The following is a 72,089-nucleotide window of genomic DNA, read 5'->3' as shown; positions in this document are numbered from 1 at the left end:
TTTTGTAAGCAATAACTTTTTGTAGTATTTTTTGGCGTTTTGCAATTAAATAGAGAAATACAGCATTTAATTATCTTAAGAAAAAAAATACACAGAAGAAAACCAACCAACAAAAAAAATTAAAACTCCTCGTCAGAAGGTACTTTATCCGAGAAGTATCCATCACTTCCGTCATCTTCTTCCTCGGAGTCTTCATCTACTTTCATCCATGTCATCACCTTTACTTTCATCGGCTTCTTGTTCCTGAAGATTCTGAAACCTCCATTTGAACATGTCCTACATCAACGCCATTTTTTAGTTCATGTCTGTGTTCAAACAAGTGGCGTTGTACAATTCTTCCATGAACCCAAGCCCCTGCTTTGTCATGATGTTTTCAAGCAGGTAGTCTTCCTGCTCTCCGCTGTCGTATATAACGGTCACCATGTCTGTTTCATCATCAAAACGCCATGATGTCATGACAGGGTCCGATTTTCCATCTGATTTGATTGGTCCAAATTTCCTTGTTAATGTTTTCATAAGCTTATGTGTTTCATGACATTCGTTATCCAGAGCGATGCCAAGCGATAGGATACCCCTCTGTACCTCTTCTTACATCTTCAAAATTGTCTTGATCGTCGTAACATACACCCTCCTTCTGTTGTCAAAACGTAGGACGAATCGCCTGATTGCCAGAGTGTATCTCCACCAAACGATGGTTGCCATTCTTTGCGTTTGGTTAAACTTGGCGTTTTTGGTAAAAGATGTTTTTGCAGAATGATAGATTGAAGTGATTTTGGAAGCGATGTTCAACGTTGTTTATATAATGATGTTTCTAGCGCGTAATTTAGGAGGGAATTTTTTCTAATAAATGTTAATAACTGAATTTCAGTTACTGTGTTGTTTGCTCTTCCTGTAATCTCCAACGCGTTTTATCACTAATTTTTGGCGTTGTGTATTTAATGGCGTTTTATTTGTTTTGAATGGCGTGTTATCATTTTTTGGTGGCGTTTTGAATTTGAACGGTAAAAGACCATTTTACCTTTAATGAAGCGCGTCCACTTAATCGAATTGTTGTTATTTACGATAACGCCACCATGCCAATCTAGTCCATAGATTGTTTTGATCTGACGATCCATAACCGTTCTCACACTTTCCCCCGTTTTCTCTAAATCCTAACCCTATATATATATATGTATATATATATGTACACTTGCAACATTCTTTATGATTTGTTATTTCAATTGGTAAAAATGTGATTATTATAATAAACTAGAAGATTAACACGCGCGCGTTGCGTCGCGGCCAACAAAAGTGACATGTTGTTGATCAGATTCACATTTACAGTGTGTTAAAGATGTTTTTGTCAGTTAAGTCTGTATTACTATCTTATACAAATAAGTAATTCACCAAATAATCTCAATATAATTAATGGTATCATAATTACTACGTTACATGACTTGTATCCATATAAATAACCTATCGTATTAAGCTCCCCGCGTTGCGGCGGGGTGTAAAACCGTGACAAATAGCACCAACATTGAAGTTGCAGCGTCTTAACGTGGAAAAATTAGACCGACATATAAAAATAGAAAATAATAACTAACTCGATTTAGGACTCGCACGTTGTGACGAACTTATTAAGCAGGGAAAAAATAGACGACGTAAACACACTGAACCACACACGTACGTTGCCCCATATTAACTCGCAAAATTTAGAACGAAGCGTATAACAAAACGTAAAATCGTTAAAATACACACACACACACACGTTGTGCCGTGTTAAGTCGCAAAATTTATATCTAAACGTAAAACGAAAATTTTGCAAAATAGAAAAAACATAGGGGATCAAAGTTGAAAGTAAAAAGTTGTGAGGTTAAATTGGAAAAACTAAAAACTTTTGGGTTAAAACTTCAAAATCAAGTAGGTTTGGGTTTAAAGTGAAACATCAATTTTTTTTTTAAAAAAAAAAAAACCCTAAAACATGGGGTATAACACCACTAAGCACCATGTACAAATCTACTATGCATAAACATCATCCACAAAACACACTTTAAGTATGAGGTACAACCAACTAATGCCCATTTATGTTACAAATTAATAGTATGTAAATGTGAATTGAATATGATGTTTTTGATCCCGACAGAGCAAGATAGATTTATGAGAAAAGAAAATTTTGGTTAAATTGTCATGCGTGTTTATGTTAGGTTCATATAGTATGGTTATGTTTTGGTGTGTATATTTTTTGGGCTCTTTTCTCATCTGTGTTCAGGTTCTTTACCTTCTTGTCGATGACGAATGAGCTGCATTTCCAGTCATTGTGACCACCATGGGATTAACAAAATAAACGACTACAATTATGTGTTTGAGACACGATTAGACTTGTTTGACTGAAAAATACACCCTTTGACTTTTTTAATTTTTAAAATAATTAAAATTACAATGTTAGGATCTATCATTTATTTATCTTTGTACATAAAACATAAAACTGTTTTATAAACATGAGGTAGAAAGTAGTTAAACGAGTCGTAATCATGTTTGAAACTTATGTTGTGCGCGCCGTCAGAAACCTGTTAAACCTGTTAAGACACGATTTGCCAGCCTTACCTATTTGTAACAACGTGCTAATGACTTTCTAATTGTTTATATAATTGTTGTATAGCGTAATTGATAGGTAAAGAAATTTTCAGTTAGCATGTCGACTTCCAACAATGGTGTGGGTGTCTTTGAACGTGTTTCTCGGATTCTTGAAGACGTTGTAAAGTTGGACCGACGAGTAAAAGACAAACTTAATGAGCTAACTGAAAGAGTTAGCAAAATACTCGATAAGCAGGCCGTGTTGCAACTTGAACTAGTTGCGCTTATCGCGCTTTATGCTACGCTTAACGATGTTATGAAAAAAACTAGGTTTAGATGTATTTACAGTTTAAGACGTTAGTAAATATCGTTTATGGTTTAACCGAATCTAATTTGTGACAACATAACAATGCGTAAAGATATTTAACATTCCCCACCGCATCTGGGCTTTGAACTAGTTCAAAGAAAAACAACAGAATTTACACAAAATTTAGTATTAGACCTCAAACATAATACAAACTTAAATGTATATAGACTAATTTGTCAAAATTCAAACTAGAATGAATATTTATAACTCATAATGAAGTAACATGTAGTAAACTATTTGACCCCCGCTTTAGATAAATGATTCAAGCCGGCCAATAATACAAGATGGCTAAAATGCTAGGATGCGTTGTTAAATCATTTTTTTCTCTTATTATTCATTTTTGCTAGTATGCGTTGTTAAATCATTTTTTTTTGTCTTATTATTCATTTTTGCATGATTTAAGATGCTTATTCTGGACTCGTATGCTTGTTTATATTGTGGTAATAAAATTCTGCCTTTCAAAAAAAAATTAAATAACAAATTTAATCTAGCAACGAAAAAGTACGTGAAATAATCAACATGTTGTACATTTTCCAGTGGCGGAACCAGAAATTTTTTGAAAACTTTTGGATCGGTTCGGATCTAGTCAGGTCAAATCACATAATAAAAACAAATATCACAGTAAAAGTACAATGTCACTGGATAAAAACTCATAATAAAATTACAAAGTCATTTGAAATATGTAAAAAAATGCATTTAATAGTTGCTATGTATGCGTTTTCATGTTTTGAAAACGATTCATTATGTTTTCAATGGCAACTTGCAAAAAAAACCTCTTTTTCATTATAAAAACAAGTGCACGCATCATTCAAATGATCATCAAACATCCTATTAGGTTAAACAATTGAATCAAAACCAAGTAGACATGGGGCTATAATGCTTACTGGATTAGAAAAAAATAAAAATTAAGCAGAGAATCTTTATTGATTTAAAGTATACTAATTAAATTCAAGTAACTTGGCTTAATTTTTGAAATATAAATTTGTTTATTATGTAATTTTGTAAGAAGAAAACAAAACAATGGTGTCGTTTGTAAAAAAACAAAGGTTGCCGCTTGAATTTTCTATTATACGTTGTATTTGCTACACAAAATCCAATGGTGTCGGATGACACCGTTGTTCAAAGTGTGGCTCCGCCACTGACATTTTCAATCCATGCAAAACGATATTATTCAAAATTATTTCATGGGTCTTAGATGTAAAATTTAATCATTGACTTTACATTAAATATTGGCTCTCATTTTTTATACACGTTAAATTAAAAGCTTAAATCAGGTCCATTTATTTTAATGAGCCTGAATTAAGTTTCTAACTTCTTATTTAGAGTTCAATTAAGTAATTAAGTTTGAGCACAAATTTTATCTAACTTCTTATTTAGAGTTCAATTAAATAATTAAGTTTGAGCACAAATTATATATTATGAATTAAGTTAAACTTACAAGTCTATTTGATATACGAATACGATAATGTGTATATACAATGTAATTATGTAATAATATTACTAAATTCCCACTAAATGGTGGTTTTATTATAGTTTCAATTAAGATCTATATATTAAATTATGTATCAAGTGATAGTAGGTGTACTTTCAAGAACAAAATTACAAAATAATAAACCTAGGGAATATTGTATTAACAAATGGACATCCCAAAGTGAAATGCAGCAAGTTTTGTAACCTTTCTATTGGAAGCTAATCTCAAAATCATTATCTTCTCTTTATAAAACTCAATTTAGTACTAGGTTCAAAGAAAAAGTCAACTTTTGAGCTTATATATACTTTGTTACTTACCTTTAGACTCTAATTCAACACATTGAGAGATCAATAATCTACCAAGACCATAAACATGTCTAGGGTGGTTATTGGTTTCCTGAAGCTCACTCTTTTGGCCATTATTCTAGTGGCTTTTGATGCATCCGAAGCTCAAACACCTTTGAAAATGGGATTTTACAAAACCACATGTCCGACTGCCGAGCAGATTGTGCGAGATACGGTGAATAGTGCTGTAACAGCTAACCCGGGAATGGCTGTGGGAATCATTCGACTTTTCTTCCATGATTGTTTTGTCAGGGTAATACTTCACTACAACAATTGAATTTGTTATATGTATATGTGAACATTGTTACAACGTTAAGCGTTTTCAAGTGTGAAGACTTAACAAATATTTACATGCTCTTTAAGCTGCAAACCCAAAATTTGCGCTTACTTTGCATAGGAGCGGAACCAAGGGGGTCAAAGAGAACGACCCATTACTAGTTCTTGTTCTGCCACTGACTTTGTGTATATGTACCGTTTATATATATGTTGTAGATGTTTAACTTTTGTATCCAAATATTAGGGTTGTGACGCTTCGCTTCTCCTTAAGCCCGTAAGAGGCAGTGAAGGTAAGTCTGAGCAAGACGCAGGTGCAAATGCAGGGACCTTGAGAGGAATGGAGATAATAGATCAGGCTAAGGCCAGGCTCGAAGTCGTATGTCCAAACACAGTCTCGTGTGCGGACATCTTGGCTTTTGCGGCCCGAGATAGCACCAACATTGTTGGTGGTTTCTCTTATGATATACCATGACGGAAGGGTTTCCAATGTAAATGAAGTAAACCTTCCATCACCGGGCTCTGATCTAGATACCCTGAAAAAGAAATTCATGGATAAAGGATTAAGTGTTCGTGAACTAGTGGCGCTCTCCGGAGCCCACTCTATAGGTAGAGCCGAGTGCAACTTTGTTGCATCCCGTCTCTACTTTTTTAATGGTAACGGTACGGATCCCTCGTTGGATCCAGAATATGCAACAACTTTAAAAAAGAAATGCCCAAAGAATCAGTTGTCTAGGACAACCGAACTTGATCTAGTGACTCCGAATCGTCTAGATAATCAGTATTACCGTAACCTTAAGAAACAACCGGTTTTGTTCTCGTCTGATGAAGCTTTGGTTGATAGTACCATAACCGCCGCAACGGTGACTAATTATGCGAACAACCCCATCGCTTGGAAAAAGGATTTTGCTGCAGCGATGGTACGTTTAGGTTCTCTTGACGTATTAACAGGGACTAGAGGAGAGATACGTAAGAAGTGTGGAGTTGTAAATTAAAATTTCTTAAAAGTTTTATTCGTGATTCATATTTCATGATTGTTTATTTATTCTGGGTTATCTCTATAAGAGTTTGGTTTGAGTTTGTAATTTCATATTTAAGTTTTTAATTTAACTAGGATTGTAACCCGCCACAATGCGGCGGGAATTCTTTAGTTATAACTAAGTTGATCTACGACCTATAAGTTATGTTAAAGCTGTCAAACGGAAAAAAATAGACGATGTAAAAACGTTCACCCACACACGCATGTTGCGTCGTGTTAACTCGCAAAATTTAGAACGAAACGTAAAAACGTTAAACCAGAGACGAACGTTGCGATGTGTTAAGTCACAAAATTAAGAACCAACCATAAACGAAAAATTTGCGGAACCAAAGTTGAAAGTAAAAAAAAAGTTGTGAGCATAGATTGCAAAAGATAAAAAGTTTTGAGGTAAAAGTAAAAAAAAAAACAAATAGTTTTGGGTTAAAAGTAATTTATGAAATACTTTTGGGTGAAATGTAAAAAAAAATCATTTTTTTTTTTGGAAAACAGCCCAAAGCCAAGGTTACAACAACCATATGCATAACCATTTTTTCTTTGAAAACTCCTAAAAGCACACCCCGCGTTGCGGCAGGGCGTAAAACGGTGTCAAATAGTACTAATACCACACAACCGTCATCGACCACCAACACTGAGTCGACCTAGGATCTGTGTGTTGCGACTAACCTGTCAAGCATGAAAAAATAGAGGTAAAAACGTTGAACCACACATGCACGCTGCGCCGTGTTAACTTGCAAAATTAGAAACAAAACATAAAAAAGTTGAACCACAGTCGTACGTTGCGTCGTATTAATGGTGTGTGCGAAACGTGATATGTTTTTATTAATATTTTAAGCCTATTTTACACATTAGTCAAGTTTTAAATTTATAAAACACGATATTATACTAACACTAAATACACACTTGGGCAAGTGCACCCATCGTGAGCATAGTATAGTGTTAGTAAGATACCGAGGTCGTCCAAGGACACAAGAGCTTTTAGTAACGGTTTATCCTCAACGTCTAATCAATCTAAATTTTTGAGAAAAGTTTTGAAATATGAAAATAAAAACTAAAAATGCAAAGATAAATAAAATGAAAACAAATAGACAAGATAGAATCACTTGGATACGACTCGTCTTTAATGTATCCTTTGATGATTTTCGCACTTTCGGACTTTTTAAGAGATTATCTTAGTTATAGTAGTAGGCCTCTCTTTTGAAGGTGACGTTACCCTCAACCCAGTGGTTTAAGTCAGCGGAGATACAATCCCAAAGGGTCCGAATATTGAAAGATAATTAAGGTTGTTACTAATGCGAAAAGTGGTAGGCCCCTCTTTTGAAGGTGACGTTACCCTCGGCTAAGTGGTTTGAGTCAGCGAGGATACAATCCCAAGAAGCCGGTTTAAAGTATTAATAGTAGTTTAGATATGAGGGGTTCAAACTATTCGCACCCCTGCCATCCAATACCAGTGGGTATTGAAGGAGGTCCTAGTAAGCTTGAACCAGGTCCTTGCAGGATCTATACTTTGAACGAGACAAAAACTTTACTAAAACATTCCCCTAACCCCCGACCAGGTAGTCAACGTGCCTTTATATAGACCGTAAAGACACGAATGATGTAATCTTTTACTTTATATGGACAGTAAAGTAACCTCAAGACACCACGGAAAAATGATAAAGAAAATCCACCTTCAACATAAGAAACTAGTTATTAAAGTCATTAATATAAACCCAAATAAAAAGTGTCGAAAGATGAAAAATCAAAAGTAATACATAAAATACTTGTCTTCACCAAGTGATTTAAGAGGCTTAACCAAACATGGCCTTTGATTGGCAAGAACCTTTACAATCAATCTTGGATCCCGAGACTACTACACACTCTGAAGAAGGGTGATGGATGATGGTGGTGGGTGTTGGTGTTGTAGTGGTGGTGGAGTGGTGGCGAAGTGGGAGAGTAGTGGTTTGCCAAGGGATGCCTTTGAAAGGAACCAAGCACCCATATTTATAGTCAGATCAGAGCCCTGACCAGCGGGCACGACCCTGTGGTCACTCCTTTCTCTTCCTTCATTAATTGTAGTTGTCAGCAGAGGGCCCCACACGCCCATATGGCCTCTGGACACGGCCCCGTCGTCAACTCTTCGCTGTACTATAAAGATTCTGCAGATCTTAGAGTTGACCACGCCCCGTGGTGAGTTGGGCACGACCCCGTGGTGGGCATAGAAGCTTCTGCAGGCTTTGTCTTCTTGTGTCAGGGCTGACCACGCCCCGTGGTGGGCTGGGCACGGCCCCGTGGTCAGCTTCTGTCTTCTTGTTTTTGCTTTGGGAGATGCTGCCGAGGGGTCAGGCATGTCACGTTATTCCTCCTTGCATTTATGTTGGTATTTGGCTGTTTATTTGTTCCTTTTGTTCTTTTAAGCTCATTTGGTCCTGTAAATTCAAAAAGAAGAAAGAAACGCGCTTTTTTCCAACATTAGTACTAAAGAATGGTTGGTTTTATGCCTCTATTGATGTAATTTATATGTTGCATTTTGTACACATCAAATACCCCCACACTTGAATCTTTTCTTGTCCTTAAGCAAAACTCTTTAATGTGTGGCTTACACACCTAAATGGAATAGGTAGAGAAGAAGTTTTTGGGCTTATCTTGAGGGTTGGGAATTCAAGATCTTTATTAAGTTTTATTTTTATTTTATTTACAATCCTATTCGTCATGATTTATCTAGAACAATTTATAAGAAACATTATTTATTTGGGCATAACATGCCTATTTAAAATTCCATTTATATACAAGTTCATATACCTCACGGGAGATCACTTAACACTCGGCCGGTTTATGTATTTTTGTGAAACACTCGAGGCCGGCACGGGACCTACTTCTACCATATGCTTGCCAAGTGATCAAACCTCCTCCTTTTTAACTATAAACCTTCATAAATATCAAGAATATTGGGTTTTTCACATGTTTATCAAAGTGATTTCATCCATATAAAATCAAAACGCAGCGGAAAAGTTATTTAAAACATGTTACTTGCAAGATATAAAATTCATTTTACATGTAAAACCCAATTCCCGGATCCATATATGAACATACATGCTATCAAACATAACCATAGAGTGTTTTAGAATACTAACTTCTTGGAGTAAAAGACATGAAGAAGATGATGCTTCTTGAATGGAAATCTTCAAGTGTAGAAGACCTCAAGCTTGTATACCCCAAGCCTTCCAACAAACACTTTAAGTTTAGCTAGGATTTTATACTTAAAACTCACTTGAAAATTCCCCTCTTGGAACCAACCCTTGGCCGAAATTTTGAGAGGAAAAAATAGAGTTCTTACACTTGATTTTTCAAACTTGAAAAACCCTCTTGGATGGCACACCCTTGGCTGATTTTTAGAGAGCATTCTCTAGAGTTTTTTTCATCTCAATTAATTTTTTTGTCATACAAAAACTCCTTAAAAGATGTAAGAGAATATGCCACCCATTTTACCCAATCAAAAGTCCCCTAAAATGACAAATTGCATGGAACATGATTGGACCAAAAAGGTCTTGGGAAGACCCCATGGGGGAGGGTGGGCGGCCACTTTGGCCTTTTTATAAAAAAAATTCAAAATTCTTTTAACATTTTAAGTCTTATTTAATTTTATAACTTTTATAAAATTATAACATCACATGTTATAAGACTTATACAACCTTTTAAAATGTTATTTAACCCATTAAATAACAAAATAAAATATTCTCTCAAAATAAATTATCCATATAATTTATTAGTTTCTCAAGTTCAATTGTTTAGAAAACCAATTTCTAAATATAGTGTTAATATTTATTTGTTTGATCATATTATAAATAAATATTATAAGTGTTTTTCTAGCTTGTTATTGGGTATGACTCGACTTGGATCATAACGTACTAGCCACATCATTTTAATACGTGTATTGGGCATACAGATCCAACAATCTCCCACTTGCATAAGATACATAGAAGATTGATGCAAGCAGTAAATACCATCTAACTATAGTTTACTACCCCTGATACGTATGACTATACGTGCCATTCAATAACGTCATCCCCTTCAAGTCCCTTACTTGAAAATGATTTAGGTGAATCTATCATTTATCCCTTTGTTTCAGATGTCATGTCAAATCCAGAGACATAGAGCGATCACTCTCTGTTGATTTAACTTTAGCAGGCCTTAGACATCGTACTCTCAACGAATAAGAGGAACAAATCCTTCTTGACTACATACGTCTCTCACAATCACCTTGTATCACACCTGAGGTTAGCCTTATGTACTGTCTTATTACAGACAATGAAGAACTAAGTCAAGGTATGAATAATATTTGATGAATATCAAGACCCAATATGTATCTCAGGTCAGAGGATACTATGATATTCTCATTTACTCAAATTTACTTATGATCAATCACAAATGATTCCATGTAGTAACATTTGAGAGCGAGTCAGTCCACTATTTGTATCCCACAAATATCTATGAACTTTGGCAGCAACACTTTGCTCTATATTCATACCTAACGAATATCCACCAATCCAAGTTCATAATAGTCGTACATTCATATTTGTTCCCACAAGTATGATCGACTACAGACGTTTAGAATAAGTAACTTATTCATGGATTTAAACATGATAAAATGGAACATAACTCAACATACCATAAAAGAGTTAAAATAATAATTGTTCCAATATCCAAATACTAAATAGATCAAATCCAATCACTAGAATATCGAAGTCCTAGGGCACAAGTATGACCCTCTCATGCTTTGCCCGTTCAAGGAGCTTCGTGAGTGGATCCGCAATATTTTTATCAGTTGAACTTTGCGAATACATATCTTTCCTTTTTCAACTTCATCCCTTATGTAGTTGAAACTTCGCTCAATGTGCCTAGAATTTTGATGTGCACAAGGTTCCTTGATTTGAGCAATCACACCATCGTTATCACAAAGATCTCTAGGGGTCCTGAATGGTAGGGACTACCCCTAGATCGGCAATAATTCAAGTGGCATATCCATATGAATCATTTTGATTAATAAAGCGGTGTAGGATCGTGTATTGACCCGTTTGAGTCGTTCAGAGAAGTTTGACTTTGTTTCAGGTGCGGAAAACAAGAAACAAAAGTAGATACAGCTTGAATATCACTTTTAACACACTTTTGATAGATCTAACACTGATTACAATCAAATATCACACCGGCAGCACCTCGGTATGGAAATCAGCAACTGTTACAACTTATACCGCTCGAACCCTATATATACATGTCTTGATTCCGCTTGAAACACACAAGAACCAGTTCGAGCGGAATAGCAAAGATGTGATTCCGCTTGAAAATGACTAAGGTCATTTCAAGCGGAAGAGCATGTTCAAGCGAAATCACCTTATACACAACCTTAAACATCCTATTTTCTCGTACAACGTGCCCTGATCTAATCTATCTAGTCTAAGACTCGATACAAGACGAAGTCGACAGATGTATGCACTAACAAACTCCCCCTCAGATGTTGACGAGTCGTACGTGTCGAGTCTTCGCATCTTCAGTCTTGATCAGTCTCTGGGCTTCACTCACTTAAACAACATTAACAGACTCCCCTTAACAATGTGCTGGCATTCCTTAAGTTCATCAGCATCATCTGCTTCAGGATCGACATCTGGCTTTCACAGGTTCAAATCGTTGCCTGGCTTCAAACTTTGTACATTGAGTTCTCAGGTATCGGAACCTGACTCTTCAAGCTCAAGCTTCTCAGGATCGATCGACCTGGCTCTACTAACACTCAGCTTTTATGTTGTTCCAAGATCGTCACCTGGCTCACGTTCAGCTCAGGTTATCTGCACAATCTCTACCTCACAATAAATTCCTCATTTAATCTCAATATGTAGGAATTAACTCAAACTAAACCTCTGATGAACCACATGTAAATTTGTTTAAAAAACACATTCATTTAAGAACAAACTCCCCCTCACAAATTGGTCACCATGTTTAGCACTCGGAATTTTGAAAATCAGCTTTTCAATACCAGTTGTCGAAAATCTTTTTGAATTTTTCAAAATTTATGCTAAAACACACTAAAAATCTTTTTGGATTTTTGTAATAAGAGAAATGTAATGCAGTAAAGAAATATTTACAAATACTATTTTTGTGAGTTTGTGTAAGAGGATCATATCAGTATATGAGACAAATCACTAACACCGTTAAGCTTCATTTCATTTTAAGTTTTAAACAATTCACCTAGATTGTCAGTATATTGGTCCACTTAAATTTTTACACAGAGTTCAATTGTTTCGAGATACGAGATTAATGTCTTTAAGAACTTAAACTTACTCGCGTGTCCCACTACTTGAATATACTCCCGTATCCAGATCCCAATATTCAGTCTTACAGGTGAGTATACCACAGATGATATCTGTAAAGGGGTTAGATGCGAAACCGTGAGAGCTCAGGTCAGAATTTCCGTTCAGCAGAGAGATGGCGGTTCGACTTTAGGTGTGTCCCCTTTAGAGGATCTTTTTTACAACAGCAATGACTATCAATTTTATTGTTTCATCATTTTTGCTGAAGGTTGTGCTATGTTTCAAGCATTTGCAGAAAGTATTATACGGGGACTAGGTCAGAATTTCCATTCAGCAGAAGTCCCGGGATAATACCCCAGATATCACTGAGTATAAAGACCTAGTATCTCAGAAAGAGGGACCTTTCAAACAAGATTTCGGGGGTTATCCATATATCCAAGAAGTTGTTACCCACAAAATAAGCAAGTTTGAAATTTTTAGGTTTATATCTCGTCACAATTTACTAAATGTGCAAAAACCTACTGGCATATCATCAGTGAGATTGTTTATCACATTTTTGACTTTACATTTCTTTAGCATGTTATGATTGTCCACTGATGTACTATCATTTCCTCTTTTTGACAACAAAACTCGTTTTTGAATTTTATCATATTTTTTTCTTTTTTAAATTTTCTAATGTTTTTGGATTTTCTGAAATTTTCTACTCCCCCTAAAATGCAAACACATTAAGAAATTTGAAAACAAATTGAGCTCTTGACCCACTTAGTAGAAACAAATTTTGAAAAACAAACTATACAGTAAGTTGACAACTGATATCAAATCGCATCAAAACGCCATCCACTTCGCATAAACAATCAGAACTCCCCCTTTCAACAAACCATTTTCTCATTAAGATTTCAAAACACTTAAGTTTGTTTTAATCAAAATGATTTTTCCGGAAAATGAGTTTAGTTGATTTTATCACTAGTAGGGATTGGTTCATCATCTTGTTCATTTTTAATCACTAGTAGTAAATCAAGTACAATTTAATGTCCCTGATTTACCATTTGCAATTATGCAACCTCTGTACCTCTTGTAAAAATATCCACAACATTTAATCACATGTAGGAATAAATCTCTACACAAACCATTTTACCAATCAAGATGCCGATTCCTGCTTCGCACTTACCAACTTGGTAGCTCCGGCATAGTCCTTCGCCTGTAAAAATTTACCACAGGAAAATTAATTCACACAATCTATTTAAACATGAATGATGCCGATTCCTGATCCACGATTACAAACTTGGGATCTCCGGCATAGTTCTGATTTTCAGGGAAAGAGAATTTCCACCCAAGTCTTACCAACCTTGGGTGTTTTCAGCTCTTGTTCAGTTGGGTTATAAGTTGCTTTCTTTGTAGCATAAAAATCTTTAACCCCTTTTACTTTCCCATCAATCATTTTCCCAAACATTTTCTTAACATTCCCATTGAATGCTTTCTCAACATCAAATTCCTTCTGATCAGAAAAAAATTGATTTGAGATCTCAACTTTACGAACTTTTTGTTTAATATTTTCAAACTTCAAAGATGGAATTTCAACATCATCTTCTGAAGGCACAGATTTTTCTTCTTTAACCTCAACTGTGGCTCCACTGATTTTGTGGAATCAGATTCATCGCCAGCCTTCTCATCACCCTTCTTGACAACCCAGATTTGATTGTCCTTGGCTTTCTTTTTGTAAAAATTTTCTTTGAACACTCACCAACTTCATAAGTAGAATTTTCAAAAGTTTTAAATTTTTCAATTTGTGGCCTCAACATCGACAATTTTTTCTTTTAGTTTTTCAGATACTCCCTGTTTCGGTTTTGCCAATTGAGAAAAAACTGATGCAATGTGACCAGCTTCATTGCATTTAAAACGGATGCGAGTATCTTTCCGGTGAAAAACTCCATTTCCTTTTCTCTTCATTTCAGCAAGAAACTCCTGGTTTGATTGTCTCCAGAATGGTTTCTTCTGTTCTTCTTCTGCACTTCCTTCTGAAACAAATTTTGTGTTTGTTTTAGACATTTTGTCATTTTTAGAGTTTTCAGGTGGAATAAAACCCAATCCTTTCTTTTTGTAGCTACCATTATGGTTTGGTTTCTTTTGAAAACTAGAACCAGAATTGTAACCCTTTTTCTTGTTTAAACGTTGTTGAACTCTTGAAGTGTATTTTTTAGGTTTTTCAAGATTTTTCAAAACTTTCAATTCAGGAATATTAATTTCTATTAGTTTGAAAATCTTGTTAATCATTTCTGTTTTGACATTTCTTATAGGAAACTCTTTGTTATAATATAATTTGTCCGAATCATTCAAAGTATAAACTACTTCGAATGTTTCATCATTCAAATTCGATTTTGATAACAAGAACTCTTTACTGTAAACTCGTTTAACCATCGGTTTTGAACTTTTGATTGACGAACTTGACCCTCCAGACTCGGACTTTGACTCAGACTCCTCATCAGTATCCAACACCTGGTCGACCACCTTTTTGATTAACTCAGACTCATGATCAGTGTCAGACGATGTGAAAGTGACGTCAATGTTTTCTGGTAATTCATCAATTGAATCGGTTTTTAACTTTATATTGACTGCCTTTTCGACTTGCTCCTCATTTGGCTTTCTAGGAGAATAACCTTCCCAAATCGGAGGCGAACACTTGTTATAGCTAACAGTCGTTTTCTTACCAGTATCCTTCTTCTTTGGCTTGTCATCTTTGAATGCTTCAAAACCTGCAACAGTCGGATAAATTCGATCAATAAGATAATCAGAACTAGAATAACTTTGTAATAAACGTCCGATCCTCTCATTCTCAATTTTCTCCTTTTCCAACTCTTGCTTCAGCTCAGCATTTTCTTCAATGTAATGATTGATTGCTTTTTGTTTTGTCATCATTGTAGCATTCATCATTGTCAAAGCGTCTTCTCTCTCGGAGTTTGTCTTTTGTAGTCCAGTTACTGTTCTGTTCAAAACGTCATAAGACTCCTTCACATAGTTGAGATTGAACAGTAATTGTTCCTTCATTTTCACAAGCTCAGCCAATTTCTCATCTTTTGCTGCACATTCCTTGCATGGAGCTAAACACTTTGTGCAAGGTTTGATGACTTCTACAATCTTTTCTACTTCGACAATTTTTTCAACTTCAACCACCTTTTCTGCTTCTGTTACTTGCTCAGTTTCAGCAGTCTCCTTACCAACACTTTTAACTTCATCATTTTGAACATCCTCAATATCTTGAACCACACTTTCAGTCTTCATTTGCCTTTGTGCTCTTGCTGCTTGTCTCTCCTTCAGCTTTTCCAAGCGATCTGCAAATCAAAAATGAAAACTTTTAGGAGAGAGATGAGATTTTGCAATATTAATATGTTTTTCTTCCTCATCATCACTGCTGTCATCAGTTGGGGACTGATCGAACTCAATTGATTTTTTAGAATTATCATCTGAAGAACCAAAATCAGATGGTGTTTGATCAAAGACAACTTCTCTTTCTGAACTTTCATCACTTTGTAAACTTTCATCTGAACTCTGTGAGTATTCTTCTGATGAAACAGATTTTTCATCTTCATTCTTCACACTAACACCAATTGATTTCATCCACTCTGTGAACATATCTGGTTCTTTCACAATCTTAGCAATGAAAGCTTTAAACTCTCCTTTTTCATCAACAAACATATCCCAGCTAAAGCCTTCAGGTAGCCTTTCATCATCTTGATTGATTAGGCATGCTTTGCTATCGGGTGAAATGTATTTGTTCTAGTTAAAACTTTCTTGATTTCCCAAACATGCTCTCTTTGAATCCTCAATTACTTTTCTACCATGAGCCACTTGTGGTTCTTGTTGTTGTTGCTGACCAACTTGTTGGTATATGGCTTTCCGGTAGTAGTCATCTTTTTCGAACGGATTCCTTGCTTCACTAGCTTCTCTGTTCTTGCATTCCCTCTTGAAATGACCTTTCTCCCTGCATCGAAAACAAGTAACTTTAGATTTATCGAAACCTAAAGTAGAAACATGTGCATCAAGAAAGTCATTTCTCCTGGTAATCAATTTAAACTTCTCATCTCTTCTAAGGACACTAGCTAGATACCATTTGATCGTAATCCTTCTTTGTAAGCATAGGATTTCCGATCCTCCCTGCAGCCAATCCTTCATAAGATAGTAGCACGGAACCAAGTAAAGCCATGTGATCTTTCGCAACTTCTTCAGAGAAACTTTGACCATCAGGAAGATTCAAAGCAATGTTGCATTGTATCACACAACCATTTCCAGTTTTTGAGCTTTGAGAGTGAAAACTTGATGTTGTGTCTTTTGGATTAACACTTGGATATGAAGAAAATCCACTGCTTTTGTTTGAACTTTGATCAACCTTTTCAGATGAATCTCCAGCACTAAAAGCAGTTTGAATCTTCGGGCTTCTTTCAATTTCTAGAATACTGCCTTTGTAGTACATTTTTACGTCTTGTTGACTACTCGGATTGCTCATCCTCGCAATCTTTTGATGTTCCAGATCTTGACTCTCAATCTTCTCAATAAACTGTGAGATTGTCAACCCATCATATACCCCAGTGTTCTTCAGAATCATCAAGTAAGTTCCCCACTCCTTTTGTGGTAAAGCATCAGCTAACTTGTCGACCCATTCTTCACAATCTTTGGTTATGCTCAGCATTAACATGGATCGCACTAAGTGGTAATATCTTTCGATAAGCTTCTTTGTATCTTCCCCGAGCAAACTACTGAAAAGGTCAAATTCTTTCTTGAGCAATGCCTTTTTACTCTTAATCATATTTTCACTACCCTCAAACTTGACTTTAAGAGCATCCCAGATTGATTTTGAGGTCTTATCATGTTGTAGCAATACAAAGATGTCTTCTTTGATGGCTTGCTGAAGCAAACTAATCATCATCTTTTCAGCTCTGTACATTTCCCGTTCTTGATCATTAAATTCTGAGATTTGTTTTTCTGTTTGCAATTCAGTACGAGGTAGCACATATCTCTTCAGAATACACTCCCATGATCTAAGATGGTTAGCTTGAACCTAGTTTTCAAAGCGATCTTTCCATCTGTAATATTCTTCAATGCTCATTAGTTTCGGGGGTTTTGTGTAGTTCCGGTTTCATTTTCCAAATTCATGTTCTGAGCAATCGAAGCCGGAATAACCGAAGATGTGGCGAATGCGTTGTAGAAATCTTCACTCATGATTCTTGCAAGTTTATGCGAGATAACACTCTCAAGCGAAATCAGATTTTCAATCAAAGGTTCTGTTCAAGCGGAATACCTGAAACAACAAACTTCAAGCAAAATAAACATGTTCAAGCGGAATAAAGCTTTTCAACAAAAATAATCCTGATTTCGCTTGAAAAGTGTAACACCTCGAAATTTTGTGTCCAATAATGTGTTAACACGTGTCATTTGATTACACGTGGCATTGATATTAAATAAAGGACTAAATTTGACAAACCTTGAAAGTATGTAAATTCGAGGGTTATAAATGTCAACAAGGGTAAATATACTGTATAGTAACCCTAAGTGGTGCTTATACCTTCAAACGAATGAATCATGAATCATACGGAAGCGAAACGCGGAAGAAAGTGAGAGATTACTAGCTACAGGGGTTAATTGTGTCAACATGTTTAATAATACCTCTGAGTGACCCGTTAACGTTCCCAAGGCTTTGTAACGGTGTTATACACTCACTAGAATGTAATATATAAATTTCGCGAAGTTCCGTTATCAAACGAGAAAGTTACGATCGAATTCGTGTGAGAAGGGTTAAAAGCGTCAATAATATAAACTAAGTCCTTCTGAATAATAAATAAATTAACCAGGGGCTTAACGATACGGGTAATTAACGCGAGGTCCTTAATTGTAATTAACCGAGGGCCATATCGGAAAGTTACCCCTTCAAACCCGAAAGGTCAGGTAATTAGTTACCAAGATTTTAATCATTACAAAAAGATTTGAAAAGATTTAATTTTAACCCCTTACGGACCGTAAAGGGTATGCCTTACGGACCGTAAGGAGGGGGAATGATTGCTGTGATCCGCCTATGGCTTACGGACCGCAAGGCCGAAGCCATACGGTCCGTAAGCAGCGCCCAGCGACAGATTGTTGGCTGTTGGCTGTTTTAAGCGGCAAAACACGAAATGATGGGTTCTCAGGGTCATGGGCGCCCCCTACTCGACCCATAACACTTAGGGACACCTGCCCATCATCCATAAGCACTTGTAGACCCTTGTGTGATGATCTTGGACCATGTCTTTTGCTATAAATAGCAAGATTGTGTTCATAAGTTCATCACAACTCAAACTCACTCATCTGGTCATTTCAAGAGCTCCCAAGTCTTCTTCACTGCTCTCTAAACAAGTCTTAACTTCTGTAAGTTGCTTAGATCCTTTGTAGTTCCATTTATGCTTAGTAAATCACTAAGAACCAAACCGTCGTAAATACGGTTTGACTATTAAATAAATCCGTGATGGTTCTGTCTTATGACGAATCAAAGGTAGTTATGAGTTGGTATTAATGTGGGTAATAAACCTCTAAAAGGGTTCCCTCTGATCACCATTCTAACTAGCTCAAATGTCGAGTCAAACGAACGGTTAAAAAGTCAACAGAAAGCTATTTTTGCGATTTATGCATAATCTGTAATGTATATACTATGGAACCTGTTTAGACACTCATAAAACATGATAATAAGTATATAAACTTGTTTGCGCTCGTTAGAATCGACCATTTGCTATATTGAACCGGTTCGGAGCCGAATGTCGCAAAAGTTTGACTTTTGCTTTGACTTCAGTTCTGACCCGTTTTAGTGAGGTATAGATATGCCTTAGGACTCTCTTAGGACCAGGTTACATGATGGTATAGACCTCTGTGATCGGTTCATGATTTGTCCGAGTCTTTTACGCATTTCCGTTAATCGCCTAAAAGTTGACCGTAACGGCCTTTTAAAAATAAAACGAGTATTTCGGACACGTGAACGGACCATAACCTTGCTTACTAAAGTATAAGCATGTCCTTAAAGTTTCACGCCAATCCGAGGTCTAGAATAAGAGTTATGCTAAATAGCGCAAATTAAGTAAACTTTTGTAATAAACGGCGCAATTAGCATAACGCCTATCTAAACCAAGATTTCGTCACAAAAACTTTTACCCACTGTAGTAAAATAATATTTTGGGAATTTTAAAGATTTTTAATAATTTTTACCTTGCTCATAACCTGCGGTTATGGCTACGGTTCGGTAAATACCGAATATGCCCTTTTTGGCCAAAACGGGAGTTCTACAAGGTCTTTTGACCCGATTCCAGTTGCTACTGATTTCAAATAATAAATGAAGTATTTTAGACTTTGTAAACTAGTCGGGAAACTCAGATTTCCTGTAGAACTCGAAAAGCTCTTTAAAAGTCTTTAAAATGACCGAAAAACCCCTACGGGGCGTAATAATAACTTAAACTCGTTACGGGCATCACGGAGGGTATCCTACTGATACCACAACCTCTTTAAGGCATATTGACTTAGGAAATAAGCGTAAGACTCTCATGGTTAACCATTTCGCCTATTGCGCGCACGGTTCGGCTTATGAAACTAGTTTTCGTAAATTAGCCGATACGGGTCAAATTATATTATTTGGACCCCAAAATCCAGAGTGTGAACCTTGAACCCATATAAAACAAGTCTCTGAACTTGTTTGGGGCAGAATCACATTCCATTCTCGGTTTTTCGCCTTTTCGCGCGATTAAACCATATTTATATTCCGGAACCAACCGGTCTAGGCTACGGCCAATATAAAGACCCGTTAGGATTCTAAGAGGTTAATTAAAACCTTCGTTCCAGATTAGGAGCGCAGTAAAAGCTATCGGTGATTTAAACAAACTAAGGAATATACTTGCAAAGGTAAATACTTTAACTTATTTCCCCTATACGGGCTTGGGTTACGGTATGTTAATACCGCTTGATTGAGCATTATATTTTTCCATCGCTTAGGTGGTTAATTAAATAATATGATCGGCTCATTTAAACAGTTTTGTTTCTTAAAAGCCTTTGGGGGGTTTAATGACCGTTGTCCCGGATATCCTTGGCATCATTTTACGAAATGGCCACGACCATCGACATCCCGGTGTAGGCGTACACCCGGTATACATTGTCGACATTAAATTAAAAGACGTAGCCGTTGGTTTTTATACTACGGTTTTACGCAATGTGGTGTGTCTATAAATCTTTAACCCGGCACGACCCGGACTACTGAACGCATAAAAGAACATGTAATACGTTCACAAGATTTTAATAATTTTCCCAAGTTATAAAAGAGTTTGTGCCTTGTGCATTCAAATCAATTTTAATAAACATTTTCAAATGTGTCAGTTGAATGTATTTACCAGTGTGAACTGACGTATTTTCCCCAAAAAGATTAAGTGCAGGTACTATACGAAATGGGCTGGTATTAGCTTCCTAAGCATCACGAATAGTCTCGCAAACTCGATGCTGTATCTGAATGAACAATATTTTATTATTTTGATCCGCTGTGGATATATTCGACTTCTGTAATACATTTGATATTACAACCAGAGGTTGAAGTATTTATCTTTAAAGCTTCCGTTGTGCATTTATATAATTGTGTGGTTTGACTATATTGTTGCCAACTACGTCACGATAATCCCCCACCGGGCCCACCGGTGATACACGTGGAAATCGGGGTGTGACAAAAAGTTTCAAGCGGAATAGGTCAATTGGAGCGGAGTCACTAGATTTGAAGCGGCATAAAAGGTTTCGCTTGAAATCTCAAGCGAAATCAATCAGTCTCAAGCGGAATCACAGAAGAACCGTTCAAGCGGAATAACAACGAAGGTCAATTTTACCCATTTTTAAGCCGAATTTTAGCATGAAACTTTCAAGGGTTTGTTAATATCCACTTTTACACTTTCTGTAAAAAATTGAGTTGATTTTAACTGTTAAAATTTGTTTTAATGAAGAAAGAAGGTGTAGAATTCAGAAAACACAATGAAATTCAGCTGTAAACTGCAGAACTCCTCCTCCTGAGCTCTGATACCACTTGTAGGATCGTGTATTGACCCGTTCGAGTCGTTCTGAGGAGTTTGACTTTGTTTCAGGTGCGGAAAACAAGAAACAAAAGTAGATACAGCTTGAATATCACTTTTAACACACTTTTGATTGATCTAACACTGATTACAATCAAATCTCACACCGGCAGCACCTCGGTATGGAAATCAGCAACTGTTACAACTTATATCGCTCGAACCCTATATATACATACCTTGATTCCGCTTGAAACACACAAGAACCAGTTCGAGCGGAATAGCAAAGATGTGATTCCGCTTTAAAATGAGTAAGGTCATTTCAAGCGGAATAGCATGTTCAAGCGAAATCACCTTATACACATCCTTAAACATCCTATTTTCTCGTACAACGTGCCCTAATCTAATCTATCTAGTCTAAGACTCGATACAAGACGAAGTCGACAGATGTATGCACTAACAAGCGGCGATGTATTCTGATTCGGTAGTGGACAATGCTACCCTGATTGTGATCGAGAATCATCTCGATCAGTTTGGAAACTCGTATCCGTGTAACCCTTTACAACGAGTTCCGAAACTCGCATCCCTGTAACCCTTTTACAACAAGTTCCTCTTCACCAGATTCATATATTAGAAACATATCCTTAGTCCTCCTAAGGATTTCAATATGCTCTTAACAGTCATCCAATGATCGTTACTTGGATTTCGCTGGTATCTTCTCGTCATGCTTAAAGCGCATGACTTGTCTGGTTTAGTGCATATCATCGCATACATAATGGATCCTATAGCAGGCGTATTTGGGATTCCTTTCATTCTTTATTGCTCATCCTTTGAGCTTGGACATTGAAACGCATTCAATACTGTCCTCTCTTAAATAGGTCCAAACCTTTCTTAGAGTTCTCCATCTTGAACCTTTTCAAGACTTTGTCAATGTATGCACTTTAGTTTAAACTTATTAAGCACCTTGAGTTATCCTTATAGATCTTTATTCCCAAAATATAGGCGACTTCACCATGATCCTTAATAGAAATACAACTTCCAACTCAGGTTTGTTAGTGCATGCATCTGTCGACTTCGTCTTGTATCGAGTCTTAGACTAGATATGTTAGATCAGGGCTCGTTGTATGAGAAAATAGCAGAGTTTAGTGTAATTAAGGCTGATTCCGCTTGAATGATGCTATTCCGCTTGAAATGACATAGGTCACTTTCAAGCGGAATCACATGTTTTGCGGTTTCGCTTGAACTGGTTTCAAGCGGAATCATGAGGCTATATATATGCATTTTCGAGCGAAATCAGGAACAGTTGTACGTGTGGTCTTGTATTGGATACCGAAGTGCTGCTGGTTTATCCTGTGGATGTATTAGCTGTTAAATCAATCAGATAGAGTATTAAAGTGATATTCAAGCTGTGTCTACCTTTGTTTCTTAGTTTCCGCCTCTGAAACAAAGTAAAACTTCTCTGAATGACTCGTTCGGGTCAGCTACACGATCCTACAAGTGGTATCAGAGCTCAGGAGGAGGAGTTCTGCAGATTATAGCCTGATTTCACTGTGTTTTCTGTCTTCTACACCTTCTTTCTAAAATTGAACAAAATTTAATGGTCAAAAACAGCTCAATTTCTCACAGATTGTGTAAAACTACATATTAACAAACCCTAGAGAGTTTCATGCTAAAATTCAGCTTAAAATGGGTAAAATGGACCTTCGAACTAATTCCGCTTAAACGAGCACATCGTGATTCCGCTCGAGTTTGCACTATTCCGCTTGAAATTGTGGTGATTTCGCTTCAAAATCTTATTCCGCTTGAATAGTTTCAAGCGAAATCAGTGATTTCGCTCGAAACACCTGATTCCGCTCGAAAGATCTTATTTCGCTTGAATTTCAAGCGAAATCAGGTCATTTTGCATAAGCTTGTTATTCCGCTTGAACTACTTATCTCGCTTGAAGTTGTTTTTCAGGTGATTTCGCTTGAACTTGCAAGAATCATGAGTGAAGAGTTTTTCAACGCGTTCGCCACATCTTCGATTAATCCGGCTTCCATTGCTCAAAACATGAATTTGGAAAATGAGACCGGAACTACACAAAAGCCCCCGAAGCTAATGAGCATTGAAGAGTATTACGTATGGAAAGATCGGTTCGAGAACTGGGTTCAAGCTAGCCATCTAAGATCGTGGGAGTGTATATTGAAGAGATATGTTCTACCATGTACTGAGTTGCAAACTGAAAAACAAATTTCTGAGTTTAATGACAAAGAACGGGAAATGTACAGAGCTGAAAAGATGATGATCAGTTTACTTCAGCAGGCTATCAAAGAAGACATCTTTGTATTGCTACAACACGACAAGACCTCATAATCAATCTGGGATGCTCTTAAAGTCAAGTTTGAGGGTAGTGAAAATATGATTAAGAGCAAAAAGGTATTACTTAAGAAAGAATTTGATCTTTTCACTAGTTTGCTCGGGGAAGATACAAAGAAGTTAATTGAAAGATATTGCCACTTGGTGCGATCCATGTCGATGCTAAGTATAACTAAAGTCGTGAAGAGTGGGTCGACAAGTTAGCTGACGCTTTGCCACAGAAAGAATGGGGAACTTACTTAATGATCTTGAAAAACACTGGAGTTTATGATGGGTTGACAATTTCTCAGTTCATCGAGAAGATTGAGGGTCAAGATCTGGAACAGCAAAAGATTGCGAGGATGAACAATCCAAGTGGTCAACAAGATGTGAAAATGTACTACAAGGGCAGTGTTCCAGAAGTTGAAAGAAGCCAAATATCCAAACTGCATTTAGTGCTGGAGATTCATTTGAAAAAGTGGATCAGAGTTCAAACAAAAGCAGTGGATTCTCTTCATATCCGAGTGTTAATCCCAAGAGTTCATCTGAAAGTTTTCATTCTCAAAGCACAAAAACTGGAAATGGTTATGTAATACAGTGCAACATTGCGTTGAATCTTCCATATGGTCAAAGTTTCTCTGAAGAGGTTGCAAAAGATCATATGGCATTACTTGGTTCCGTGCTATTATCTTATGAAGGCTTGGTTGCAGGACGGATCGGGAATCCTATGCTCACAAAGGAGGATTACGATCAGATAGACGCTGAAGAGATGGAACTAATGGACATCAAATGGTGTCTAGCTAGTGTCCTTAGAAGAGCTGAGAAGTTTAAAATGATTACCGGGAGAAATGACTTTCTTGATGCACATGTTTCTACTTTAGGTTTCGATAAATCTAAAGTTACTTGTTTTAAATGCAGGGAGAAAGGTCATTTCAAGAGGGAATGCAAGAATAGAGATGCGAATGATGCAAAGAATCCATTCGGAAAAGATGACTGCTACCGGAAAGCCATATACCAACAAGTTGGTCAGCAACAACAACAAGAACCACAAGTGGCTCATGGTAGAAAAGTGATTGAGGATTCAAAGAGAGCATGTTTGGGGAATCAAGAAAGTTTTAACTAGAATAAATACATTTCATCCGACAGCAAAGCATGCCTAATCAATCAAGATGATGAAAGGCTACCTGAAGGCTTTAGCTGGGATATGTTTGTTGATGAAAAGGGAGAGTTTAAAGCTTTCATTGCTAAGATTGTGAAGGAACCAGACATGTTCACTGAATGGATGAAATCTATTGGAGTTAGTACGAAGAATGAAGATGAAAAGTCTGTTTCATCTGATGAAAGTTCACAGAGTTCTGACGAAAGTTCAGAAACAGAAGTTGTTTTTGATCAAACACCATCTGATTCTGGTTCTTCGGATGATAATTCTTGTAGGATCGTGTGCTGACCCAAACGAGTCGTTCAGAGGCTTTCTCCTTGGTTTCAGGTGCGGAATAACAAGAAACTAAGGTAGAAATAGCAGGCAAATCACTTTTAACTACTTGTTTATTGATTTCAAACGTTTACAGTTCAAATCTCGCACCGGGAGAACTTCGGCACGATTTCTCTCCCACGTTACAACTGAGATCGCTCATCGGACTATTTATAGACATCTGGAACCGCTAATTGGGCTCTGGAACCGCTTATTGGACAGGCCCAATAAGCGGTCCACACATGATGACACAAAAGCGGTCCAACTATGTGTCATATCGGCGGTCCAAGCTGTTTTGCCGTTCGAGCGGTCCAAACATGTCCGCTCGAGCGGTCCACACCCTAATGGGCCTAATGAGCGATCCACTAACCTAAAACCTATACATTTTGACCATTTCTCGTATTTCAAGCCCAGATCTAACGTTCTAAGACAATGACTCGATACAAGACGTAATCAGCAGATGTAGTGCACCAACAGACTCCCCCTCAGATGTTGATGGAGTCGACTATCGAGTCACAACAATGCTGTCTTCAGTTCTTCAGTCTTGATCAGTCTTCGGGCTTTTCTCTCTTTATCATTCTATCATTCTTCAGGAACTCAGCCTGGAATAATATCTTCTTCAGGAATTCCTTCCTGGAATCATATGCCTGGATCATTCTCTGGCTCTAACTTTCATCAGACTCCCCCTAACATAATGCTGAGATCTCTGTCTGGAAATCGTTATCACCATTGAAATCAACTCCTGGCTTTCTCTGTTTAAGCTCTTCTCTGATTCTGATGTGTCACCTGGCTATTCGTAGCAACAGGATCAGAAACCTGCAAAACTCAACCATACTATTACAAACTAATACAATTTGAAATTTCAACTTAATGAATAAGCAAATCATATAAGAAAAATTATGAAGATCAAACTGTAGGTTACCATTCAACTTATTCATCAAGTTAATGAACCAAATTTGCATTTCAAATCTTCACAATTTAACACTCTCTCTCAAACCACAAGTTCAACATGTTTAGCATTTGAAATGTCAAATATCAGTTCTTCACACTCTGTTGTCGAAAATCTTTTTGTAGTTTTCAAATATCTAACAAACAAACAATATTTTTGGAATTTTGAATTTATAGAAAAACAGAAATGAACACTATTTTTGAGAGATTGTGCAAGAGGATCATATCGGTTTTTAGACATATCACTAACACCGTTGATCTTGATTAATCAGCAAATGTTAAAAAACAAATTTACTTCTGATTGTCAATATTGTTGTCCACTTAAACCTCTACACAAATTTTCAATTGATTCAAGATACGTATTTAATGTATTAGCACTTAAACTTATTTGAGTGTCCCACCTCTTGAATATACTCCCGTATCCAGATCCCAATATTCTGATCTACAGGTAAGTATAACTACAAATGATATCTGTATATAAATTAGGGGAAAAATACGAGAACTGAGGGATCTCAGGTCAGAACTTCCGTTCAGCAGAGAGATATCAGCTTCGACTTAGTAGTGGGTCCCCTTTAGAGGATCTTTTCAGCTACAACAACTGATCATCAATTTTATTGTCTAATCAGCTGAGGGCTTTATGCTATGTTTCAAGCATATTGAAGCAAGTATTAGCCGGGGACTAGGTCAGAACCACCGTTCAGCAGAAGTCCCGGAATAATACCCCAGACATCATTTGAGTACAAGAACCTAGTATTCCAGAATAAGAAACCTTTCAGACGAGATTTCAGGGGTTACCTATATATCCAAGTAGTGTTCCCCACAAAATAATTAAGTTTTGATTTTATGTTTATATCTCGAATAACTAACTGTGTGAAGCCTACTGACACATCATTAGTAAGACTTGTTTAAAAACAATTTTGTCTTTACAAATCTCTAGCATGCTGTGAAAGTCCACCGATGTACTATCATCTCCTCTTTTTGCAGCAAAACTCATTTTCATTTTTCAATTTTTTTAAATTTTTCAAAATTTTATTACTCCCCCTAAAATCAAAATATATTTCAATTTTGATTTTCTGAGAAAAAAAAATTGAAAACAAACTATACAAGAAACTTGACAACACAATGTGAATTACCTCAATTCACCATTCTCGTGCAAAAACAATCAGAACTCCCCCTCACAACAAACTATTTTCCCATAATGATTTCAAAACACTTAAGTTTGTTTCAATCAAAATGGTTTTTCCGGAAAAATTAGTTTGTGTTCCAACCATTTGTAGATTTGGGGTTATCTCATCATCTTGTTTTCTTCAAACATTTTAAAGATTTATCATTTCCAGTTTGATCATAAACCATTTGTAGAAAATCAAGTACAAATTAATGTCCCTGATTTACCACATGTAAATCGAAAAATCACCAAAGTGAAATTTCTCAAGAAATGTGCCGATTCATGATCCACGATACCATCTTGGGATCTCCGGCAAGTCAGGTTTTTCATTTAAATAATTTCACCCAAGCCTGACTGACCTTGGGTGATTTTGAATTCTTGCTCAACAATGGTGGAAAGTTTTTCTCATCCATTGTTAAACTAGAATCTTCAACTTTTACCTCTACCAATGGCTCCTCTGGTTTTACCATACCAGAATCATTGCCTGCAGGTGGCTTGTCCGACTTTGATCTGTCAGATTCATCGCCGACCTTTTCTTTCTTCTTCTCTCTCTGTTCTGTCCTCAGATTTGTATCTGATGAATTCGTCTTGCTTGTTTTTGCAACTGAAGGAGTCGATTCATCAGAACTTTTATTCTGTTTATCCTGTGAACCTGAGGACAAAATCTTCTCGAGATATTCTCTCGCTTTCTTTCTCTTCTTCCTCAGTCGGTCTTTCTGCCCCTGAGAAAGTTTAACTTTCGTCTCTAGAACTTTCGGTTGTTGAACTTTTGGTTCTCGAACTTTTAGTTCTTCGGGCTTGACCTTGACTAGAATTCTTGCCACTTTCTGAGACATAACCCTTGATCTTCCCATTGATCTTCTCGGGCAATCTCGGGCAATATGACCTTTGATGTTGCAGTTATAGCACCTCCTGGTCTCATATCTCCAGTACTGGCAATTAACAGCAATGTGTCCATGATAGCCGCAGCTGTAACACATTCTGTTATCGTACCAGTTATCACAGTTGTACCAAACACTCAAGTCGTAACACTGTTTGGCCTGGTGATATTCCTTCCTCAACTTTGTTGGATTTGACGCTTTAGCACTGTGGTCTGACCTGCACCACTTATTACCAACATTTTTTGAGTTTTTATTTTTTATTTTTTGTAAATTTTGTTTTTGATTGGATGATCGATCAGATGAACTTTTATTATCTTTTTGTTTCTGTTCTGCTTTCTTCTTCAAAGGCTTTTGTTTAGAACATTCACCTTTTTCGGTCGATTGCAAAACAGTTTTCTGAAATTTTTCTTTCAAATTTAAAAACAATTTTTGTTTTTATTTTTTAACATTTTCATCATCGGATGCATCATCACAATCTTCAACTTTGACAGAGTCAAAGTTTGTGACACAGTCACTTATTGGAACTGAATTGATCGGTTTTGGACAAGGAATATTCAACTTGTCAGATTTAGTCGCAAAACTGATCAATTTCTTTTCAAGTTCATCAATCTTGATCCTTAAACTCTTAGCTTCGTCTTCAAGCATAGATATTCTTTCAAGATGAGACTTGATTGAATTTTCATTTTCATTTTTCAAGTTTTCAAGAACAGATTTTTCATTTTCCAAAACATTTATCTGTTCTTGAAGTTTCACTTCATTAGCTTTCAGATTTTTGTTCTCCAATTTTATCTAGAAATCTTCATTTTCTGATGATTTCTGTTTGCTTTCAAAAACCTTTTCATTTTCTTTCAAACTTTTGTTCTCTAATGTCAAACTATTCACACTACCCAACAGTTTGCCATTTTCGACCTTCAACTTCTCACAAATACCCTGTAAGTCTAGAATCTGTTTTTCATCAGCTTTCTTCTTATTGTTCAACTTCTTGATCTCCAATGCTAAACTTTCTGCATCCTTCACAAGTTTTTCATTGATTGTCTTGAAGTTGTGACAATTTGAGCATACTGATGCAGACCTTGACGATTCATTCTTCACAGATTCTTTGACTTTTACAGCTTTTTCTTTCCTTTTCTCATCCTTGATCACCATCTGTTCTTCAATCTTTCCAATGAGTTGACTAATTGTCAGACTAGAAAATTCTTCAGAACGTTTTAAATTTAAGATATAATTTTCCCATTCCTCTTGAGGTAACGCACTGACAAATTTTTCGACCCATTCCTCTGATGCTTTGGTAATATCTAAATCAGACATTGAACTAACAAGATGGATATATCTCTTAATGATACTCTTTGTATTTTCTCCTGGAAAACTTGAAAACGAATCAAATTCTGTCTCTAATTCCCTTATTTTATCCATTGTTTCCTGAGTCATATTAAACACATTGAAACCCATGATTTCTTAACTCGGTTTTTCAAACTGCCAAATAAGCGATCCAACCGATGTTCGAATAAGCGGTTCAAAGAACTTGTCTGAAAAAGCGGTCCAAATCAATCCGAATAAGCGGTCCAGATTAATTCGGATGAGCGATCCAGGAACTGATTCGAAAAAGCGATCCAGATTTTGTTCGGTCAAGCGATCCTAGAATTTGTCCGAATGAGCGATCCTCGATTGATCGGATAAGCGGTTCAGGGAGTTCGGATGAGTGGTCCACAGTCAATTTTGGAGCGGTCCACAGACAACTGACCGAATGAGCGGTTCACAACCGTCCGAATAAGCGGTTCAGGATCGATCAGTATGAGCGGTCCAACTATTGTTCAGAAACGCGATCCAATTTCGGACATCATTTTGACCTCTAAAAACTTCAAATTTTTGCTTCAAACTTTCCAGCGTTTGTCTAAACACAATTTCACACAATCTGTGAAAATTTGATCAAATTTCGACCGTTGAAAGTGTCTGAATCAGAAAAAGAAGGTGTAGAAGTAAGAAAAAGTGACAAAATCCAGCTAATTTCTGCAGAGAACCTCCTCCTGAGCTCTGATACCAATTGTAGGATCGTGTGCTGACCCAAACGAGTCGTTCAGAGGCTTTCTCCTTGGTTTCAGGTGCGGAATAACAAGAAACTAAGGTAGAAATAGCAGGCAAATCACTTTTAACTACTTGTTTATTGATTTCAAACGTTTACAGTTCAAATCTCGCACCGGCAGAACTTCGGCACGATTTCTCTCAACTGTTGTTACTGAGATCGCTCATTGGACTATTTATAGAGCACTGGGACCGCTTATTGGACAGGCCCAATAAGCGGCCCATGACATTGGAGCGGTCCAGACAACATGTCCAAAGAGCGGTCCAAGCATCATGTCATACGAGCGGTTCACTAAATTGCCACTCGAGCGGTCCAATAATCTAATGGTCCTAAGAGCGATCCAACCATCTAATTTGACTCTAAAAGCGGTCCAACCTCTAAAACCTATACATTTCACTATTTCTCGTATTTCGAGCCCAGATCTAACGTTCTAAGTCATTGACTCGATACAAGACGTAATCAGCAGATGTAGTGCACCAACAGACTCCCCCTCAGATGTTGATGGAGTCGACTATCGAGTCACAACAATGCTGTCTTCAGTTCTTCAGTCTTGATCAGTCTTCGGGCTTCTCTCTCTTTATCATTCTATCATTCTAAGACACGAACGAAGATGTAGTCGACAGACAACTGCACTAACAAACTCCCCCTTGGATGTTGACGGAATCTTTAGTGAGAGTCTTCAAACAATCACAACTCTTCAATCTTGTTCGGCCTTCTTCAGGAACTCAGCCTGGAATAATATCTTCTTCAGGAATTCCTTCCTGGAATCATATGCCTGGATCATTCTCTGGCTCTAACTTTCATCAGACTCCCCCAAACATAGTGCTGAGATCTCTGTCTGGAAATAGTTATCACCATTGAAATCAACTCCTGGCTTTCTCTGTTTAAGCTCTCCTCTGGTTCTGATGTGTCTCCTGGCTATTCGTAGCAACAGGATCAGAAACCTGCAAAACTCAACCATACTATTACAAACTAATACAATTTGCAATTCAACTTAATGACACAGCAAATCATATAAGAAAAATTATGAAGATCAAACTGTAAGTTACCATTCAACTTATTCATCAAGTTAATGAACCAAATTTGCATTTCAAATCTTCACAATTTAACACTCTCTCTCAAACCACAAGTTCAACATGTTTAGCACTCGAAATGTCAAATATCAGTTCTTCACATTCTGTTGTCGAAAATCTTTTTGTAGTTTTCAAATATCAAACAAAAAATACAATATTTTTGGATTTTTGCATTTTGAACAATACAGAAATGAACACTATTTTTGAGAGATTTTGCAAGAGGATCATATCGGTTTTTTAGACATATCACCAACACCGTTGATCTTGATTAATCAGCAAATGTTAAAAACAAATTTACTTCTGATTGTCAGTATTGTTGTCCACTTAAACCTCTACACAAGTTTTCAATTGATTCAAGATACGTATTTAATGTATTAGCACTTAAACTTATTTGAGTGTCCCACCTCTTGAATATACTCCCGTATCCAGATCCCAATATTCTGATCTACAGGTAAGTATAACTACAAATGATATCTGTATATAAATTAGGGGAAAAAATGCGAGAACTGAGGGATCTCAGGTCAGAACTTCCGTTCAGCAGAGAGATATCAGCTTCGACTTAGCAGTGGGTCCCCTTTAGAGGATCTTTTCAGCTAAAACAACTGATCATCAATTTTATTGTCTAATCAGCTGAGGGCTTTATGCTATGTTTCAAGCATATTGAAGCAAGTATTAGCCATGGACTAGGTCAGAACCACCGTTCAGCAGAAGTCCCGGAATAATACCCCAGACATCATTTGAGTACAAGAACCTAGTATTCCAAAATAAGAAACCTTTCAGACGAGATTTCAGGGGTTACCTATATATCCAAGTAGTGTTCCCCACAAAATAAGAAAGTTTTGATTTTATGTTTATATCTCGAATACAATTTACTAACTGTGTGAAGCCTACTGACACATCATTAGTAAGACTTGTTTAAAAACAATTTTGTCTTTACAAATCTCTAGCATGCTGTGATAGTCCACCAATGTACTATCATCTCCTCTTTTTGCAACAAAACTCATTTTCATTTTTCAATTTTTTTAAATTTTTCAAAATTTTATTACTCCCCCTAAAATCAAAATATGTTTCAATTTTGATTTTCTGAGAAAAAATTGAAAACAAACTATACAAGAAACTTGACAACACAATGTGAATTACCTCAATTCACCATTCTCGTGCAAAAACAATCAGAACTCCCCCTCACAACAAACTATTTTCCCATTATGATTTCAAAACACTTAAGTTTGTTTCAATCAAAATGGTTTTTCCGGAAAAAATTAGTTTGTGTTCCAACCATTTGTAGATTTGGGGTTATCTCATCATCTTGTTTTCTTCAAACCTTTTAAAGATTTATCATTTCCAGTTTACCATAAACCACCTGTAGAAAATCAAGTACAACTTAATGTCCCTGATTTACCACATTTGAGGCGAAAAATCACCAAAGTGAAATTTCTCAAGAAATGTGCCGATTCATGATCCACGATACCATCTTGGGATCTCCGGCAAGTCAGGTTTTACTATTTAAACAGTTTCACCCAAGCCTGACTGCCCTTGGGTGATTTTGAATTCTTGCTCAACAATGGTGGAAAGTTTTTCTCATCCATTGTTAAACTAGAATCTTCAACTTTTACCTCTACCAATGGCTCCTCTGGTTTTACCATACCAGAATCATTGCCTGCGGGTGGCTTGTCCGACTTTGATCTGTCAGATTCATCGCCGACCTTTTCTTTCTTCTTCTCTCTCTGTTCTGTCCTCAGATTTGTATCTGATGAATTCGTCTTGCTTGTTTTTGCAACTGAAGGAGTCGATTCATCAGAACTTTTATTCTGTTTATCCTGTGAACCTGAGGACAAAATCTTCTCGAGATACTCTCTCGCTTTCTTCCTCTTTTTCCTCAGTCTGTCTTTCTGCCCCTGTGAAAGTTTAACTTTCTTTTCCTGAATTGATTGTACTGGAACTTTAGGTTTCAGAACCTTTTGCTCCTGGGGCTTGACTTTGACTGGAATCTTTGCCGATTTCTGAGAATTAGCCCTCAATCTTTCATTCGATCTCCTTGGGCAATCTCTGGCAATGTGACCTTTGATGTTACAGTTAAAGCACCTCCTGGTCTCATAACTCCAATACCGGCAGTTAACAGCAAGGTGTCCATGATATCTACAACTATAACACATTCTGTTATCGTACCTATCACCATTTTTAGTCCAAACGCTCAGATCAAAGCATTGTTTGGCTTGGTGATACTCCTTCCTCAACTTTGCTGAATTTGACTTTGAAGCACTGTGATCTATCCTGCACCCAACAATTTTTGAATTTTCATTTTTTAAATCTTTTGATTTCTGATTGCGATTGGATGATTGAACTGATGAGTTTTTTTCTTCACTTTTAAATTTTTGTTTCTGTTTTACAATCTTCTTCACAGGTTTCTGCTTAGAGCATTCTCCCTTTTCAGTCGAGTGTAAAACAGTTTTCTGAAATTTTTCTTTTAATTTCAAAAATTTCTCCTTTTTCTTAATTTCAGCATCAGATTCTGTCTCAGACTCATCTGCTGAATAAAATTCCTCATTTTCATCATCAGTTTTCTCATCACAATCTTCAACTCTTTCACTTATCGGCATAGAATTGATTGGTTTTGGACAGGGAAAATTCAAACTGTCAGATTTAGTCACAAAACCTTTCAATTTCTTCTCAAGTTCATCAATTTTGTTCCTCGAATTCTCAGCTTCACTTTCAAGCTGAGATATTCTCCCAAAATGAGACTTGATTGAATTTTCATTTTCATTTTTCAAGTTTTCAAGAACAGATTTTTCATTTTCCAAAACATTTATCTGTTCTTGAAGTTTCACTTCATTAGCTTTCAGATTTTTGTTCTCCAATTTTATCCAGAAATCTTCATTTTCTGATGATTTCTGTTTGTTTTCAAAAACCTTTTCATTTTCTTTCAAACCTTTGTTCTCTAATGTCAAACTGTTCACACTACCCAACAGTTTGCCATTTTCGACTTTCAACTTCTCACAAATACCCTGTAAGTCTAGAATCTGTGTTTCATCAGCTTTCTTCTTATTGTTCAACTTCTTGATCTCCAATGCTAAACTTTCTGCATCCTTCACAAGTTTGTCATTGACTGTCTTGAAGTTGTGACAATTTGAGCATACTGATGCAGACCTTGACGATTCATTCTTCACAGATGCTTTGACTTTTACAGCTTTTTCTTTCCTTTTCTCATCCTTGATCACCATCTGTTCTTCAATCCTTTTGATGAGTGGAGTAATTGTCAGTTGAGAAAATTCTCTAGAACTTTTCAAGTTCAGGACATAATCTTCCCATTCTTCTTTCGGTAAAGCACTGATAAATTTTTCAACCCACTCTTCTGGTGCTTTTGTAATATCTAAATCAGACATTGTACTAACAAGATGTTTGTATCTCTTAATGACACCTCTTGTGCTTTCTTCTGGAAAACCTGAAAATGAATCAAATTCATTCTTTAATATTTTTATTCTATCAAGTGTTTCTTGAGTCCTGTTAACGATATTGAAATCCATGATTCGATAACACGTTTTTCAAACACTGTGACGAATAAGCGAACCAGGTGTGACGGAAAAGCGAACTAATCAGCAATCTGACACAAAAGCGGATCAGATGGTCTAAAAGAGCGGACCAGAGAATAATGTGTCCAATAAGCGATCCAACCAAATGTCCGAATACGCGATCCAACCGATGTTCGAATAAGCGGTTCAAAGAACTTGTCTGAAAAAGCGATCCAAATCAATCCGAATAAGTGATCCAGATTAGTTTGGATGAACGATCCAGGAACTGATCAAAAAAGCGATCCAGATTTTGTTCGGTCGAGCGGTTCCCAATTGTCACTTCGAGCGGACTAACAATCTATCTTTCGAGCGAATCCAACTATCTTTCGATCAAATAGAACTTATCCTTCGAGCAGACCGTATCTTTCGAGCTGATCTTTCGAACAGATTGTATCTTTCGAGCTATTCAAGGTGTTCGAATGAGCGATTCACACTTGTCCGGATAAGCGGTTCCAGAGTAGTCCGATCGAGCGGTCCACAATCAAATCCACATTTCACCCACTTAAACTTCGAATTTTGATTTGAAACTTTCCAGGATTTATCTCTATGCCATCGCGCACAATCCCTGAGTTTTTTCAGCAAATTTCGACCGTTGAAAGTGTCTGAATCTGAAAAAGAAGGTGTAGAAGTAAGAAAAAATGACTAAATCCAGCTGATTTCTGCAGAGAACCTCCTCCTGAGCTCTGATACCAATTGTAGGATCGTGTGATGACCCGAACGAGTCGTTCAGAGGCTTTCTCCTTGGTTTCAGGTGCGGAATAACAAGAAACTAAGGTAGAAATAGCAGGCAAATCACTTTTAACTACTTGTTTATTGATTTCAAACGTTTACAGTTCAAATCTCGCACCGGCAGAACTTCGGCACGATTTCTCTCAACTGTTGTTACTGAGATCGCTCATTGGACTATTTATAGAGCACTGGGACCGCTTATTGGACAGGCCCAATAAGCGGCCCATGACATTGGAGCGGTCCAGACAACATGTCCAAAGAGCGGTCCAAGCATCATGTCATACGAGCGGTTCACTAAATTGCCACTCGAGCGGTCCAATAATCTAATGGTCCTAAGAGCGATCCAACCATCTAATTTGACTCTAAAAGCGGTCCAACCTCTAAAACCTATACATTTCACTATTTCTCGTATTTCGAGCCCAGATCTAACGTTCTAAGTCATTGACTCGATACAAGACGTAATCAGCAGATGTAGTGCACCAACAATTCTGAAAAATCAATTGAGTTTGATCAGTCACCGACTGATGACAATAGTGACGATGAAGAAGAAAGACATATTAATGTTGCAAAATCTCATCTCTCTCCTGAAAGTTTTCATTTTTATTTTGCAGATTGCTTGGAGAAGCTGAAGGAGAGACGAGCAGCAAAAGAACAAAATCAAAAAAAGACAGAAAGTGTTGCTCAAGAAGATGAGACTGTTCCAAATGAAGAAGTTAAATTTGCTGCTGAAGAGACTGTTGAAACAGAAAAGGTGACTGAAGCAGAAAAAGTGGTTGAGGTGGTGAAAACAATTGAAATTGAAAAGATTGTGGAAGTCATCAAGCCATGTTCAAAGTGTCTAGAGTCTTGCAAAGAATGTGCAGCTAAAGACGAAAAGCTGGCTGAGCTTGAGAAAATGAAAGAATAATTACTGTTCAATCTCAACTATGTGAAGGAATCTTATGATGTGTTGAATAGAACAGTAACTGGTCTTCAAAAGACAAATTCTGAAAGAGAAGACGCTTTGACGATGATGAATTCTACGATGATAACGAAACAAAAAGCAATCAATCATTATATTGAAGAATGTGCCAAGCTGAAGCAAGAGTTGGAGTCTGAGAAAAATGAGAATGAGAGGATCAGACGTTTATTACAAAGTTATTCTAGTTCCGATTATCTTATTGATCGAATTTATCCGACTGTTGCAGGTTTTGAAGCATTCAAAGTCGATAAGCCAAAGAAGAAGAATACTGATAAGAAACCGACTGTTAGCTATAACAAGTATCCGCCTCAGATCTGGGAAGGTTATTCTCCCAGAAAACCAAATGAGGATGCAAGTTCAAAAGGCAGTCAATATAAAACTAAAAACCGACACAACTGATGAATTACCAGAAAACATTGACGTCACTTTCACATCGTCTGACACTAATCATGAGTCTGAGTTAATCAAAAAGGTGGTCGATCAGGTGTTGGATACTGATGAGGAGTCTGAGTCAAAGTCTGAGTCTGGAGGGTCAAGTTTGTCAGTCAACAGTTCAAAACCGAGGGTTAAAAGGACTTACAGTAAAGAATTTTTGTTATTAAAAGCAAATTTGAATGATGAAACATTTGAAGTGGCATACACTTTAAATGATTCTGACAAATTATATTCTGACAAAGAGTTTCCAATAAGAAGTGTTCGTCTTGACATGATCAAAAAGGTTTTCAAAATGACAGAAATTAATATTTCTGAAATAAAAGATTTAAATCTTACTGGAAAACCTAAAAAATACACACCAAGAGTTCAACAACGTTTAAACAAGAAAAAGGGTTACAATTCTGGTTCTGGTTTTCAAAAGAAACCAAACCATAATGGTAGCTATAAAAAGAAAGGATTAGGTTTTACACCACCTGAAAATTATAAAAATGATAAAATTTCTAAAACAAACACAAAATTTGTTTCAGGAGGAAGCGTTGAGGAAGAATAGAAGAAACCTTTCTGGAAACAATCTAACCAGGAGTTTCTTGCTGAGAAGAAGAGAACAGGAACTGGAGTGTTTCACAGGAAGGATAATCGAATTTGTTTTAAATGCAATGAAGCTGGTCACATTGCATCAATTTTGTTCTCAAATGGCAAAACTAAAACAGGGAGTATCTAAAAAACTGAAAGAAAAAGTTGTCGATGTTGAACCACCAACTGAAAAATTCAAAGTTTTTGAAAATTCGACTCATGAAGTTGGTGAGTGTTCAAAGAAAAAATTTTACAAAAAGAAACAAGGACAATCAAATGTGGGTTGTCAAGAAGGGTGATGAGAAGGTCGGCGATGAATCTGATTCCACAAAATCAGTGGAGCCACAAGTTGAGGTTAAAGAAGAAAATTTTGTGCCTTCAGAAGATGATGTTGAAATCCCATCTTTGAAGTTTGAAGATCTTAAGCAAAAAGTTGGTAAGGTTGAGATCTCAAATCAATTCTTTTCTGATCAGAAGGAATTTGATATTGAGAAAGTATTCAATGGGAATGTTAAGAAAATTTTTGGGAAAATGATCGAGGGAAAGGCCAAAGGGGTTAAAGACTTTTATGCGACAAAGAAAGCAACTTATAACCCTACTGAGGAAGAGTTAAAAACACCCAAGGTTGGTAAAACTTGGGTGGAAATTCTTTTCCCTTGAAACATTGGACTATGCCGGAGATCCCAAGTTTGTAATCGTGGATCATGAATCGGCATCTTTCTTGATATTTGAATTTTGTGAATGAATTTTATAATGGTTAAATTTTACAGGTGATGGACTATGCCGGAGCTTCCAAGTTGGTAAGTGTGAAGCAGGAATCGGCATCTTGATTGGTAAAATGGTTGTGTAGATGTTTTATTCCTACATGTGTTTAAAGGTTTTGGATATAGTTCCAAGTGGTACAGAGATTTGTACTAACAAAGTGATTACTCAAGGTCATTAAGTTGAACTTGATGCAATCCTCATATAAGTGGTTGAAAAACAATATGATGAACCAGTCCCTACAAGTGGTAAAAACAAACTTATTTTCCGGAAAAATCATTTTGATTAAAACAAACTTAAGTGTTTTGAAATCTTAATGAGAAAATAGTTTGTTGAAAAGGGGAGTTCAGATTGTTTATGCTTAGTGGATGGCGAATTGAAGGAATTCAATATCGGTTGTCATTTTATTTGTATAGTTTGTTTTTAACAGTTGTTTCTACAAAGTGGGTCAAGAGCTCAGTTTGTTTTTCAAATTTCTTTAAATGTGTTTGCATTTTTTGGGGGAGTAAAAAATTCAGAAAATCCAAAAACATTAGAAAAATTTGAAAAAGCCAAAAACATGATAAAATCCAAAAACGAGTTTTGTTGTCAAAAAGAGGAATGATAGTACATCAGTGGACAATCATAACATGCTAAAGAAATGTAAAGTCAAAAATGTGATAAACAATCTCACTAATGATATGCCAGTAGGTTTTTGCACATTTAGTAAATTGTGACGAGATATATACCTAAAAATTCAAACTTGCTTAATTCGTGGGGAACAACTTCTTGAATATATGGGTAACCCCCGAAATCTTGTTTGAAAGGTCTCTCTTTCTGAGATACTAGGTCTTTATGCTCAGTGATATCTGGGGTATTATCCCGGGACTTCTGCTGAATGGAAATTCTGACCTAGTCCCCGTATAATACTTTCTGCTAATGCTTTGAAATATAAGCTCGCCCTCAGCAAAATGACGAAACAATAAAATTGATAGTCATTGCTGTTGAAGAAAAGATCCTCTAAAGGGGACACACCTAAAGTCGAACCGTCATCTCTCTGCTGAACGGAAGTTCTGACCTGAGCTCTCACGGTTTCGCATCTAACCCCTTTACAGATATCATCTGTGGTATACTCACCTGTAAGACTGAATATTGGGATCTGGATACGGGAGTATATTCAAGTAATGGGACACTCGAATAAGTTTAAGTTCTTAAGACATTAATATCTTATCTCGAAACAGTTGAACTTTGTGTGAAAATTTAAGTGGACCAATATACTGACAATCTAAGTGAATTGTTTAGAACTGAAAATGAAAATGAAATGAAGCTTAACGATGTTAGTGATTTGTCTCAGAAACTGATATGATCCTCTTACACAAACTCACAAAAATATTGTCTGTAAATATTTCTTTACTGCATTGCTTTATAATCAAAAATCCAAAAAGACTTTTAGTGTGTTTTAGCATAAACTTTTGAAATTTTTAAAAAGTTTTTTTACAACTGGTGTTGAAGAGCTGATTTTCAAAGTTCCAAGTGCTAAACATGATGACCATTTTGTGAGGGGGAGTCTGTGTTCTTAAACAAATTTTCTTTGACCAAATCTACAAGTGGTTCATCTGAAGGTTGGTTAAATTTTGAGGGGGAGTATGAATACCTTAATCTGAAATGTTTAGATGTGTGAGATTTATTTGAGGTAGAGTTTGTGCAGGTGTAAAGTTTGAGCCAGGTGACGATCCTAAGCAGGATGAGAGCCAGGGCACGATCTTGGAACAACATTAGTAGAGCCAGGTTGATTGATCCTAAGAAGCTTATGTTTAAAAGAGCCAAGGTTCCGATACCTGAGAACTCTGAATTGAAGAATAGAGCTAGGTGATCTTGGGATATGAGTCAGACTACGATCCTGAAGCAGATGATGCTGATGAACTTAAAGAATGCCAGGACATCGTTGGGGGGAGTCTGTTAATGCTGATCGAAAGAGTGAAGCCCAGAGACGGATCAAGACTGAAGTTGCAAAGAATCGACACGTAAGACTCGTCAACATCTGAGGGGGAGTCTGTTAGTGCATGCATCTGTCGACTTCGTCTTGTATCGAGTCTTAGACTAGATATGTTAGATCAGGGCTCAGTGTACGAGAAAATAGCAGAGTTTAGTGTAATTAAGGCTGATTCCGCTTGAATGATGCTATTCCGCTTGAAATGACATAGGTCACTTTCAAGCGGAATCACATGTTTTGTGGTTTCGCTTGAACTGGTTTCAAGCGGAATCATGAGGCTATATATATGCATTTTCGAGCGAAATCAGGAACAGCTGTACGTGTGGTCTTGTATTGGATACCGAAGTGCTGCCGGTTTATCCTGTGGATGTATTAGCTGTTAAATCAATCAGATAGAGTATTAAAGTGATATTCAAGTTGTGTCTACCTTTGTTTCTTAGTTTCCGCCTCTGAAACAAAGTAAAACTTCTCTGAACGACTCGTTCGAGTCAGCTACACGATCCTACAAGGTTTTTACACTTTCCCTTGTTTGGAATGTCATCGACATACAATACTAAGAACGTGATGATGCTCCCACTAGCCTTCTTATACACAAAAGCTTTATCGCATTATTGATGAATCCAAAATTCTTAATTTCTTCATCAAAACGGTGATTCATACTTCTCGATGCTTGTTTCAATCCATAGATTAATTTCTTTAACTTGCATACATTGTCAAGATGTTTTGGATCGACAAAACCTTCAGGATGAACCATATAGACATCTTCCTCAACATATCCATTGAGGAAAGCCATTTTGACATCCATTTTCCAAATCTCATAATCATAATATGCAGCTATGGCAAATAATATCCTAATTGACTTTAGCATTGCCATGGGCGAGAAGGTCTCATCATAATCAACCCCTTGAGTTTGAGTGAAACCTTTTGCTACAAGTCTCGCTTTATAAGTATCCAAGTTACCATGCATATCACTTTATAAGTATGCCTCAGGTACCTTTCCTTTGCTCCCTTCGGATTATATTTTATTTTATTTTTGTTTCTTTAATCATTCTTCTTATTTTTTTCAGAGTGCAATTTATCAGTTCATAGCTTCGTCTGAGGTGATTGTGTAAGCTGTTTTGACGATGGTGGTGGGTTTTGATATTGGGGGGTTGAGATTGGCAGTGATAGTTTTTGAAACAATTTTTTATTTGTGTTTTTGATTCTGTCGGTTTTGTGTTTGCATAAAGTGATTCTGGTGGGATTCTCCTGCTATTGAATTGTGTTTTTGATATTGGGGGGTTGAGATTCGCAGTGATAGTTCGAAACAATTTTTTCGACAAATTGATGACGATGGCGCGGCAAGTATGGTGGAGGGTAGGTTTTTTGAACCTGCAACCCCACTTTGCAGCCTTGATTATTGGAAACTCTGAGCCAAACCCCGTTTTTTTTCAAGAATCCACACCACGATTTTTGAGTGAGTTCATTTTGTGTAAAAAAGATTTTGTTAAAAAAAGTAAATCGTAAAACTTTTTTTTATGTAAATTGTAAATTGTAAAACTTTAAGTAAAAATTTTAATGTAAAACATAAAACGCGAAACTTTAAAAATTTAACGTAAAACGTAAAAACGTAAAACGTAAAATGTAAAAACGTAAAACGTAAAACTTAAAACGTAAAACTTAAAACGTAAAACGTAAAACTTAAAACGTAAAACATAAAAATTTGAGATAAAAAATTTTATCCCATAAACCTTTAAATTTTTTTTGTAAAAAAAACGGGTCGTAAAATACGGCACGTAAAAAACGGTGCGTAAAAAATGGGGCGTGAAAAAAAATTGGGCGTAAACGGGGCGTAAAAACGGCACGTAAAAAATGGCACGAAAAAAAACTGTTTTGTTAAAATATCTGAATTTAAAATGGTTTTTAATAAAAAAAATCTCTTTTAAAAAAACCAGCTGATATAATAATACAAAAAAGTAATAAAAATAATAAAGACAAAAAGAAAAAAAGAGTAAATTTACTAAACTGCCCTTTTACATTAAAATATTAAAAAATAATAAGACAAAAGATATTTAATATCAATTTTAACTACTTTTAATCTCATCTATCCATCTTGAAGATCTAATGATTGTAAAGTGGTTCTCTCGGTTCTCACAAATGAAGGTGGTTTTCATTTTAACGGTCTCCCATATATATATATATATATATATATATATATATATATATATATATATATATATATATATATATATATATATATATATATCGGGGACCGCTAGAATGAGAACCACCACGAGTTGTAAGAACCGCGAGAACCACACCATCCGGGTCGCCGTTTACCACGATTTTTTTTTTACAACTAGATTTGTGTATTATAAACACAGCCGTAAAAAAAAATTTTAAACGCCCCCCCGAGGGGGTAGTTTTTTACACCACAAGTTTGGTGTTTTTATTTTTTTTTTTTTTTCTTTTTCTTTACACCAAACTTGTGGTGTAAAAAACTACCCCCTTGGGGGGGCGTTTAAAATTTTTTTTTACGGCTGTGTTTATAATACACACATCTAGTCGTAAAAAAAAATTCATGGTAAACGGCGACCCGGATGGTGTGGTTCTCGCGGTTCTTACAACTCGGAGTGGTTCTCATTTTAGCGCAATTCTATATATATATATATATATATATATATATATATATATATATATATATATATAGGGGAGGGTTTAAATGAGAACGCTAAATATTTGTGAGAACCGTGAGAACAAATGAAAAAACCATGAGAACTTGGTAAAAAACAATTCAAATTCAAATTTTTTTCTACACTTATCATTATTATTCGAATACAATGTTAGAAATTCAATTTACACGTTTAAATTTACGTGAATTCATAAATAAAGAAAATTTACACATGTGTAAGTTTGCCATTTACACATGTGTAAATCTGCAATATTTACACATGTGTAAAAAATCTAAAAAGAATGATTTTGAAACGAGAAATGAATTATTTGATGTTATAAATTCTTGTTTTGATGTTCTATCTTAATTACAATGAGGTTTGTATAAAATTAATTAGTTTTGATTGGTTTTTTCATTCGTTCTCACGGTTCTCGCAATATTTAGCGTTCTCAAGATAACCCTCCCCTACCTCATTGTAATTAAGATAGAACATCAAAACAAGAATTTATAACATCAAATAATTCATTTCTCGTTTCAAAATCATTCTTTTTAGATTTTTTACACATGTGTAAATATTGCAGATTTACACATGTGTAAATGGCAAACTTACACATGTGTAAATTTTCTTTATTTATGAATTCACGTAAATTTAAACGTGTAAATTGAATTTCTAACATTGTATTCGAATAATAATGATAAGTGTAGAAAAAAATTTTGAATTTGAATTGTTTTTGACCAAGTTTTCATAGTTTTTTCATTTGTTCTCACGGTTCTCACAATATTTAGCGTTCTCATATATATATATATACACTCAACAAATCATGGCCATTGATCTACACACGTGTATGGCCAGGATCTCATCATCAAATCATAAAATACACTAGTGTATTTCAACATCAAATCCTGGCCATTGATCTACACACGTGTATGGCCAGGATTAATTCACTCAGTTCGCAAGCTACACTAGTGTTCACTCTTGAACCTAATCATATATGTATATATATATTTAATTTCTTTTAAAAAAACACATGCCCCCTCAAAATTACGCATCCTGTGTGGTGGCCCTCTTCACACACCCTCATCACCGGCCATGCTAACTAACATAACAACCATGATGAGCTAGACAAGAAACTGTAACTTACTATACAACAAATACAATCAAATACGCTCCATTAACTCCACTTAATAAAAAAAATGTTAAATTATAATTTCGAATGAAATAGCAAATATTAAACCCCCCACCCCCCCCCCCCACCCCACCCCACCCACCCAAACTCTGAGTGTGACATTCACTCTAGTTACATTGTTCAAGTCGGCCGACTATAGAAGACGGCTAAATGGAAGGATGTGATTTTAAGTCATTCATCTGTCATATAATTCATTTTCGCATGATTTAATATGCTTATTTTGGACTCTTTTATATTAGGGGAAACCGTTGAACATGATTTAATATGCTTATTTTGGACTCTTTTATAATTCATTTTACTCTACTAACGAGAAAGTACGTGAAACATTGAACATGTTGCAATACCTTTCCAATAAATGCAATATGCCTATATTATTCAAATTATATTATGGGTCTTGAATGAAAATTATAATATTTAACTCTACATAAAATATTCATGACTCTAGCCGTGCATGTGTCAGACAATGAACTAAAAGTTTGAATAAAGTCGAGTTTAAATGAGACTGGAACTTGTAACTTTTAACTTCTAAGTTGAGCCTATTAAATTTAAAGGTTACATTGTGCGACTTTTCTCCTCTTGGAGGGGTTACGAGATTTAAGCATATCAACTTAACGTGTATCGACTGAAAAGAAAATGTATAACTTTAAAGCGGCCACAGGGAAGGAATAATTACATAACAAATGTAATTATTCTCTCGTATATAATACTTAGTGGTTTTAATTGTTACAGTTTAAGTATTTTCTTTTTGAATTACGTATCTAAGTCATAGTAGGTGTAATTTCAAGAACAAAATTACAAAAGAATAAACCTAGGGAACATTGTATCAACAAATGGACATCCCAAAGTGAAATGCAGCTAGTTTTATAACTTTTCTATTGGAAGCTAATCTCAAAATCATTTTCTTCTCTTTATAAAACTCCATTTAGTACAATGTTCAAAGACAAAGTCAAACCTTTGAGCTTATATATACTTTGTTACTTACGTTTAGACTCTAATGCAACACATAGGGAGATCAATAATCAACCAAGACCATAAACATGTCTAGGATGGTTATTGGGTTCCTGAAGTTCACTATTTTGGCCATTATTCTAATGGCTTTTGATAGGTCAGAAGCTCAAGGGCCACTAAAAATGGGGTTTTATAGAACTACATGTCCTGCAGCCGAGCAGATTGTGCGAGATACAGTGACTAAGGTGGTTACGGCTAACCCTGGAATGGCCGCTGGAATCATTCGACTTTACTTCCATGACTGCTTTGTCAGGGTAATACTGCACCGCAACAACTAAAAATTGTTACATGTATTTGTAAACATTGTTAAAATGTTAAGCGTTTTTAAGCACGTCTATTCGTGCTAAGAACTTGACAAACATTTACTTATTTCTTTAAGCCGAAAAGATAAAATGTGCGCATACTTTGTGCAAGGGCGGAACCAAGGGGGTCAAAGGGGTCTACTGATCCGTCACAAACTTTTATAAAATATGTGTATTATTAGAAAAATATGACTTGAACCATCTAGTTGCGGTCACGAGAGAAGAGAGCCACCCCCCCCCCCCCCAAAAAAAAAAAAAAAAAAAACAATTAAGACGTAGACGTTTTTATTTCGACACTGAACTATTGTATTTGTTGTCGCATTTTAACAGATTCTAGTCATATACTTGGTTTCACCTTCTGTATCTAAATATTAGGGTTGTGACGCTTCGCTTCTACTTAAGCCGGTACGGGGAAGTGAAGGTGAGTCTGAGCAAGACTCGTTCGCGAATGCAGGGACCTTGAGAGGCCTGGAGATAATAGATCAAGCTAAAGCCAGACTCGAAGCCACATGTCCAAACACAGTCTCCTGTGCGGACATCTTGGCTTTCGCAGCCCGAGATAGCACCAACATGGTTGGTGGGTTCTCTTATGACATACCATCCGGAAGACGGGACGGAAGGGTTTCTAATCTAAACGATGTCCGCCTTCCGGGACCGGACTCTCATCTAGATACCCTGAAAAGTTCATTTGTGGAAAAAGGATTGAGCGTTCGTGATCTAGTGGCGCTCTCCGGAGCCCACTCTATAGGTAGAGCTGGGTGCAACTCTATTGTAACCCGTCTCTACTCTTTTAATGGTAATGGTACGGATCCCTCGTTGGATCCAAAATATGCAACAATTTTAAAAAGGAAATGCCCGGAGCGTCCACTATCTAGGAAAACCGAACTTGATCTAGTTACTCCGAATCGTCTAGATAATCAGTATTACCGTAACATTAAACAACAACGGGTTCCGTTCTCGTCTGATGAAGCTTTGGTTGATAGTACCATAACGGCAAGAATGGTAACTAACTATGCGAAAAACCCCACCGCTTGGAGAAAGGATTTTGCTGCAGCAATGGTACGTTTAGGTTCTCTTGACGTATTAACAGGGACTAGAGGAGAGATACGTAAGAAGTGTGGGGTTGTAAATTAAAGTTTCTTAAATGTTTTATTCATGATTGTTTATTTATTGAGGGTTATCTCTAAGAGTTTGGTTTAAGTTTGTGATTTCATGTCTAAGTTATATGTATTGTTGTTTGATTTAATGTCATCATCGTAAGACATGTTTGACTTGGCTACTATCTATTTGTATATAAGACGTTATTGAATATATCTATCGGATAATGCTTGGTAAAAAACCCCATTTTTTTAAGAAACTTAGCAAACTATATTTGTGGCTAGCATGTTGCCACGTTGATCTGATTTCATGAGTTTAACTTTTACATGAAGGTTATATTAGTAATTTTCTTTAACCCCTAAGAATTATGAGATGACCTCTTCATTAATTGCCCATCAGATCGTACATTCACAATCCCCCATATTTCTTTTTCATATTTCCCTTTTTATCTCTTCTACATCTCTCATCAGAGAATCATCAATCTTCATATTTACACCACAGTAGCAAGCATCTCCATTAATATCAATGGAGACAAATCCACCAACCTCTGAATTAATGTCGCCGGTCCGTAGTTTCCCAAACCGGTTCTTTTGCAGCGACTACCAAAACGATGAAGAATTTAATGCTCCAGGTTTGTCCATATATAGTTTACTAACTGTTCTAGAAGATCTGTTTTTCTTTTTTGTCTTTTACAACTTTTTAATCTAATAATCCAACCTATTATGCATGGCCATGTTCACGTGTTGCATTCGAAGCATCTGCATACACTTATATGCATGTTGATTGTTCTCGGTCATCTGAAGCCCCTGTTAGATCCCCGGATGTTTTGGTATCCAACAATTTCATGAAAAACGCGGTTATTGATGACCAGGATATGGATATTGATGAAGGTTTGTTTTTTCTTACACTTTTCTTGTTTTATTTCTTCACTAGATATGTCATCTTTCAAACATTTTCTATAATGTTCACATGTAGCATCCCAAGATTCCCAGATGGAAGCCATGACTGTTGCTGTTTCTGGATCATCTCATGGTCCTTCTATGTTTGCTGAATCACCACGCGGCCAGTTAGACGGTTGTACAATGGACAATGGGATCCCACTTTATTTTCATATCACACATTTTATAACTTGTATTGTCATGCCATTTTATTGCAGATTCATAACTTTTTCCGTTTTATGGTACAGGTCCTTCGAATCCATACTTTGTTTTTGATACCCCTCAGGGAACCCGTTACTGGATTCCTAATGTTGCTGATAAGTTCATACCGGTGTGTGGCAAAACTTATCCAACCTTTCAGGATGTTCTTTCCATGTATGAACTTTATGCGCTCGAAGCAGGTTTTTCTGTTAAAAAAGGTCAAACTAAAGTCTGGAATGGAATTCCCACACACAAGTATCTCCGATGCTCAAAATATGGAAAACCCCAACCAAAGCGGACTTTTGACACCCTAGATGAATCTTTTGTTAAGCACCGGAGGACCACCTTCTCATGGTGTGACTGTAAGGCAAGCATACTAGTATCGATATCGAACGATTCATACACAGTCCTGACTTTCAATGATATTCATAATCATGAACTTGTTGAGAGTTACAACCGTGATCTTAGTAAGATATCATGGAAACTGTCATTCTCCACGAAACAATTCATTCATAACATGAGTCTAAACCGCATCGGACCAATGAGGTCTTATAGATGCCTTGTAGCTTTAAAAGGAGGGCATCACAATGTCAATGGGACACCGGTCGATTTTAAAAACTTTAGCCACCAGCTGCGAATTTTTATTGGTGAACGCGACGCACAAGTTTTCCTTGAACGCTTGCGTGAGCGTTATGACAACCTACCCAACTTCTTTTTTGATTACACCGTATCAAACGGAAAGTTGTCCTCTGTATTCTGGGCTGATGAGATTTCAAAGCTTAACTACAAAGCTTTTGGCGATGTCCTAGCGTTTGATGCAACTTACAGCACAAACAGGTTAGCCCCCCTCCCCTCTAACATATGTTAGGCCTGATCCCCAAGTATCCAATTTTAACCCCAAAAAAGTTGTTCATATTGTTAACATCAAATCAATTTTTTTGTTCATAGGTACAAGATGGTTTTTGTGCCATTCACGGGTGTGGATCATCATTTCCAATGTGTTACATTTGGATCTGGTTTGATATCAACCGAGTCAATTGAATCTTACGTGTGGTTGCTTAAGGCTTTCTTGAAGGCACACGGTACTCAACCAACTCTCGTGCTGAGTGATCAAGACCCATCCATGCTACAAGCTGTTCCTATGGTCTTTATAGAATCACGTCACCGTCTATGCATGTGGCATATAATGAAAAAACTACCCTCCAAGGTATACATAAGTTTGTTAACCTTTAACATGTGTTATCCAGCATAACACTTTTTTACATGTCTTCTCAAACTGTTTTAATCTAACTCGTGTTATAACTATTAAAATTTTCAGATCTCAGCCGACGTGCTCGATAAGACTGATCTTCGGTCCTGCATTCATCGGTTGGTTTGGAATGTTTATATCAAACCTGAAACGTTTGAGTCCCGCTGGAATGACCTCCTACAAACATTTGGGCTTCAAGAGCACAGCTGGTTGAACGACATGTACAACATGAGACATCTCTGGGTTCCAGCCTACTTTAGAGAACTGCCCATGTGTTGCTTGATGAAGACCACCTCCCGCTACGAAAGCTCTAACGCTGCCTTCAAGGTTAACTCAACAAGCGCAAACACCCTTGTGCAATTTATGATGTGCTTTGAAAATAGGGTAGACAGCCAACGATATCGTCAACGTGTTTCGGAGTTCAAAACCTCTTCTACCATGTTCACTGGCAATACTGAGTTAGCGATAGAACAACACGCGTTCGCCATTTACACAAACGCTGTTTTCGCCCAAGTTCAAAAAGAAATAATTAAAGGGAAGTTTTTATGCTACATCACAAACCAAAGCGAGACGAGCGATTCCAGTCTTCTGATAGACGTCACTCATTTGGATAAAAGGAACAACATCACAAACGTCTATCAGGTAACACATGTTAGGCACTTACATTATTCCACATACTCTAACATATTTTGCATCTAAAGGGCTTTTCCTTTTTTTGTCTATGTTCAAATCAGGTTACGTATAACAATGTCGATCAATCGGCCAATTGCTCATGCAGGAATTTCACACGTATCGGGTATCTGTGTCGCCATGTCTTTTGTGTCTATCGCTTGAAAAATGTTGAAAGGATTCCACCACAATACATAAACGACAGGTGGCGCCGAGATGCCCTCCCCAAACATGTTTTTTCAATTTCCAGTCGATACGGAGTCAACCCACACGCACCGTCCATTATGCGGAATGAAATCCTCGACCTCGTTACTGAATGCGTAGATGTTGCTAGAACCGATGAGGATGCGTTGGCAAAATTGGTTGACCAACTCAGGGATTTCAAGATCAATATTCTCTCTAGGCAACCGTTGTCAACAACTGAAAATGAATCAAATGAGTCTCAAATGGAAGAAATAGTTGGGCAGCCAATCAACATTCCAGTCGAAGTTGCTAATCCAGAAGTTGCACGCAATAAAGGATGTGGTACTCATACTCGCATTTCTGGGCCCGGTGAGAAGGCCAAAGCAAAACCACCAAAACGTCCAAAGCAGCTTCGCTTATGCAAGCGTTGTGGTCTGTATGTCGACGACCACGACTCACGCAACTTCCTTAAGGTGGCTGCAATGAAAGCAGCAAAGGCAGCTGCTGAACAACTAAGGCAGACCGCCACTGGCGACTGATCATCTGATTAAAATCTTTTTATGTAGTACTATGTAATGGGAGACTCTTCATTTTGGCCTTCTTACGCACATGTAACAGTCTTTTGTCATCATCCTGCTATTCTCTGTTACGTGTGTAAGAAGGTGTAACTATTTTCGTCCCAATAATCATAAGTAGGATTGTAAGAAACTCTATGGCCTTTGGCCACTTTTGTCATATTAGGCCCGAAGGTCATTCGTGGACCGCTGTGGTATATTAAGCGGAAGCAGTTTATCTTAACTTTATCTGCATTTTGATATCTGTTTTTCTGTGTTTTATTTTTTTACCGATGGCGAAAAAAAAAAACATGCATATCACATGTTAATTCCCCATAATGATTTGCTCTTTTTAACTTCAAAGGATCAAAACAATCTTTTGTTAACCACACAGCTGGAGTAAAAAAAACAGCTTGGATCAAAAAAAAAAATTAAATAAAACAGATGCATAACACATGTTACTTCCCCATAATGATTTGCTCTTTTTTAACTTCAAAGGATCAAAACAATCTTTGTTAACCACACATCTGGAATAAAAAAAACAGCTTGGGTCTGTGAACTTCAAAGCATCAAAACAATCTTTGCTAACCACTCAATCTGGAACAAAAACACTTGCTTAACACATGTTAGTTTACGTAATGGTTTGGGTCTTTAATCTTGAAAGTTTCAAAACACTATGTGTTAACCACATAACAAACAACATATATAAAAACACTTGGTTAACACATGTTAGTTTACGTAATGGTTTGGGGATTTAACCTGGAAAGTTTCAAAACACAATGTGTTAACCACATAACAAACAACATATATATTAAACCACGTCAGGTTATAGAAGTAGACTTCAAGCAACTTAAACAAACATTCTACTAATAGGTTACATAAAAAGAAAAGAAAAAAACATAATAAAACACCAACAAGACGACATTTGTATGTCGTTTTGTTTCAACATAAGGTCATCAGGTTAACACATTTTCAACCACTTTCACCATACTAACTACCCATGGGTATCCTCCACTAGTAACAAGCTTTTAATCATGGTGTGGGGAATTCCTCATCATGAAAGTACACTGGAGACGGGCTGCGCTCACCCTCCCATGGGTCATGGTAACACCAGGACTGGATTGTTTCCGGTGAGTATGGACACAACGGGCAGCCACACATTTCATGGTCTGGATCCGTCAGCAACCTAACCAACTCATCTGGTAGCCCCTTCAACTTTTCATCATCTGGAACAACGTGCTGCCTTCGGCCTGGTTGATCTCGCGACACACCAGATACATCAGTGACGTTTTTGGTTCCGCTTTCTGAAGCATCCTCACTTGAAGTTACTCCAGTTTTCCGGTCCTCTCCATTTTGGTGAGACCCTTTTCTTTCGTTAACCTCCCTGCACCGGCCCTCACATGCTTCTTTCCCCTTTTGTTTGAGCTTCTCCATGCTTGGTTGGCTAGCCGTATCCTTACCTTCACACGGGTCCATCTCATTAAAAGACTTTTGGGACATCTTACACCTTATGGTTAACTGAATTGGTGAAGTAGGATGGTGAAGTATTACAGAATATTAATTTGCTTCTTCCCTCCAATACTTATAGAGGAGTTCCCTGTCTACATTTCATATAGTCTTTGTGACTTGACCTTTTTGATGTGGCCAAAAGGTGATAAAAAAGCAAATATTCCTTTTTCCCAATAAAGTTGCTTTTATAGACCCCAACCCACATGCTTGTACTATTCTGCCAACAACTTTCCCCAATTCCCCATATTTGTACTACCTATTTAGAAAGCCTGTTCCCCTTGGAAGGAGCGTTTTTTTGTTTTTCTTTAATGTTACAAAACAATTTCTAATATAACATTATAAACTATGTCAATAAACTTGGTTAATACTATTCTACGCCACTTAACAACACATCAATATTTTTCAGAGTTTAGAATTACCAACTAACTAAACATCATATTCAATATATAAAGTTTATCCCCAAAAAGACATCCTGACGATGCCATACCCAACAAAACACCTACCCCGCATTACGTTGGAAGCAAAATCCCCAAATCCATCAAAGTTCATTACATGTTTCCAAAAAACATATCCGGCGAAATTAAGGCATAATTGTTCTACAGTAACATGTGTTAGCCACCATAACACGTGTTACTCTATTCGGCAATCTTCCTTGATTTTGGGCAGCAGCACATTCACCTCCGAACATAATATGTGCGCCGCATACCTCTTTCTCAACTTTCTCACCTCCGCCATCTTCCTCGCCCCACTCGTGCTGAACCCACAGTTAAAACTTTGGTTTTTCCCCATATAGCACTCCATGTGCCGCATCAAGAAGACCCCACAATCAGTTGTGTTTGCGGTTGTCGCCCAAGGAACCGGCATACGCTGGATGTTGCAGTACTCTATGTCATCGGCTCGTGGATTCCCAACCTCCCGCAGATATTGCACAAACATATCTTTCTGCATACGCATACACAAGACATAGTTAGTAATTCTAAAAAAAAATAAAAAAAAAACAGTCTTGCCAGTGTTATCACACTTATTTTTAAATCAATTTTCAGTTTTGTAACTTACGATCTTATACGCTGTGTCCTTGTGTAGGTAGTAGACACTATCTTCTATCAACTGACCTTGACGGGCTTTGTCATTATCAATGACATAAATCCCGGGGTCGCGTAACTCAAACACTAGCAAGTAAAAGTGTTTGTGCTCCAATATAGGGAAGAAAACAATGTCTTGATTTCGGAAATCAGGAACGTAATCAACTCTGTTGACCGCACCCTTTATCCCAAGCCGAAACTTGTGCATCCGCGCCTCTACCCCGCCTTCGTCAGTTGTGAGCATCCATGGAAACTTCAAGCATAACAGAGAAATTAATAAGGTCAATAATAGGACACACTGTAATTTATATATACATGGCACTTACCACAACTTTAGTCCCAAAGAATTGCCTACTGTGAGCCTCCCGTGATTTTCTTTTCTCCTGGAAGTTCAGCACCTCCGCCCAACAGTCAATAATGCCATCCGAGACCTCATTGCCAACATTTAAACTCTTGAACATAGACCGAGACGCTTGTACATGGGTAGGGCTTCTAAACAGCAACTCCCTGGTGTCAGGTGTACAAATCATAAATTAAATTTGCATACGTTAACATAGGTAATTTATTGTTTTACTAATATTTCGTACGGTTACGCCCCTACTTACACAGACATGTGTATCGGACTATCTACATCAGCCACCGACGAAGAACCCTGTTCCCTCCTGCGTTTAAATAAAAAAAAAACAATTATCCAGTGTTGTACTGTTGTTTATCGTTTACCCTATTCCTATAAAACAATAAACCACGTTTGCAATTCTACTTACATGTTTGCCTCCATTGCCCGCTTCCTACGACAAAACCCATTTAAAAGGTGCATTGGGCTTTCATCGGCGTGTATGTAGTCCCACAGATTTGTCTCCTTCTTTGTAATTGGCTGGCCCATGTCAACAGTCCTTATATAGTAAGGTGATCTGTTTGGCTCCGCTGCCACCTTCTCTCGGAAGGGGAGTTTCCTTTTTTGTGCCCCCAACTCAGCCAACATGCGCACACGGTTTGCAAGCGGAATATTGTCCTCCACCTCATACATATCACCACCACAAGATCCCAGCCCAGTTTGACCTTTGTGGATTTCAATGGCCGGGTCATAGGAGCTAATTGGGTCTACCATTATAACCATGCTCAAGTCTGCGGTAGCCTCCACATCGCCTAACACATAAAAAATAAATAGCTGATGTAACGCGTAAACAATTACAACACATTTGATGCGATAAATGAAGGTGTTTTAGCTCACCAAAAGGTTCGGTTTCTGTCCGAGGGATGTCATCCATCTTCCCACTTGTGCAACCTGCACGTTTAATGCAAATAAGTATATTATACATGACTCATACTAACCCATCCATACTAACTTGGCTTAATGCTATATCTTACCAATTTCGTGCGACACGTCCACTTGACCCCCAATTTGTGTCATCCCAAGGCTCCAATTCGGGCCATCTAAATTTCGTTCATCAAAAACGGGCTCGGGCCCGTTATCTGTATGCACACCTAACATGTGTTAACTCACTAAATGATAGACGGGGGAAACCATTTTAACACATGTTGGAGCACGAAAGTCCTTACCGTCATTCTCTGCAGAAGGGACCTCTTCAGCCGCTTTCCCTTTTCCATCTAAATTTCGTTCATCAAAAACGGGCTCGGGCCCGTTATCTGTATGCACACCTAACATGTGTTAACTCACTAAATGATAGACGGGGGAAACCATTTTAACACATGTTGGAGCATGAAAGTCCTTACCGTCATTCTCTGCAGAAGGGACCTCTTCAGCCGCTTTCCCTTTTCCATCGACATCATGTGCCCTCTCACTACCGTCGCCCGAAACTATGGAATCAACCACCGCGCTACTGCACCCTTGCATGTTTAGAATAGTCGCACGCATCCCATCATGCTCAATCTTACCTTCTGCAGCTGAATAACACAATGCTGTTACAAAGCATGCACAACTTACTACCAGGAAAACATTAAATACTTACTGTTTAAAACACGGTCAGTCTCATCAACAGCCCCATTGTCTTCGCCATCCGGAACCCCCTGTTCGTCCTTATCATCAACAGCCCCGTCCGCAGCTGAAAAAACGATGCCACCACTCTCTTCCTTTCTTCCATCTGACGGTGCGTTCTTAACTTCACTCTCGATTTTAGGATCTGCACTTGCATAAACATTTTTCGAGATATCACATAGCTAAGCCTTGCTAAACAAAAAAAAACGGTTTCCGAAGCTTACCTTCCTTCCCACTCTGTTCATCATGTTTACTATCCTTGGCCTCCATCTCGACCATTTTGTCCATCTCTTGATCACAAACAAGCCTTGCTTCGTAAATCTCATCCTTTTTGACGTCATCCGCTTTAAGATTGGTGTTCTGTTCATCATTGGGCTTCGCAGCCACTTTATTGTCTGTATCCACTCTACGCTCAGCACGTGTAACAAACTGCGTGTCCAGACCCCGGTAATCTGTGCACACAAGATGACCTACGTTAAAGAAAACAAAGTAACAAAGCACACTTTTAGAGTCAGTCATTATTAAAGGGGTACGAGAACTACCATGTGCACCGTGCACTTCGGCTGCTTTAATACGCAGTATTGCACGCATTAAACCCAGCGGTTTATGCACTTCTTCGGCATCATTTTCACCCACCCCTCCTGCGCCTTTATTTTTTTCGTCCCCACCAACACTACAGTCCCCGCGACTTGAATTACCAGCATCATGAACACTCTTATCACCTTCCCCGACTTCATTTGTATTTTGCCCAAGTTCACTAAACCTCAGTTCTCTCTCTTCCAACTGCTTCTTAGTCTTGATTAACCCTATAACATCACCTGAACATTAAATGCGTTTAAGTAACGTACCCATATTAGACGGTACTACAGGTTAACAGGCTAACACATGTTATACATTACCTGACTCGTCACCACCATCCGTTTTTTCACGGAGAATCTTTATTTTCGACTTCTGGCAATTCGGGGTCACAAAGCTAGCTTTTGTTTCCGAAGCATCCTTCAACAGATTCAGACGGGGAGATCTCCTTACCCGCGCCGACATAACTGCTTCCAGCTCTCCGGTACACTCGTTTCCATCAGCAAATACGCATGATTCCTTCGCACCATCTGCTGCAACCACAAGGGAAGGTTATACTATATGATAATTAACACCTTGACGTGTGTTAAGGACTGTCATATCATTCCATAACATACAGTTAAGTAAAGGTACTTAAACTCCTTTTCGGTGTAAACGTATTCTTAAAAAGGGTATAACATGTAACAAACTACCTCTTTCTTTGCCACTTTCCGTGCCTTGTCCACCAATCTGCATACTTCTCTTTCTCCTTTTTGGCGTCACAAACATTTCTTCTGTTTCCCTAACATGCTTTAAGTTCTCAAGTCTTGCTAATCTCCGCACCTCAACCGACTTTCCACCATCTTCAATCTGTTCATCATAGTCTTCAACACCATCATTTGCGAATGATTGCACTTGAACATCAGCTGCACATTCAAAAAAAAAAAAATAAATATTGTCAATAATTACAGGTTGAAGCACCGGCCAAATGTGTTTCAGTGATACAATTAATAATGATAACCAACACAAAATGTATAACATTTAACACGTGGTTCCGTGTTCATTTCATATACATCGTTAGCCCACCTTCTTGGTCATCGAAGTCTATCGCTGAAGATCCTACTGCTTTCAGCCTACTTTTACTGATTTTTTTGTTTGCCGGATAAGCGACTTCCTGTACAAGCTCACTATTGGTGACCCATCCGAAAAATCATCATCGATGCCATCCCCTACGAAAACGTTCCCACAACGATCAATGGATTTCAAAAAAATTTAACTAAATAACACAGACAATAACAGGGCCCGACAATAACATTTACTAACCAGCGTTCTCTCCTTCATTGATGTGATTCTTTTCATCACTTCTCAAATCTTCCAAGACCGAATTGATCTTGTGCGACGCTAAATCTACCGCATCATCGTGATCCTCCCTTTCACTATCTTTCTTCTCAAACAAACTATCAAACGTTGACTTCAACTCTTGTACTTCTTCGTCTTCATGGCTCTCCACCAATAGCGAATCTAACATACCCTCAATTTTGACTTTGTTCTTCTTTGTCACGCATATTAACTGTCGTAATATCGTCAACCTCTCCTGTTGAGTATAGTTTTTAACATTTTTTTTTGCACACTATGAACATATACTAATTGCAAAAAAACACATGTTAGAGCATCTAACTTTACCTCTTTAGTTGCCCATTGTTCCACGTTATAGTTTCTGGGACGTGTTAATCCTTTAAACCGTCCTGTTCCAAACCCACCCGCAAGGATTTCAAGCCTTTCTCTCTCTCTCAATCTTTTGAAGTTCCAAAAGGCTAAAGGACACACCGCACTGTCTACCTCCATACCCGTGCACTCAACGCTATCAACGTACAACAACTACAAGAAACAACGATACGTTCAGCAAGGGAATAAATCAACTATTCTAACACATGTTAATTATCTAAGTTATTTAAAGTTGCTTACCATCAGAATCGCTAGAGGACCAACAAAGAAACTCTGTGGGTCCAGCCGATTCCATGTATCCTTGCAAGTTCTCAGCTTTTCCACAACAAAGTCACACCAGTCTATTGTTGCAAAGTCCATCTCTTCATCCAGATACTCCAATATTTCTTCCCGTAAACAACTTTGTTTATGACAATCCACCAGCACTGCCACAAAACACATTATGAAATCCATCCTGAAATCGAAACTGTCTTCGCCATCGGAATCATCAATCATTTTCACCATCTTTGTCGGCGGCACCATTGCCCCCGGGTATCTCGCCCTCCATTCCGTAATGGCATCACTGACCATCGGCAGCTTACCAATAGAACTAAACTTTTGTCCACCAGTCGGAATCCCTAACAACTTGTGGATCACTTTCCTGTTCACCTTGATATCACCGGCAGGCGTACATATCAACATTTTATCTGGATTGAAATTGTCCACAACAAAATAACCTAACTTCGCCGGCAAACCATCAACGCTGAAAGTTAGCATTCGTCCAAAGCCCATTTCCCTGACTGCGTCACGTTGTTGTTCTGTCAATGCCCGTACACACTTATAAAACTGCAACGGTGCAGATCTTGTCCTTATGCCTGGAAATTCATCCTTTTTTGCGCGCTTCCGGGCTTTCTGAACCTTTTCCGGTTTCTTACGTTCTACCTTAGCTTTCCCTGCTCTACCTTTCCCTTTTTCATCAGAACCCTTGTTCTTTTTGGTCTTCAACGCTCCGCCCTTCGATGAAGCCGTCACGTCTGACCAACATTTTTATATGAAACAACAACATTACAAACAATTAGTCTAACTGGCAACATCCAATGATAAAATGTAAGAACTTTGCATTCATAACATCCAAATTTCTTAAGGGCTTAAAAATTAACTAACCACAGTTTTTTTCGCATCACATTGCCATAATTAACATCGGCGCTGTTTACTTCACCTGTTGATTATCAAATGTTAGTCCGTTTTCAGGGTCAAGCACAACTAACACATGTTAACAGAAGCCAAGTATGTAACTAACCACGTTTTCTTTTATTTCCACTCCTGGAAATATCCCCGACATTGCTTTTCTTCCCTACAGTTTTCAAACATGTTAATGAGATTTATCTGGATACGCAACTAGCCTCTATTGCAACAAAAAGGAACTTACCATCTGCTTTTTGTTATGCCCCCGTCTGCTTACACCACAACCTTTCATTTTGCACCGATACATTCGTAAGTTAGACGATTATCTGCAACAATACTTTATACAAATTATAAAAAATATTACTACTTAATCGTTACATTTTTCCTGTCTCTTCCCATGGCTTGTTGACACAATATCGGCATCATCATACACTGTAAGGCATCAGACACAATTTAGTTACGCCCAATTTCATACCCAACACACTATCAACATACAGATCACCTTTGAACTATGTAAAGTGTTTAGTAACATAAAAATTCTAAACCTAGCTCCCGTTGCGTTGGACCAAAGTCAGCTCGCTGTTTGGAAGGACCGGGCTTGGGTTCCTCCGATAAAATCACAACGCTAGGGCTACCAGAACTTTTTTTGCCCTAAATTGTGTTTCGAAGTCCTACATATTTAAAAATAAAACAAACTCAGGTTGCCTTTTTCCAATAATCGGTTGAAGAAAACCTACTTCGACATGACGGATAACAACAAACTAACCTTTGTTTGAAGTCTGAATCTTCCGTAAACGCTTCAGCTTCAACGACGACGACAATATTATGAACGACTTCCTCATCGGCTTCTATGTTAGGGTTTGTGGGTAGTAGCTTTTCAATGCTTCTTATCAATTGTAAAGAAGAAAACCTTTTGAATTGAGAAAGGATTAAGGACGAGAGAGAAATATGAACAGGAATGGGAGAAATGAGTAAAATGGGAAAAAGAAGAGAGATTTTTGAATTTGGTTAAACCTCTTTGATTAGACTGCTACTGATGCAGTCGTTCCTGTCTTCCCAATGCTTTTGGATACCGAAAATGCCTTCGATGGTACAAGTTGGCCAGTGTTTTCTATTTCTTTTTATTTTTATTAACACAAATAATCATGGCCCTTGATCAACTTAGATGTAAGCTAATCAATGGTTCAGAAAGGGTTTCCATAGTTTTCTCAAAAAGAAGGGGTTTACTATATAACCAAGCCCTATATTATATATATATATGGGACCGCTAAAATGAAAAACCATCTCCAGTTTTAAGAACCGCGAACAAGATGGATGAGATTAAAAGTAATTAATATTAATATTAAATACATTTTGTCTTATTATTGTCTTAATATTTTAATTCAAAATGGTAGTTTAGTAAAATTACTCTTTTTTGTCTTTTAGTCTTTACTATTTTTTTATTACTTTTTTATTTTTATTATATTACTTTTTATTTTTTTAAAAAGAATTTTTTTATTAAAAGCATTTTTTAAATTCAGATTTTTTTAACAAGACAAATTTTTTTTTGCGCGTCGGTTTTTTGCATGCCGTTTTTACGTTCGGCTTTTTCAAGCGTCGTTTTTTTAAGGCGCCGTTTTTTTACATCCCGTTTTAACGCGGCGTTTTTTACGTTCCCGTTTTTTTCCACGGCGTATGCGCCGCATTCGCGCCCCTTGTTTAGGCGCCGTTATTCACACGGTTTTTTACGTTTTACAACTTACGTAGAAAAAGTTTTACGTTTTACGTTAAACTTTTTACGTTTTTACGTAAAATTTTTACGTTTTACGTTAAACTGTTACGTTTTACGTAAAACTTTTTAAAGTTTTACGTTTTACGTTAAAATTTTTACGTTTTACGTAAAACTTTTTACGTTTACGTTAAACTTTTTACGTTTTACATTTTACGTTAAACTTTTTACGTTTTACGTTTTTTACTTTTTACGTTTTTTCGTTTTACGTTTTATGTTAAACTTTTTACGCTTTACGTTAAACTTTTTACGTTTTACGTTTTACTTTTTACGTTTTTTCGTTTTACGTTTTACGTTTTATGTTAAACTTTTTACGCCTTTACGTTAAACTTTTTACGTTTTACGTTAAAAAGTTTTACAGTTTAACTTTTTACGTTAAAAAAGTTTACGGTTTAAACTTTTTACGTTTTACGTTAAAAAGTTTACGTTTTACGCCCCGCGTTGAAAGTTTACGTTTTACATTAAAAAAATTACGTTTTACGTTAAAAAGTTTACGTTTTACGTTAAAAAATTTACGTTTTTACGTTGAAAAAGTTTACGTTTTACGTTTTTACGTGAAAAAGTTTACGTTTACGTTTTTACGTGGAAAAAGTTTACGTTTTACGTTTTACTTGAAAAAGTTTACGTTTTATGTAAAAAGGTTTACGCTTTACGTTAAAAAATTTACGTTTTACGTTAAAAAGTTTACGGTTTTCACTTTTTTTTTTTTTGCAAAACTTTTTTACCCACCCCTCCTCTGATTCACCATCATCCATTGTTAATTTACTCCGGTGACAACCAGATGAAAAAAAATCAAACCTTTAGCAATAAAAACACTACAAATCAAGTCAAACCACACAATTATTAACCAAGAGCAAGATTCAACTAACCCAAAAAATTAATACAAACAATTTTAATGAAACTTTATAAATAAAAATAAATAAAACCTTGCAAAAGTCTTTAAACCGAGCTTTCAATAGTAGACTCCGCTTTCCATAGAACACTCAACGGTTTGATTTGATCGGCTTAAATATTAAAAAACCAAAAACGGACAATTCCAAATGTCGTATCTGTCTTCTCTCATACGATCAAAAACCCTAAATTGAATATGTCCAGCCACCAACGTTTTGATTCTTCTTCTTGTTGACTGATAAAGAAGGTGATCGGAGATGTTGCTCGATGATGAGATGTTGCAGGTTTGTTTCGAAACCGATAATCGGAGAATGGTCGAGGTGACCGGAGATTATTGGTGGCGGAGGTGAACAGAGATGATGTAGACGACTGGTGGTGGTTACGGAGGTAAGTTGATCGGAGAAGATGATGGAGGTCCGTGCGGTGGTTGAAGCCGGAGACAACGATGATGAAGGTGGAGGTTGAAGACGGAGGGTGTTGACAGTGATCGAGAAGAATGGAGGATGAAGATGAATGATGAACTGAGAGTGGTGGTTAACGAGGGAGAGATGTGGCCGCCGGTGACGAACAGTTTGCAGGTGGTGGTCGTCGTCGATGTGCTGTGGAGAAGATGAAGATGGAGTGGAGTTGCAGGTTGGTCAGAGACGGTGCCGGAGAAGATGGAGTGGACTGCCTTTCACCGCCGAAGGTCTGTGAATCAGAGAAATTAGTGTTGAACAACTTTGAGAGAGAGAGAAATTAGTGGGATTTAAATTTTTGGGGTGTGTGATAGTTTGAGAGAGAAGAGAGAAGGTCTGTGGTGAATCAGACTTTAAAAAGACAAAAAGACAGACATGATTTGATAGATTTAGAAAATGACTATATTACCCTTCAGCTTTTAAATTAATAGTGTATATGTGTCATTATTTGATTGGTGGAGACTCGCACTCACGGCTCTTACAACTGGGGGTGGTTTTCATTTTAGCGCCCCACATATATATATATATATGTATATATATATATATATATATATATATATATATATATATATATATATATATATATATATATATATATATATGTAGAGTAGGGTTCCTGCGGAAAGTGTGTTTTTCCTAGAAAGTCTAGGAAGCAATAAGAACGCGACATGTGGCATTGAAAAGATTTTAACTAAAAGGACAATTGTGTAATTTGAATATTATTTTAATTATGAATTATTTTATTAGGATAACTAACTAACTAGATAATTATGGAAACTAAATATTCCATTTAATTCAATTTAAATCATACAATCCATACACCATATTCACATGAATTCGTAAAAAAAGATTTTACAACATTGTTGGGGGATTCTTGATGTTGTGTTTTAACAGCAAGCAGATTTCTTGACGCTGTGTTTTAACAGCAAGCAGATTTCTTGACGATGTGTTTTAACAGCAAGCAGATTTCGATTTCTTGACAATGTGTTTTAACAGCAAGCAGATTGCTGGAGGATTCTTGACACTGTGTTTTAACAGCAAGCATATTTCTTGTCCTTGTGTTTTAACAGCAAGCATATTTCTTGACGCTGTGTTTTAACAGCAAGCAGATTGCTGGAGGATTCTTGACATTGTGTTTTAACAGCAAAGCAGATTTCTTGACATTGTGTTTTAACAGCAAGAAGATTTCCTTGACGTTGTGTTTTAACAACAAGCAGATTGATGGACATTGTGTTTTAACAGCAAGCAGATTTCTTGACATTGTGTTTTAACAGCAAGCATATTGCTGGACACACTGTCAGTGTCTTCGTCTTCAAACACAACCCAGTGTCTACGTCTTCAACACACTGTCATCATCAACATTAAAATGGTAAAACACATAAACCTTAAAACACACTGCCATCATCAACATATTCAGATGTCATTTTAAAACACGCTTTCATCATCAACATTTAAATTGGTTAAACACGGAAACCTTAAAACACACTGCCATCATCAACATTAAATTGGTAAACACGGAAACCTTAAAACACAATGCCATCATCAACATTAAATTGGTAAACATGGAAACCTTAAAACACACTGCCATCATCAACATTAAAATGGTAAAACACATTAACCTTAAACACACTGCCAACATCAACATATTCAGATGTCATTTTAAAACACACTTTCATCATCAACATTAAATGGTAAAACACATATACCTTAAAACACACTGCCATCATCAACATATTCAGATGTCAAAAAAAAAAAAAAAACCCCCGATTCAATGATAGATAAAAAAAATTGAAACACGTATGAAAAACAACAACCGATATGGAAACATCACCGGCCGACCAACAATTAAAATCATCATCTTCCTTATAATATAATATAAAGAAGAATGACAAAATTAATAACTTACAATCTTCCTTATTCACGTGATGATGATCAATACTTGATATGATGTTGCCGCTAATATGATGATGATGTTTTTCTTCTCAAAAAAATCGTGCCCTCCAAAACCTGTTGTCGATGTTGATGTATGATGTTGTCACAACATCTGGCTGCCGTCAAACCAAGTGTTGATGATGATTTTGTGATTGTTCCTAGAAATCCTGGCATTTTCGCAACACACATCGCCATTGAGAGAGAGAGAGAGAAAGAAAGAGAAGAAATCCCATGATTTTAGGGATTGGTTATTGATATGGCAGTTTCTTGATTTAAAACACTTCCAATTACCAAAATACCCTCACTATATTAAAAGTCACTAATTATATAAGTAAGATATTACGAAAATGCCATCCATATGATCTAAGCCATTAAAAAACACCAAACGAAGGGCCCAGATCGCTTCCTAGACTTTCTAGGAAAAATGCACTTTCCGCAGAACTCCTACTCTATATATGTATATATATATATATATATATATATATATAGGGAGCCGCTAGAATGAGAAGCAATAAGAGTAGGAGCCCCTATATATATATATATATATAGAGTAGGAGTTGGGTGGAAAGTGTGTTTTTCCTAGAAAGTCTAGGAAGCAATAAGAACGCGACATGTGGCATTGAAGGATTTTTTTTAAAAGGGCATTTATGTACTTTCACAATCTATTTTTATTTTAGGAAATTATCTTCAATAACTAACTATCCATAAATTTCGGAATTTTTTGTTTTTCGATTTTTTATCTCACTTATATCAATCTTTCCTTCGTTTTCTTGCTGGAATCTATCAGCATGTTCTTGGTACTGTGTTTTAACATTCAGATTCATACAACTGTGTTTTAACTGCAAGCAGATTCATACAGTTGTGTTTTAGCATTCAGATTCAAACAGTTGTGTTTTAACAGCAAGCAGATGCATACAGTTGTGTTTTAGCATTCAGATTCATACAGTTGTGTTTTAACAGCAAGCAGATTCATACAGTTTGTGTTTTAGCATTCAGATTCATACAGGTGTGTTATAACAGCAAGCAGATTCATACAATGTGTTTTATCATTCAGATTCATACAACTGTGTTTTAACAGCAATCAGATTCATACAGCTGTGTTTTAACAGCAAGCAGATTCATACAAATGTGTTTTATCATTCAGATTCATACAGCTGTGTTTTAACAGCAAGCAGATTCATACAAATGTGTTTTATCATTCAGATTCATACAACTGTGTTTCAACAGCAATTCAGGATTCATACAGCTGTGTTTTAACAGCAAGCAGATTCATACAAATGTGTTTTATCATTCAGATTCATACAGCTGTGTTTTAACAACAATTCAGATTCATACAGCTGTGTTTTAACGGCAAGCAGATTCATACAAATGTGTTTTACATCAGCAGATTTCGCCCCAGCAAGCAGAGTCATCCACAACAAACGGAATACCTACAAACATTTGTTATTTTAAACACACACCTAGGGTTCTTGCGACTTAAACTGTGCTTCCAGCAACTTCAACTTTTCTTCGGCGACTTCATCTCTGCTTCCATCCATCTTGTTCAAATCCCTCTGTTCTTTGAATCTCTTCCCTTCAAACATCAGTTATTTCAATGTAGAACACGATTGAACCCTAATCGCCTACTAAAACACAGAACACAATGTGGGAGATCTTACGTATATAGAAGTTGGTAAATCTCTTATCTTGATCCATGATTTTAGGTATTTTTTGGTATGATTTTAGAGGGTTTTCGTTGTATTTTTGGTATGATTTTAGAGAGAGAAAGAGAAAGAGGGAAAATGGCGTGTATTAAGGGAGATGTGATATCTCTGACGGTTATTTTGATTGATTTAAAACACACATAAGGACGAATTGCCCCTCCTCATTTAAAACAATCTATTAAATATAGTAAAATTATTACAAGATTGCCCATTGATTTGATCTCAACCCTTAAAACACACCATCGGATGGACAAGATCGCTTCCTAGACTTTCTAGGAAAAACACACTTTCCGTAGGAACCCTACCTCTCTCTCTCTCTCTCTCTCTCTCTCTCTATATATATATATATATATATATATATATATATATATATATATATATATATATATATATATATATATAGGGGGCTGCTAGAATGAGAACCACCTTAAGTTGTAAGAACCGCGGAGAACTACACCCCACGGAGCGCCGTTCGCCATGATTATTTTTTACAAGTAGATGTGTGTATTATAAACACAGCCGTAAAAAATCATGGCGAACGGCCGCTCCGTGGGGGTGTAGTTTTTTACACCACAAGTTTGGTGTTTTTTAATTTTTTTTCTTTTTTTCTTTTTTTTTTCACCAAACTTGTGGTGTAAAAAACTACACCCCACGGAGCGCCGTTCGCCATGATTTTTTTAACGGCTGTGTTTATAATATACACATCTACTTGTAAAAAAAAAATCATGGCGAACGGCGCTCCCGTGGGGTGTAGTTCTCGCGGTTCTTACAACTCGAGTGGTTTTCATTCTAGCGGCTCCCTATATATATATATATGTTAAGGTTCATTTAAGAACCACCCTTTATAGCGAGAACCACGAGAACCAATGTGAACACAAACAAAATAAACCTATCCCACCACCACCTAGACCCCCACCCCATCACAACCCAAAAACCTAAACACCTCCAGACCCCCCCCCAAAAAAAAGAAAAAGAAAAAGAAAAAAACCATACCTCACCAAAAAACCTCAAAAAAACCTAAACTCCACCCCCAAAACCTAAAAAAACGTAACCACCCCCCCACACCCAAGCTGAATGCTACAAACTCAACATAAAGTTAAACCTCACAACTAAATGCTAAAAAAAAAATTTAGTGACGAAATTTAGCGAATTTTAATAAAAAATATTTTGTATGTTTTAATTTTTTTTAGGTATTTTTAGTTGTGTTTACACTAGTTCTCGCGTTTCTCGCAATAAAGAGTGGTTCCTAACGGATCCTTGTCCTATTATATATATATATATAACTAGTCGTTTACCGCGCGATGCGGCGGGAAACATATCAATTAGGTTGGTGAGTTTAGGGCTATGTACGCGGGGGGGGGGGGGGGGGGGGGGGGGGGGGGTTTTGGATCATAACTAAAATCTAAATTTTCGGTTAAGGTACTCTCAAAATCCAATATGTTACACTATAAAATAAAACTTACAACACGTATTCGTTTTCTATTAGTTTATTAATAATATCTTGATATATTGTATAGCACTTAAGTTAGTTTCCTTGTTCGATAATATTTTATAAAAGTTTATATATGATATGTTATGTGTGAATTTAGACAAACTCTACCTAGATGGTTTACAACTCAAATAAAAATATATAAAGCAATATGCCTTTTTGTTGTTCGGGAATTTCAAAGTAAGATGTAATGTTTAAAAATATACAAGTTAATGGTTATAAAATAACTTTTCATCAACAAACAAAATTGCTGCAGTGCGTTTAGAAAACCAAGAGATGCACCTGAGTTAACGCTATTTGTGATTTGTGATGGGAAAATGTCACAATTCTTCAAAGTCATTGTGACATCAAACCAGCCATGAACGGGAAAAAGTTAAAATAAATACTTAAAAATCAACCATCACATATAGACACATATAGTGCAGTTCCAGACTTTCAATTAAAATTTGTTCCCCTACAAAGATACAATGTACTTCATGAAGTGATCTTATATGGGTGGCCACATTAAGATATACGCGTGCAGTGTTCAACCTGAAATGATACAATGAAGATGTCTTAAACCGGTAAGAGAGCTCAAGTATAGAAAACAATCCGATAAGTCTTTATTACCTTCTTTCCACGGATAACAGCTCCAGGCTCTCTTTGGAGTACCATATATTTTGCAACCGTGATAAACATACCTGTTGGAGCAAGAGTACCAGCCTAGTCGAATTCCATAATGATGCCTTTCATCTCCTCGGGTTTAAACTGAAAAAAAAAGAAGCAGAAGAAAGAAACAGTGACAAAAGTGAATTAACCTTGAGCAAACTATCATAACCTGATGAGATTCATGAATCGTTCATCCAATAAGGTCGTAGATGGATCTACTAATCATGTAACATAGATCTTGTAATCATTCAGATCATGTAACTTAACATATTTGGGTTCTTATGTTGAAGCTATCATTACACTATCAAATACAGGTAAACCGCTATTCAGCAGACAAAATGGTGACATCAATCTCGATTTTAGATCTTGTGATTTGTAGTAGGGGTGGCAATCGTGTCGGGTTGATGGTTGGCGGGTTGACGGGTTGAAATGTTCAACCCTAAACCGACCCATATTCGGGTTAACCCGAAGCCAACCCGTTTAACCCATATTTTTAAATGGGTGATTTAAGTTGACGATTTATGAACGAGTTGTTCGGTTTTAATCGGGTTATCGATAACATGTTTAATGATGAGTATGAGTGTGATAAACACATAATACAATGTGTCAAAATTAACATTATTATAACTAAATGCAGCCTTGGTTTCAAAATCCCCAAACGTTATTTTTTTTGTTATCAATGGGATTTGAACCCTCGTCATATGAAAAGGCAAAGTCCCTATGAGCAAATTGCACATTTAGTTCTGCCGTTCTTGCCTCAATGCACTGGGCCTTCGTAATCTGTGTACCTCTAAATCTCTGAACTCTATAATTACATGGATTAGGATTAAAAGCCCAATAAAACCCACCCGAACCTATCACATAATAACCACCTAGTACAGGATCTGGAGCCCGATTTTAGCAAACAAAAAAAGTATATGAATACTGGTGCCTGATTAAGCTTGATAGCAGAAAGAATTAAAAGTCACTCATAAATTAGTCTGAATTTAGCAAAGCTTCTAATTGTTACTACACCATAATTAAATCTCTCGCATATAAATACAAGACTTGCGGTAAAACATGTCATCTTGAGATTCTTTGAAACCAACTTCAATAGGTTTGGATCTTCAGAAGTGAGCTCGCCAAACCTGCAACAGAAAATTAGCCTTCCAACAGATGGATTTTGTCTTCAGTAATCTCAGGGACAAGAAAACTGAAAAAACACTCAACAAAAGATGCAAGAAAAGACCATTTGGTGCAGTATAAAAGTTAAGATGATTTGTCAAAATATGAAACTGTAGTTACCTCGGCGAAGCTATTGGTCGTGGCTGTTGTGGACGGTTGCGTGGCTGCAACAGAAACAAGTTTACAACTCGTCGTTTCCAAAAAGAGTCAAATATAGTCTGATAGTCATAAAAAAGATCAAGTCACTTCAAAGTTCTATTCCATAAATCAATAAAATGAATTGAGAACATATGGTAGAGAAAATACACTTTAACTAAACCGACTGGTTTGTGTGGACAGGCCAAAATGGTTTAGTTAGCGCAAGTGAAACTTCACTAACGCCTAGGTCCAACGAGCACCTTGGTCCATCCAGGCACAAAAAACAATCTGAACCACCAAAACCAGTTTCAAATGGCCTGGACAGCCAAAAACCGCCTGGACAAGACTAAATCAAAGCTGAACCAGCGATTTCCTTTGCCAAATTTATTTACATCATTAGAAAATAAATAAATTTTTTAAAATTCGCTATTTTTAACCAAAACCTAAAATCCAGCTATTTTTAATCGCTATGTATATTTAAGAAAAAACTGAAATCCCGTTATTTATCGCTACATTCCGTGTAGCGACCTTCGACCTAAACACACTACGCTATTCACTATAGCAAACGACCGCTATTAACAACTATGGTAAATAAAAAAAATATCAATTTTTTAGTGTTTGAAACATAAAATCTTCAAGAGAATCTCATTACTGAAAAATAAATCATCTGTCTCATGATAACTTCAAATTTTGACCAGATGGAGGTGTTTGACTATTTCTGTACAAGTCAAATACCAGAAATAAATCATTAATTAAAAAAATTAGAACTTTTCAAAATTAGAAAATTACCTCACGGTATATCCCTCTATTGGTGGCAAAGATTACATTTGGGGATAATGAGCTTTCCAAAGCACGGTTTAGGTACGAAAAACACTCCATATCCAGCATATGTACCTGCAAAACAAGTTAGATTAGTAAAATAACTAATTATTAGAGTTAATTACTATTTTCGTCCCTGTGGTTTGTCAAAATCACTATTTCAGTCCATTAGTTTAAAAATTGCGATTTCAGTCCCTGTGGTTTCACTTTCGTAACCATTTCAGTCCTTGTGGTTTCACTTTCGTAACCATTTCAATCCATTATTTTGTTAAGTACGGGGACTGAAATGGTTACGAGGTGGACTGAAACGGTTACGAAAGTGAAACCATAGGGACTGAAATAGCAATTTTTAAACTAATGGACTGAAATAGTGATTTTTGACAAACCACAGGGACGAAAACAGTAATTAACTCTTAATTATAATAACCCATGTTAAAAAAGATATAAAAAGGAATACCTCGTCAGTAAATAAGACACCGGTGACAAGCTCTGCCACCCTTTGAAATTCTCCATCAAAACCTCGGTTTTCTTTACTTCCGATGAGTAGACTTCTGATCCAACATGGGACAAAATGGGACCTGCATATAATTATTTATAACAAGTATACTTTATCCCTCACATATATAATGATTGTGATTTCGGATAAACGCGAATAGGGTGTGTATGTTGTATAATATGACATACCTTAGTGCCAAGTTCTAGAGAGATACCAAGGGCAAGGGCAGTTTTTACCCGTACCCGGTGGTCCAGCATGTAGAAGTGCCCTTCCAGCCATCTTTTTTTCTGGCGGATCATATCGACTACAAGACCACCAGCCTCTCTTGCAGCCACCAGTATGACAAATCCAACAGTTAAAGGTATTGCTTTCCAGTAGCCTACACAAAATTATAGGTACCCGTATCATTATATGTCCATCATGAAGTAAAGGCTGACATTATTAGAACACCAGTTACCCACACTATCCAGACATCATTGACATGCCATACACTCATACGGGCCATATCATGTCCTACGGGTCATAAACTCTATCCAGACATCATTGACATGCAAGTTCGCCAAAATTTATAGGGCTTGTATGAATTGTTTGATTGTCACATTAATTATTGATGTTTATCTTATCATAATACAAACCCTTGTGTTTATTCATACATACAGATTAAAGCATCCAGAGTTTACAACAGATGAATATTGTATAACCATTACAAATATTTTTTTTTACTTTTTAGTTATACACCACAAAAAAAAAAAAGCAGTTTCACATTCACATTCAAGAACCTCTTGTCAACAATCAACACACAGGTTCAATTTCCACACCTCAAGCTGATTAGCGAATTTTCTCAAGCTCTGCATCAATCTTCATTTTATTTGTCAAACAACAATAGTTCAACGATATAAGCTTATGTTGGCCCTTTTGTCTGTATATCTAACAGATTAACAGAATCTATGTTGTCCAGTTTGATACGCTTATCATAGTTTCAGATTTTGACTTGACCTGTTACCCAAGCCGTATAATTTCCAGTGGTAAAGAGATACTGAAAAATTTGTGACTCACCTGGTGTCCGCCACTCGCCAACCCAACCAAATCCATGATGAGCCCTATTGAAAAAACAAGATACACAAAGAAAAGCTAAAACTGATTAGTTTGCCAGCTGAAATGGAAAGGGTAAAGCGGGTCAACTTTGCTTACTTTGCTGTGGTTACGGCTATTGGGAAAACCAACATAGCGCTTCTTTCAATTTTGGCTTTAATAGCAGGAACATCGAGCTGCAGAAACAAATAATATAAATTTCTATAACATAATCAAGGGTTTGGGTCGAAATGGTACATTTTAATATCACTTTGGGCCCATTTTCAAGACTTTTTTTTGTAAATATACAATGCAATTTAGGAGGTTGTACGTCTTTGAATACACTTTGACCTGTTAACCATTTCGACCAATTTCACTTGTTTCCTAATTAGTTATATTTTCTAGTTTTGGCCTGTTAAAAATATAACCTAAATCGACCCGTTCGTAAGCAAATAAGGTTCAGCTAAAGACAAGGTTAACATTTAGCGTACCTCTTTATCTACATGAAATAAAGCTAGTCTGGACCGATAATATAATTCTATATCAGGAGGTAGGCTCTGGTATAATGTGCTTCTTGCAATGGAAGTCTCCAAGTTGTTAACTGAATGCTTGCATATTTCTCCAATTTAGTTGAAAAAAGTAAGCAAATAACTTATGTGTACTCTTCCTACTAAATACCTAGTATTAAATCATAAGAAAAGGGGATTTCATACCCCTGTCATGGCATATCAATGAGGCAGTAAGCCCTTGTCTTTTAGGGGATTAGGGCCATATGACCAGGCGAAAATGGTTATACAGGCATAATCACTTTGTCAGTGGTCACGTCAATGTACCCATCATACGGTCCGTGTATTTTGGTGAATTCCAACTCATATGCGTGTATAAGACATTAAGGTCCATACGATGTGCCAGTCTAACACACTATACAACCCTCCTGATCATTTTCGCCATGTCATACAGCCTCTATGACAGTTAGGGGTGGCAAAATGAGTGGGCTGGGCATGTTTGGGTAATGGGTTAGGAATGGGTATGGGTTAAGATGGGTTTGGGTTAGGATGGGTTTATTAAGAAATGGGTTAGGATAGGTTTAGGTCAAGATGGATTTGGGCATGACAGGCTAAAACT

General features: G+C 36.8%; 4 protein-coding genes, 2 long non-coding RNA genes and 1 pseudogene across 9 annotated transcripts in view; 4 read left to right on the top strand and 3 right to left on the bottom strand.

The window, feature by feature from the left end:
* The first annotated feature begins 4,763 nt into the window (after positions 1-4,763).
* LOC110919507 lies at positions 4,764-6,003 on the top strand (annotated as a pseudogene).
* A 39,187-nt stretch (positions 6,004-45,190) lies between these two features.
* LOC110919506 (peroxidase 5) lies at positions 45,191-46,743 on the top strand. Its single transcript, XM_022163774.2, has 2 exons — positions 45,191-45,416; positions 45,840-46,743. Exons 1-2 carry the CDS (start codon positions 45,192-45,194, stop codon positions 46,596-46,598), a joined length of 984 nt encoding a protein of 327 aa, XP_022019466.2. The 5' UTR covers position 45,191; the 3' UTR covers positions 46,599-46,743.
* Positions 46,744-47,321: 578 nt separating this feature from the next.
* LOC110918424 lies at positions 47,322-47,740 on the top strand. Its single transcript, XR_002581298.2, has 2 exons — positions 47,322-47,452; positions 47,538-47,740. It is a non-coding gene; the product is annotated as an uncharacterized LOC110918424 (long non-coding RNA).
* Positions 47,741-47,873: 133 nt separating this feature from the next.
* LOC110919505 (protein FAR1-RELATED SEQUENCE 5-like) lies at positions 47,874-50,341 on the top strand. The gene is made up of 4 exons (XM_022163773.1): positions 47,874-48,538; positions 48,650-48,908; positions 49,020-49,592; positions 49,685-50,341. The coding sequence occupies exons 1-4, from the start codon at positions 47,874-47,876 to the stop codon at positions 50,339-50,341; spliced, it is 2,154 nt and encodes a 717-aa protein (XP_022019465.1).
* Positions 50,342-52,429: 2,088 nt separating this feature from the next.
* On the bottom strand, positions 52,430-53,190 carry LOC118488283. The gene is made up of 2 exons (XM_035985604.1): positions 52,922-53,190; positions 52,430-52,807 (listed from the first exon to the last, which is right to left on the bottom strand). The coding sequence occupies exons 1-2, from the start codon at positions 53,153-53,155 to the stop codon at positions 52,496-52,498; spliced, it is 546 nt and encodes a 181-aa protein (XP_035841497.1). The 5' UTR covers positions 53,156-53,190; the 3' UTR covers positions 52,430-52,495.
* Positions 53,191-68,190: 15,000 nt separating this feature from the next.
* LOC118488282 lies at positions 68,191-69,975 on the bottom strand. Its single transcript, XR_004884153.1, has 2 exons — positions 69,855-69,975; positions 68,191-69,472 (listed from the first exon to the last, which is right to left on the bottom strand). It is a non-coding gene; the product is annotated as an uncharacterized LOC118488282 (long non-coding RNA).
* A 486-nt stretch (positions 69,976-70,461) lies between these two features.
* LOC118488281 (protein PSK SIMULATOR 3-like) overlaps positions 70,462-72,089 on the bottom strand; it is a 3,041-nt gene continuing 1,413 nt past the window's right edge. For 2 of the 4 annotated variants that reach the window (XM_035985603.1, XM_035985602.1), the window contains exons 4-6: positions 71,456-71,565; positions 71,085-71,161; positions 70,462-70,993 (exon numbers count right to left, since the gene is read on the bottom strand). In XM_035985603.1, coding sequence (XP_035841496.1) covers positions 70,873-70,993; positions 71,085-71,161; positions 71,456-71,565 — 308 coding nt within the window. In that variant the 3' untranslated portion in view covers positions 70,462-70,872. Of the gene's footprint in view, positions 71,025-71,084; positions 71,162-71,455; positions 71,566-72,089 lie in introns of all 4 variants that reach the window. The other 2 variants (XR_004884152.1, XM_035985601.1) reach the window with 2 other exon arrangements.

This window comes from Helianthus annuus, chromosome 16 (assembly GCF_002127325.2).
Source record: "Helianthus annuus cultivar XRQ/B chromosome 16, HanXRQr2.0-SUNRISE, whole genome shotgun sequence".
NCBI lineage: Eukaryota > Viridiplantae > Streptophyta > Magnoliopsida > Asterales > Asteraceae > Helianthus > Helianthus annuus.
The sequence above is the reverse complement of the archived record's forward strand: the minus strand, read 5'-3'. Positions and strand labels throughout refer to the sequence as shown.

What these genes read in the sequence shown, in the direction of transcription:
- LOC118488283 (XM_035985604.1), bottom strand. Translation starts at nt 53,155, where the DNA reads ATGCACAAGTTTCGGCTTGGGATAAAGGGTGCGGTCAACAGAGTTGAT. An exon ending in AGGACACAGCGTATAAGATC is followed by an intron (nt 52,808 to 52,921) that starts GTAAGTTACAAA and finishes ATGCGTATGCAG; the next exon opens with AAAGATATGTTTGTGCAATA.
- LOC110919505 (XM_022163773.1), top strand. Translation starts at nt 47,874, where the DNA reads ATGTATGAACTTTATGCGCTCGAAGCAGGTTTTTCTGTTAAAAAAGGT. An exon ending in TGAAAAAACTACCCTCCAAG is followed by an intron (nt 48,909 to 49,019) that starts GTATACATAAGT and finishes TAAAATTTTCAG; the next exon opens with ATCTCAGCCGACGTGCTCGA. An exon ending in ACATCACAAACGTCTATCAG is followed by an intron (nt 49,593 to 49,684) that starts GTAACACATGTT and finishes TGTTCAAATCAG; the next exon opens with GTTACGTATAACAATGTCGA.
- LOC110919506 (XM_022163774.2), top strand. Translation starts at nt 45,192, where the DNA reads ATGTCTAGGATGGTTATTGGGTTCCTGAAGTTCACTATTTTGGCCATT. An exon ending in TCCATGACTGCTTTGTCAGG is followed by an intron (nt 45,417 to 45,839) that starts GTAATACTGCAC and finishes TCTAAATATTAG; the next exon opens with GGTTGTGACGCTTCGCTTCT.